The sequence below is a fragment of the Silene latifolia genome, chromosome 1 (assembly GCF_048544455.1).
Source record: "Silene latifolia isolate original U9 population chromosome 1, ASM4854445v1, whole genome shotgun sequence".
NCBI lineage: Eukaryota > Viridiplantae > Streptophyta > Magnoliopsida > Caryophyllales > Caryophyllaceae > Silene > Silene latifolia.
The window spans coordinates 157,840,708-157,912,796 of NC_133526.1; the positions used below are offsets into that span (position 1 = coordinate 157,840,708).

Sequence of the window (72,089 nt, forward strand, 5' to 3'; positions counted from 1 at the left end):
ACCCTCATCAACATGAATTCGGTGGATTAGACATTTATCACCCACTTCCCCTACGTAACAAGGTTTGTACCCCGGGGTAGCCGAGTGCACTCCCTCGCGAAATAGGTTTTCATGGTTTCTACTATTCGGTAAGGCTATGTCTCAATTAATTGTTTTAGCGAGAGGTCATGTCAATCTATTATCTATCACGTTTTAAGTGAACTAAAGCGGTGAACTACGATAATTTGAATTGACACTGTCGATAAACTCGATAAAATAAGGATGCATGTTTTAGTTATGGCGATTTAGCGATGCATGTGACATAAAATAAAATGCAAACATAAAGATAAATAAATCCTAGTATGGCCTTTCCTAAAATAGAAAAACTATTTAACTATTACATATTCGGAAACCAACTCCATTGGTCCCTTGAACTTCGGTTGTGGCACGCATCTCGAGGTAACACCGTCTTTATGTATCGCCATTCTTGAAGAAATCCATCTTTGGGAACTCCGGAATGAATAAAATTACATAACAAATTACATAATTTCCTATTATACATTTGTAACTAAAATAAAATAAATCTATTAAATTACAAAACGGTGATACGAGATCACAATAAAAATTACAACCGAATCGATATTCCCATACATTTCGGGAAATACCAATTAAAATCTAAGGCCATACTAAGTAAAATTACATAATTCAAAAATTACATAAATTAAAATTATGACAATCATAAAGAAAATGCAGCATTATAATATGTAAGAACATGCTCAATTTTATGCTAAATCGCCTTTAATTTGCCAATATCGTATATTACTCGGTTTTTACGGATTTGCGTGATTTCAACATTTTTATAATCACAAAAAATACATAAACTCATATTTATGCATAAGTTAATTACCCTAACCTCTTAGGACTCAAAACATAGTCTTCACTAATAATTTGACCATAATTAACCCATATTTTATAAAATTGTTCATAAATGGACTAAAAATTACAAAATAAGCTATTAAACTTCAAATAAATCACAAAATTTCAAATAAATTCAAAATTTGAAATTTAAACTCATGAACATTCTGGAAAAATTCCATGACACTCATAATGTTCAAAAACTTAGGTTAAAAATTTCGAAAATTTACCGGAAAAACAATGTTGCGGTTTATCGATTTTTAATAAAATAATCATAAAAACATGGAAAAATTATTTTCACTAACTTTTCAATTTTAGATCTGAAAAAGATAATAAAATGCAACATTAGACGTTTTTCCTAAGTCATAGATTATGTTTTATTAATTTTCACTAATAATGTCACTATTTATGCTATTTTTCTTCAAAAATTCATAAATCATGCAAAAAGACTTCTTTATAGCCAATTATTTTACACACATATTGTAAAATTTCATGTGACAACATATTAATTTTCTATGACCAGATTCGAAATTTAACTCATATTAACCTATTTTTCACTTAAATCCGAATTTAATAATGAGAAATTCATTTTTCGAGCATAACAAGTCCAAAAATTATGAAACTTTACAGGTTATCTCAAAATAATATATGTGACAACATATCCAAAAATCAATGAAAAATTCGAAGTATAGCTAATTTTAGACCAAAAATGACATTTTTACTCATAAAATCACATTTAAATGCCATTATTGTAAAATATGAACAATAAAAATCCGAAAAATTAACCAAAATATCCTAAAACATTTTAGGACCAGAAATATTAACATGCATGGATTGATTTCGTGATATCTCATAATAACACAAATTTTACAAGTTTTATTTGTTATTCTTATAACTCGGAAAAACTTTTAACCGATTTGCATGCAAACAACCGTGGCTCTTGATACCGATTGAAGGAAATGTAGATTCATATACATACTAACATACTCTTATATGTCAAAATTAATTTGTCATAAAATTAAATGTGGATTTTATGCATGCAAACAATAATAAAATAGAGGAGAAATCATGTCCTTACTTTGATAATTTCGGTTTAATGGGCACAAGAGAGATCACCTTTCTCTCTTGTTCTTGAGCTTTTCCTTATGGAAGAACAAAGATCCAAGTATAGGATCTCTCCCTAAGCTTTATACCCAAGGCTATCTCTTAATACAAATTAATATTATGAGTACTAGTATAATATTAATAAGGTAGAAAATTGAACCAAAATATTATTTAACACTTGAATATTTCGGTTTTTATGAGAGAAGGAGAGGAGGATTTTTCTTCTCACTAGAACTTATATTTTGGATGATGAGTTGAATGAATAATAATACACTACACTTAGTATATTATTAGGTAAAAATTATAGGAAAAACAATGATGGGTTTTTCTTCCCAAAACCGTGTAAGAGGAGAGGTTAAGGGGAGCCAATGCATGCCCACATTTGTCTTCACAAGGAGTAGTAGGGTTGCATGGCTACTAAAGCAAAACAATCATTATGTTTAGCTACTAATTAAACAATTAATTAGCTTAAAACTCCTCCAATTTTCGGCACTTTTAGTTAATATGGATTCCATATTAATTTTGTCAATTGTCAATATGTTACATGTCACATGTCACATAAACTTGTTATGTATTTTTATCATATTAAAAATCAACGTATTAATAAAAATACGTCACATACAAAAATCGACTTAGTAATTTCATAATTACTTGTGCCAAAAATTTTACCAATTATAAATTACAACCGATTGTATTTATAACAATTCATTCAAATTTAATTGTTACATTAAACAATTATTTCATCCGAGTAATGATACAATTCAATTACTCAGACCGTATCTTATTTAATCACATTTCAATATGATACGTAAATTTTACTTCCAAAATCGTCCGTCAATTTTCAAGTAATTTAATTAACTCGCAACATTATACGATTAATTAAATAATCAATTAAGAGTGTTGCCCTATAGGTATGACCTAGGGGTCAACGATCACCACCGCACACACACGACGGTAAATGTCAAACTCTAGTCGACCAATCATTACCGATATATGTTGACCAGTTGACAGTAACAAAATTACTTCCCAATTGTATTCTATATAATGAGATTTAAACATGTGATCATCATGATCAACAGTCGTGATCGCATTATTGTCGGAGGACACATATTCCAACACCCGTTTGGATATTTTTATAACAGGTTCAGGTTTTAAAATTTACAGGTTTTTACCCAAATGAACCTATTACAAACATATCCATGCAGTTTTTATCTAGAATTATGTGTTTACTTTTCCACAATAAATGAGGGTGTCACAGTTGGTATCAGAGCATATTTGCTCCCGACGCACGTTTGTGCACCCCAATATAAATAACTTGACCTTCAAATAATAAACTCGAGAGATGGGTAGGATGGGTAGACTAAGGATCTAAGTTTGTAGTCTCTTTGTGTATGCTTCGTGATAGGTTCTAACATGTTTGTTGAATGTCGATTAATGATTGTTGTACCCTTGGATCAATACCCGTAAACCTACTAACGTAAAGATCAAGATTTGGTGCCTATTGCCGAGGACTGAAGATTTGTTTGCCTTTGAAGAATGCTTCTACTTCCTCGAAGATGTTTCTCATTCTTTGTGTACCTTACCTTATTCTTTATCTCTTGGCGCTTATTCTTCTTCTAAACTCTCTCTTCTCTTTCCTTGAAAGTTACTCTTGTACCCTCCTAACTTGTCCGTTGTTCCATGCTTATCCTCCCTTAACGCCTTTTGATAGTACTTTTTCTTTTGAGAAATGTTGGCCTTGGTTGGAAAATTCGACTTTTAAGGAGATTGTTTGTGGTTGACCCATAACCCTGGTTTTGAGAGGTTGTGATGTTAGGAAGACTGAGGTAGGATGATGAGACACACTTGGTGATTCCTATACCTAGTTCCTTGATAAAGTGAGTATAATTGATTGGTGGATTCTGTGTGTTAAGAGTGAGTTGCCTATGTTACTAGAGTTATAGAACTTGGCTTTGTTGTTTATATTTGGGATTTGAAGACTTAGTAGGTTGAGCGTTGCTACCTTAGGAGTAATGTTTATGATTTGTGTTTGGAAAGTGATACCTTTAGGATGTTGATAACCATACATAGGTTGGTGTTACCTTTTGACGTTGTTGGATATGAGTGTAGCCTTGTTTGTAGTTTTGATCTTGTTTTGGGGAAGTCGTTGTGGATGTTTAATGATTGGGAATTGTTGAATCACAAGCGTAGTGAAGTACTTTGTTTCATGGAATAGCTTGGATGTAGAGTGACGTAAGTTATCTTGAGGAATCCATGGAGGTAATATGGTTGTGAGATTTGTTTTATTAGGAAGCTTTAGAAACCGTTTAAGATTGTTGTGTTATTTGAGGTTTGACTATCTGGCGTTTCCTTGTTGTCTAATTCTCCGACTCATGATCTTGAATTAGCCGCCATGGTACATGCCTTGAAGACGTGGAGGCATTACCTTATTGGAGTTCATTGTCACATTTATATCGATCATAAGAGCTTGAGGTGTATCTTTACCCAGAAAGAATTGAATATGAGGCAAAGAAGATGGCTAGAGTTGGTGAATGATTATGATGCCGAGTTGATTTATCATGAAGGGAAAGCAAATATGGTGGCCGATGCTTTGAGTAGGAAGACTAGTAACTCTTTTAGCACTATCCGTGTGTTACCTGATGAACTTACCGCGGAACTTCAGAAGTTAGGGATAAGCCTCGTTGGGAAGGGCTTTGACTATCTTAGTGCCTTGAGTGCAGAACCCGACTTTTACCATGAGATTCGTACTTGCCTACCTGAGGATGCTACTTTCAAGTCCATTCAAGCAAAAATCCAACTTGGGCAAGCTAAGGATTGTGTGGTGGATAGTGATGGATACCTTCGTTACCAAGGTAGGATGTATGTTCCGAGAGTAGCCGAGTTGAGGAAGAAGATCCTTGATGAAGCTCACCTTTCTCCTTACTCTATTCATCCTGGTGGTGACAAGATGTATAAAGACTTGAGATTACAGTTTTGGTGGCCTAGGATGAAGATTGATGTCCTAGAGTATGTTAGCAAGTGTCTTACCTGTCAGAAAGTGAAGATTGAGCATCAGAAACCCGGGGGTTTGCTACAACCTTTGCATGTTCCCCTTTGGAAATGGGAATCCATCTCTATGGACTTTGTGATGGCTTTACCTAAGACTGCTAGAGGAAAAGATGCGGTTTGGGTGGTTGTAGATCGATTGACCAAATGTGCTAGGTTTATACCTATCAAGGAGACGTGGAGATTAGATGTCCTAGCTGAGGCCTATGTGAGGGAGATAGTACGCTACCATGGAGTTCCTAAGGATATAGTTTCAGATCGTGACCCTAGATTCTGTTCCCGTTTACGACTGCTGCAAGAAGCCATGGGTAGTAAGCTGCGATGAGTACCGCTTTTCATGCCGCTACGAGATGGGCGGATCGAGAGGACTATCCAGACTTTAGAGGACCTCCTCCGTGCTTGTGCTTTAGACTTCCACACTTCTTGGGAGAAGTGCTTACCTCTTGTTGAATTCTCCTACAACAAAAGCTATCATACTTCTATCAAGATGTCACCTTATGAAGCTTTGTATGGTAGGAAGTACCGTAGGCCGGTCTGTTGGGATCAAGTCCAAGATGCTCATGTGTTGGGATCCGATTTGGTGACTGAGACCATCAATCAGGTTCAGATCATTCGAGAGCGTATGAAAACCGCTCAAGACCGACAGAAATCTTATGCCGATGTCCGTCGTCGACCACTTGCCTTTGAGGTTGATGATCGAGTATTCCTTAAGGTGTCACCTATGAAAGGGGTGAAACGGTTTGGCGTGAAAGGAAAGCTGAGTCCCAAATACATTGGACCTTTCCGTGTGCTTGAGAAGATTGGTCCCGTTGCTTACTGTTTAGAGTTGCCCCCGAATTTGAGCAAGGTTCATGATGTCTTCCATGTATCTCAGTTGAGGAAGTACATTAGTGATCCGAGCCATGTTATTCAAGAAGAAATCCCAGATTTGGAACCTAACTTGGCTTTGGAAGAAAGGCCGGTCTGAATCCTCGAAAGGGCAAACAAGCAACTTAGAAACAAAGTTGTGCCTCTAGTTCGTATCCTTTGGCGTTGTGGAAATGTCGAAGAAGAAACTTGGGAGCCTGAATCTTCTATGTTAGCTAAATATCCCGAACTTTTCTCGTGATGTGATTCTCTTTCCTTTTTCTAATTCTTGTGAGTTTTAGCTATCCTTTCGAGTGTTCCTCTCCTTCTCTTAAATACTCTCCGCGTTATTAGTCCTTGCCTAGTTGTTTAAAAGTCGTAGTTAGAGTTTGGTCATAGCTAGTGGAGTTATTATCCTTATTATAGAGTTTCGGACTAAAGACCTTTGGAAATGTTTTAATGTTTTCCACTGGTTTTAACGTCAATGAGTGGTAAAGCTCGTTATTGGAGACGTCCGATAATTGGTTTTCTCATTTGTTGGTGTAAAAAATATATATTTTTATGTCTTTGATTTGGAATGTTGATGTTCTTGGACGGCCGACGAGGATATTCCGTTCCATTGAAAAGACACTTATATTTCATACGTTCATATTTTGAAGATTTTGTTTACTTGATTTTAAAGAGATAGGCCTACATATATACAATGTTCCTTCTTCTAAGTTTCGGGGACGAAACTTCTTAAAAGGAGGGATGATTGTAACACCCCGTAAATTTGAAGACCTTTATTATATTTTAAGAGTAATATTTTAATCTATTTTAATTTAATATTAATTTATTTGAAATAAAATTTATTTGATAAAATATAACCTTATTTTATTTTGAAGAAATGTAATCATTTTTGATAGTTTAGAAATGTTTAAAAGTGATTTAAACTATATTTAAACCTTTTCCTTTGATAAAATAGATTTCGGATAAAAGTCGTAAAATTGGGATTTTTCCATTTCTTACGGTCGTTGGGTAAACGAGTTTGGATATTGGGCATATGAGTACTTAATATTTTAGTAAAATCGTGTTTAAGAACTTTAATTTTCTCGGAAATCGCGTTCGACGAATATTTCTAATTTCCGTCGAAACGAACCAAAACGTAAACAAATGACCCATCTTCCCATGCCTTTTGGCTGGCCACCTACCCTCCATTTGTCCCCTCTTCCAATTTTCATTTCCTCCATAACTCAATCTATCTCCTCCTTCTCTCAAACACCAAAAACCCACTAAAAATCCTCCTTACAATCCCTAAATCCACCATAAATCCTTCATTTCTCCACCAAATCTCATAAAAATTATATATCTGGAATCCTCTCTTCAATCCTCATCTGCTAGTAACTTTTATTTTCATTCCCCCCAATTTTTGTTTAAGACACTTTTTTTAGGGTTTCGAATTTAAGCTTAATAATTGTGTTTTTGTTGTTCTTATAGGTGAAGAATTTGAAGATGAGTTAGGTGACTCATATGTTGTTGAAGATGAAGAGTAATTTTGGGTTTTAGAAGCTTTCTCAAGTTATTACTTGTCTCTTTGCTAGCTTAAGGTAACTATTCCGAGTTACTCGACAAATTAATGTCACATTAGTAGTTGTATTTGTTGTTTGTTGTTGTTTGTTGTCGTTTGTTGTTATTTGAGACGATCTTGTTGATAAATGAATGAATGGAGTAAGATGAGTATGCTTATGTTTAATTTATGTTACCCATTTGTATATTATTGTTTGGAACAAATTTGGATGAGGAATTATGTGTTGTGACAAGTCCGTGTTTTGGCTGGAACGCGTCAGTACCGGACCGAGACGGTTTCCAATGTTTCCAAAAATATGACAGATTGAACGTCATCGAAAAATTAGGTGGTTTAGCCACTTGAATCACTCAATTCGGAGTCCGTATGAGTAAATGGCGTCGTTTTATCGATTAAAATTTATAGAAAAGTTTACCCTTGTGTGAGACGGTTATTTATGCTGTTTTATTATGCGAGAATTTTTTGGAATTATTTATTTTGTAAGTTGGAATGTTTTCTTTATGTTGATAGTGTTCACATGATAGAAATTGGAAATAGCATGAGAATGATATTGTGATGAATTTTGTGATTTGGGCCAAAGTAGGCCAAGACTCTGAGCTGGGCCAGTTTGACCGAATGAGTTTGGTCAAACTAGGTTTAAACCGGTCAGCCTCGATTTGACCAATGACCCGTCGCGGGACTAGGGTCGAGGGCTTGTCTTTGAGGTGAGATTGGTTGTTATTGGATGTTTTAGGTTGATGCCTTGATATTTGTGATTATCATTTCACATGTTGGTTGTTGGATGCTTTGGATGCCTTATGCTTGAGTCTTGTTGCCTCTCTGCCATTTTAGCTTGTTCTCATGGATTATGGTACTGTTGGTTAGCTGGAATTTGGATTATTATTGATATTGGAGATATTGTTGGATTGTCAGCTGAATATGCTCTTGCGTAGTCTTTCATATGCTAGAGTGTGTATGATCATTTGTGTGTCTGCAAGTTTGGACTCTTTGCCCCTCTTATGGTTAATTGGGTGTCCTACTTGTCTTGTGTGGAGTGGGCTAAAGTATTCAAGCTGGGACTAGGTCCTAGGTGAGTATTTCGGCCTTCGTCATAGATAGGCCCTTATAGTCTTTGACGAGTATATGTTCACCGCTTAATAGCCTTTATGTCTTAGCTTGGTGGGCTTATATCCAAGTTAGGGCATGACCTCTTGACGTACTCTTAGAAGTATGTGGTCAGCTTAAGTACTAGCCAACCCTTTGGTGGACTCCTTAGGGGTACTCATGTGTGTGATCATGGGTCTTGGATGCGGTATTTTCCGCATGTCGCTAGGTTTGCGCAGGTTTAGGACTAGGGTGTTTACCTTACCTCGTGGTATAGACTCGAGTTACAGAGTGACTATTGACTGTCCTAAGAACTTATGCATGTCTCTAGATATATTGTCCTTTCTTGTTTGATGATTTTATGAATCATAGAAGGTGAGATGCACGCCGGCTATGGTTGATAGAGTTTGGATTCCTGGATGTTATGTGATTCACATGATAGTGTAGTATGAGTCGGTCTAGTATTCACATGCTAGGACTATGTGTTGTTATATTGTTGTTCACATGATAAGCACGATTGTCTAGCATCTATATGCTAAGGCTATGTGTTATTCATATTCATATTCTTATGTTTACATGTTATATTAATTATGACATTTCGTGGCTGGGAGAACTCGGAGTTACTCCCCACTGACTGTGGCTTTCGTATTTGTATAAAATGCGATTGACAGGTAGGTGATGCATATATGGGGTACATGGACGAGCTAGCGAGCAAAGTAACCTTGGGACCTAGATTGGCTTTATCTTATTGTGACCCTTAAACACTTTTTATGACATGTACTTTTGAGGGACATATGTCTCCCTTTTTCATATTTGGGTTGTATCACTTTGTTTCGCGACTTTAGCGATGTTTTATTTATGAGATTTATTTTAGACCTTGCATGTTTGACACCTTCCCGTTTGGATATTTTTATAACAGGTTCAGGTTTTAAAATTTACAGGTTTTTGCCCAAATGAACCTATTACAAACATATCCATGCAGTTTTTATCTAGAATTATGTGTTTACTTTTCCGCAATAAATGAGGGTGTCACAGAAGAGGAGTGATTAATTGTTGTTAAAAGGAAGTTTTGATTTGATTTTGTTGAATGTGGTTGAGGAAATCTTGTTTTGGTGATGGAGAGGATGAGGGTTTTGAGTTTTGGGGTTTATGGGTAGTGTTTTGAATGAAGAAATAAAGAAATGAATGTGGGAGGGGGTTTATAAAAGACCCGAAAAATTTTGAATTGCAAGGGGAAGACGGGCGTCTTTCCGTCGGGACGCTCGGATTCTGTCTGTTTTGGTCTCAGGAATCTCGCCTAAAGACGGGCGTCTTTCAGCAAAGACGCTCTGATTTATCAACTGCGGGACGAACGACTTTCTCTGAAGACGGGCGGATTTCTTTCCAGTGAATTTTCTTGTTTTTCTCAGCCAAAAAGACGGGCGTCTTTCCTTTCAGGATGGGCGTCTTTCTGAAGACGGGCGGTTTCTCTTTCAGGACGCTCGGATTTATCAACAGTCCCAAAATTTCAAATTCTCAGCTCAGAAGGACGGGCGGATTTTGACCAAGACGCCCGGGTTGCCTGAAGACGGGCGGATTCCCACGAAGACGCTCGGATTCTGCCCCTTTTACCCGGATTCAGTTCCATTCGTGTACTTGCATATCTCGTGTCATTTTTTCATTCTTCAAAATCTCGTGTTCTTCATTGTGGGGGCACTACTAAGGCATGAATAGCCTAGGCAATTGCTATCCCTACACTAAGCTAAAGCACTACACATCAATTGAAATCATTAGTCCCTCCCTCACTTCTCTAAAAAATGATAATTATCTTGATCAAAGTATAAAAATCCAAAAATGACAAAAAATGCAATGTAAGAATTAAAATGTGAGTTAGGGAGTTAGAAATATTTACAAATGGTGGTTCAGGGAGGACTCCAACAAACTCTCATCCTTAGTGAGATGTCATGGGGGCATGTCCAAGGTGTTGTTGATGTTGCTCAACACCTTGAAGAAGTAATCAAAAGCTTGTTCATTATCATGATAAAGATCTTCAATAGATCTTTGCCCTTGTTGTCGGTCTTGATCGATAGCATTACCAATGTAGGGATTGAAAATCCCTTCAAACTCATCGTCCCAAAGACCACAAACTTCATCTACTTGATCACTAAAGATCTCTCGAGTTGATAGAGACAACTATCCCACTTTCTTGTCTTGGCCAATGAAGCCATCATTTTCATTGCTTGACTTAGGTGAGCTTTTCAAGCTCTCTTTGTTACAATTCACTTGCTCTTTGAATGGAGCATCTTTAATTTTATTCTTCCATTGGAGTTCCGACTTCTTCTTATCATCCTTCCGGCTATAATGATCAACCATAAAACATGGTTCATGCAAATGGGGAGCTCTCATGGTCTTGTCAAGATTGAAAGTTATGCTCTCATCTCCCACTTCTAGAGTAAGCTCTCCATGCTTTACATCAATCACCGCACCCGCGGTCTGTAAGAAAGGTCTTCCTAGAATGATTGGAATGTTGGAGTCTTCTTCCATGTCAACAATGACAAAGTCCACCGGGATGAAAAATTTCCCAACTCTTAAGGGAACATCTTCCCATATCCCTAATGGTGTCTTCGTCGATCTATCGGCCATTTGGAGTGTGATATTGGTGCATTTAAGCTCTCCCATCCCCAACCTTTTACTCACCGAGTACGGCATAACACTCACACTAGCCCCTAGATCACATAAGGTTTTGTTGATCGTGGTGTCGCCAATGGTACACGGTATTGAGAAGCTTCTCGGATCTTTGAGTTTTGGAGGTGAACTTCCTTGAAGTATTGCACTACTCACCTTAGTGAAGGCGATAGTCTCAAGTTTCCGGATTGACTTCTTCTTTGTGAGGATGTCTTTCATGTATTTCGCATAGGCCGGCACGTGATTGATTAATTCCGTGAAAGGAATTGAGACTTCCAAATTCTTCACAATTTCCATAAATTTTCCAAGTTGGTCATCAAATTTGGGCTTGGCTTGACGACTTGGAAAAAGAAGTCTAATCACAATGGGCTCCTTCTCCTTGACCTTGTCTTCATTTTTCTTTGAAATTTCTTCTTTTGATGGTTCCCCATCCTTAGAGTTTTGCACAATTTCTTCTTTATCACTAGCTTCCACAACTTCATCCTCAACTTGATTCTTCGGTGCTTCATACCTTGTACCACTTCTCAAGTGAATGGCACTAACCGTTTCATGTCTTGGGGGATTACTTTGAGGTGGTAATTGCCCCTTTTGTCTTTGTGAGCTTGAAGATGCTAGTTGAGTCAATTGGGTTTCCAACATTTTGGTGTGAGCTAGGATGTTGTTGATGGTGATTTCCTTTGCTTGACTATCTTTTTGCATTTGAGTGAAAAACTCTTGTTGATTCTTTTGCATTTGGAGGACCGCTTTTTGAACATCAAAACCTTGGTCATTTTGTTGATTGTATGGAGTTTGATTTTGGTAACCTTGGTTTTGGTTGTAAAAGGGTCTTTGATTTTGGTTTCTCATGGGAGGTGGGGTGTATGTTGGTTGAGGATTTTGAACATTTTGGCTTTTGTATGAGAGATTTGGATGGAATTTGGTGTTTTCATTGTAATAGTTGGAATAAGGGGTACCACTCTTGTATGCTTGGAAAGCATTCACTTGTTCATTTGTTCCCCTACATTCACTTTGGTCATGTCCCAAAGTTCCACAATTCTCACATATCCCACTTGGGATTGATGAAGATGTCGTCATGGCATTAACATGATGCTTTGGTGATTTTGAGGCTTCTTCAAGTCTAGCCATAGCTTTTTCAAACTTCAAATTGATGGTATCAATGTGAGCACTAAGTTGAGCACCCAATTGAGTAATGGAGTCCACTTAATGCTTTCCTCCTCTAGTAGCCTTGCGAGGTCTACTATATTGTGAGTTATGGACCGCCATTTCCTCAATTTAGTTCCAAGTTTGATTGTCATCAACTTCGGTGAACATTCCATTTGATCCCATGTTGAGAATGTTCCTTGAATCTTCATATAGACCGTTCCAAAATTGTTGTACCAAGAACCACTCGCTAAGTCCATGGTGAGGACATGAGCGACAAATTCCTTTGAATCGCTCCCAAGCTTCATACAAAGATTCTTCATCCCTTTGCTTAAAGCCCGTAATTTGAGCTCTTAGCATGTTAGTCTTTTCCGGTAGATAGAACTTTTTGTAGAAAGCTAGAGCCAACTTCTTCCAAGAATCAATTCCGAGAGTAGCCTTATCAAGGCCTTTCAACCATTGTTTTGCGGTGCCAATGAGAGAAAAAGGAAATAAGACCCATCGAATTTGGTCTTGAGTTACACCGGTTTGAGAAATCGCATCACAATAGTCACAAAAGGTCTCCATATGAGAGTGAGGGTCTTCACTAGGCATCCCACAAAATTGGCTTCTTTCGACTAATTGGATAAATGCGGATTTGGCAATAAAATTTCCGGTTAGATGTTGTGGTGTGGGAGTACCATTGGGTAGGTTCTCCTCGGTGGGTACAGAATGTGATGAAAACTTAGGCATTGTGGGTTGATTTTGTGTTAGATTTTGTGTTGGGTTCTCCTCACCTTCTCTTGCAAAAAGGTTGATGAACTCAATAGTATTTGGTTGAATATCTACAACCTCACCAATACCTCTCAAAGTTCTCCTAGCAAGTCTTCTATTGGTTGTCAAAGTTCTTTCAATTTCGGGATCAAAGGGTAACAAGTCACCTTGTGACCTTCTAGACATGCAAAATATCAAAAAACTCGAAAATAATTAGAACAAACCTTGAGGAGTTTTACTTCCCCAAGGCAAAGAAAGACACAACTAATAATAATATAAGAACATCTAAATCAAGTTAACACCGTCCCCGGCAACGGCGCCATTTTTTGGTCGTGTTAGTTTTTAACTAAATCTTTCGGTTACTTGTCGTTAGGAGCACCTAGACCAAAACACAATTTATAACTTCACAAACAACTCTACAATTAGTAAAGAGGCAAGTAAAGGTCGGATCCCAAGGGACGGGAATTGAGATGAGATTTCTATTGCAACTAGTGGTGTCTTAGGGGTGTCACAATTGGAGTTTGATGTAGAAGGTCACTAAACTAAATAGCAATGAAAGTAAATAAGCAAGATGAATTAAAAGGGATGTAAACAATTAATAAAAGGCACTAGGGTGTCATGGGGTCATAGGGGATTCATGGGAATTGATCATACAAACATGTTCTCAAGTTATAAGCAAGCCATTATTGTTGTGATGGATTGAGTTGGTTTATATCTTACAATCCTAGGAAAGTTTGGGTCCCGGAGCCGAATCGATTAGATTGTACAACACCTACAAGTCGACTTAATATTCCCTACTCAACAACATGCATGGTCTAATGAGACTCGAGTTGGTTTATATCTTACAAGTCTCATTGAAAAGATAGGTGATGGGTAAAAAATGCAAGAATGCATAGGCTCACATTTCATCAAACATAACATGTGCATGAGTTGAGATCATAACAAGCAAGCAAATAAACCATGAAAGCATATTAATTTAAGCATGAATCATTCCCCATGTTGGTTTCCCCTAATTACCCATTAACCCTAGCTAAGGAAACTACTCACTCATTATCATGTTGAACATGCTAGCAAGGTTGTCAATCATACCAACAAAGTGAAACATGATGAATAAATGAAAGTAATTAACAATAATTAAAAAGGGATTAAGAGAATTATACCTACTAATGATTCCAATAATAAAGCAAAGAATAAAAGAAGTACTTGATGCTTGATTGAGAGGTTGTCAATCTCCCAATAATAATCCAAATTATCTTCAATTACCCAAAATAAAGGATGAACAAGAGAGAAATTAAGGAAATAAAACTTGTATTAAAACTTGATTAATTGTTGATTACAAGATTAAAGAGAGATTTGATTGATATTAACTACACTAAAGATTGCTAAGAAGAACATGCTCTTCTAATTAGACTAATGGGGTATTTATAGTGGGGATTAGGTGGATGAATTAGGGTTAACTAAGGGCTTAAATGACGATTAAGTCCCTACTTAAGGAAACGCCGGTCTCTAGAAAAAGATGTGCATCTTTCTTGAAGCTTGAAGAAGACGAAATTAGTCTGCCTTGGAATCCGGGCGTCTTTAGCACGGGACGGGCGGATTTGGTGGTTTCTGCCCGGGCGTCTTGGGGTGAAGACGGGCGTCTTCTGGAGCTGCTGCTCAGGCGTCTTGGTGTGAAGACTCACGGATTTTGGTGGTGGAGACGGGCGTCTTCTGGGGAAGACGCACGGATTGCTGGACAGTCTCGTTTCTTCTTCTTTTCTTCCTTTTTCTTCATAAAATCCTTGGGTATTTCCTCGGGGATGCAAGGATTTTTTTCTCATCATTGCCCATCTACTATAGTATGTACAAAGGCCTTCTGATCTTGTCTCTCCTTGATGCTTGGTCATTGAATTCAATCAATTTAGTCTCGTTTTGCCATGAAAATTCAAGGTTTGCACTCCTTTCCAACCAAGGGATTAAAACCTCAAAGAATATGCAAAACAAAGAACTAAAGACAATAAATGACCCAAATATGCACTAAAAAGCTTGGGAACAAGGCTAATTCGGGGACTAAATGTGCTCTAATTATGGTCACATCAGGTAGTAAAAGCCTGCTCTAATGCCTCCTCAAGCGAGCGAGAAGGGTCAATAGCAGTATCCACATCCATGGGAGCTCTCCCTAACGTAGAAGCCTCATCACCTGCAAAATTAAAGTGAATTTAGGCCGCGTCAAGTGACGACAAGCCTTAATTAGGGGATTTTCGATTTTTCGGAGCTCCGAAATCGCTCTTTTCTCGCCATCTTTGGCAATTTTCCCATAAACCCGTCCGCTCATGTGGTAATTTGGGTCAAGTTAAGCCTAAGTTGAAGCCTAGTCATGGGTTCGAGTAAGAATTTCGGCAGCATTTCGTTATAACGGCGATTATGCCCTAGAAAGTGTCCTGAAAAAGCCGTCACACATCAAAATTCCGAGATGATAGGAAGTTTACCCATCATACAAGGGTTCCAAATATCAAGTTTCATCACAAATGGGTAATCCTAAGGCTATTTTCGAAGCGATTTACGGTTTAGCTGTGAGACCGTCTCAATTTCACTCAAATGCTCAAAACTCAACGAAAATTCGAAACAAATACATGGTTACGATCCTTATACTACCTGTAACACCCCGGCCTAAACCGGGTCGGGAGCGGTTACTTATGATAGCTCACCAGGCTGTGTACATGGCCCACAGATCAACACGGGTCCTTTACAGCGCATTTTGTCCTCACTCATGCGCATCCCGGAAACCTTCCCAGGAGGTCACCCATCCTAAGACTACTCCCAGTCAAGCACGCTTAACTTTGGAGTTCTTTCGCATGGATGACCATAAAAGAAAGTGCACTTTGTTGATATGAGTAGTACTTCCAATCCCTTTAAGCACTAGTCATTTAAGCCTATCACTGGACCTCTTCAATTACCGTGGGGTGTTACAGTCACCCCCACTTGAAGAACGCAACGTCCTCGTTGCGCCTGGGAGCATAACCGCTAAACCAGAATCCTCCCCCGCTAGGTGTGTGATCACAATGGAGCGTATAACCACTGCCTCCAGAAGCGTATAACAACTGCCTCCGATCACCACACGGTCGCAGGGTTGCTCTGATACCACTTGTAACACCCCGGCCCAAACCGGGTCGGGAGCGGTTACTTATGATAGCTCACCAGGCTGTGTACATGGCCCACATATCAACACGGGTCCTTTACAGCGCATTTTGTCCTCACTCATGCGCATCCCGGAAACCTTCCCAGGAGGTCACCCATCCTAAGACTACTCCCAGTCAAGCACGCTTAACTTTGGAGTTCTTTCGCATGGATGACCATAAAAGAAAGTGCACTTTGTTGATATGAGTAGTACTTCCAATCCCTTTAAGCACTAGTCATTTAAGCCTATCACTGGACCTCTTCAATTACCGTGGGGTGTTACACTACCAATTAGCCATTTACAAGGTCAATTTTGCAAGGCAAAATCATTTGGGGAAAAGCCCCAAATTTTCGACATAATTAGGGTTGAAAACCCTGATTTTGTCGGTCCAATTTGATCAATTATAGAAGATTAATGCACAAATAATACACATACCTCGATTAGCCATGGCAAATGCAAGTTTTTGATCAAATTTTGACGAAAAATGGTTGAAATTTGAGAGAGAAATTACAGAATTTGTGTTTCGAAATAATGAAATAAACCCCTGTTTCATCGAGTTTTTACTCAGGAATGCCACGTTCAGGAAAAGACGCAGCAGGTGCTGCGCCTCTTCCAAGGGACGCAGCTCTTGCTGCGCCTCTTCCTCAATTTCCCTCCATATGAATTTTCGAATATTCGTTATGAGTTCGTTATTTTATGGGCCCATCTTTGGTGCGCCTCTTCCTCGATGTCATATCGCATATTTGGTCCGTTTGACATTTATTCTTCGCCCGGACCCGTATTCCCAAGCCAACATCAAACTGTCGCCATATTTTTTACCAAGACCTAGCTTGTCATAACGAGCGGTTCTTCTTTGACAAGTGTTTCGACACGCCTTTATTATGTTCCCCCAGCGAGAGTACACGGATAAACATTCCCTCTCGAGACATGGAGATCAGTTCCCGATTATGTTCCCCCAGCGAGAGTACACGGATAGACATTCCCTCTCGAGACATGGAGATCAGTTCCCGATTATGTTCCCCCAACAAGAGTTCACGGACAGGAAATCGTCCCTCTCGAGACATGGAGATCAACATCGACCCCAAGCTCTTCCGAAGTTTGTTTGAAGACGACCCAAGTGGATTTCTCCCAGCAGTTCCAGACTATGTCCTGCTGCCTTCTCCCAATATCGCGTTTTGTTTCCCCTGGTGTTTCAAGGAATTTCAGGTATGATCTCATCTTATGGCTGGCGAGCCTCCTTACGTAGTCTAATGGACTTTAAACGACCCTCCCCGATAGTCGACAGACTCTAAAATGTTCCCAACGACAGGTCCTTGGCTCAGACCCCTTGAGCCGCCTCGCGTCGCCATAGTCGTCAGGTTGTAATCTTCGATTGACCTGATGGCTATACTTTGACTTTCGCCTTGTCCAAGCCTCAGTCAAAGTGGAGGCTCTGTAGATACCCCATTTCTGCATCTCCCGCAAACCACCCGGTGATGATTGGGCCGCATGTTTGGTATGCGGAATGATTTGTGACAGTTCGTAAGTTTATCGTCAAGTGATCGCTCAAACACTTGTGTCTACCTCTTAATTGTCATCTACGTGCCGATACGGTCGTTTTGGCATTAATTAGAGTACATTTGGAGTCCGGGTCAAAAAAACCGTCTTCATTTCTAAAATCGAGTCAGAATGTTCTGGAATGTTCCGGATATTTCTATTCCATATTTTCCAATCTATTGATATTTGGTAAAATATCTCCCATACTATTCCCACAAAATATTAAGGAAACGAGATTAATCCGCTATTCCATAATAGAAACGCGGAAATCTTTCTTCCGCAGGAGGAAACCACTGAGGAAAAGACGCAACAGGTGCTGCGCCTCTTCCAAGAGACGCAGTGCTTGCTGCGCCTCTTCCTCAGTCCTTTTCTGCGTATTTTTTCGTATCTTTTCGAGATTCACTTCCAAAGCTTTTCTGAAAACCCTACTTCCGTCGTGTGATTAATATAAATAGAGACCTTCGGTCTCACATATTTCTCACGCGAGTGTCCGACCTTCTCTTCTCCCTTTGCATTCTAGACCACGTTCTTACTTTTTGGCGTCTACGTGCTTCAACTTTCAACCACGTAAGCTCGGATCTTTATGAGTACCAGCCTCGTTTTGCATGACCGACCAATTTGACCAACTCCACATCAATCAACATTAATCAATCTTGTTCGTTTTTCTCCTATAGGGCACTTTCGTCGTACATTCGAGTCGAGCATCACTAAACGTTAACTTAGTTCATCTCGTTTCGTCAAACATGTAAGTCTGAGGGTCTAAATCCTTCTTTTGTTATTGTACTTTATTTTTTTTGTAATCATTATTGTAAGATTTATGTCGAAAGTATTCTTAAAACCGATTTGTAAAACTTTGTTTAAAAACCTTTTTACGGATTATCAGAAGACAACCGTTGAGAAAGGACGCAGCAACTGCTGCGCCTCTTCGAAGGGATGCAGTACCTGCTGCGCCTCTTCGTGAGGTTGCCGCAGTTCCTGCTTCCTTTCTTCTTCCTTCGTCTTTTGATAATTCTATTGTTTTGTTTCGGTTTCAATTGTTCATTGTTTCATTAACATAACAATTTAAGCATGATAATTTTAACATGTAATTCATTAATTCTTCATAATTAATTCATCTTTTAAATCCCGACTTAAATCCCTTATAATACATATTTGCGGGTTTTCGTCATTAAGTCAATTCGGGTTTTAGAGATTCGATTTACCCATATTGAATCTCTGGAATTCGTCATTGGTATATTTTCATCTGTTTGATACCGTCACCATCCTTAATTCATCATTAATAACCTATTTAGCCTAATTAATTTGATTAGTTTGTTAATTGGTAAATAATTTTATTAATCTTGTAAATAATTCGTTCTAATCAGTTTCATTCATGCTTTTATCGTTTTTATGACCCCATTCACATGTAAATAATATGTTAATCACTTTCATCCGAGTCAATTATCCATTAATTAAGCATTAAATTCACCAATTAACGTTAACGAGTTGCGGTTCCGGCTTCACAGCCAGAACTCAACCCAGGAACAGACGCAGCGACTGTTGCGCCTCTTCCAAGGGACGCAGCTTTGCTGCGCCTGTTCCCGGTTGATTTCTGTCTCTGAATTCCCGTTTCTGCTTTGACCTAGTTTATTAATTACGTGTTTAATTAACTATTAATCGTATTATCACCTAATATTTGTTCGTTTATTTATTTATTCTTTCTTTTCTAAAACCATCCGTTTTAAATGTATTTTCGACATAAATCAATAAATCCAATGTAATTATTGTATTTTCCTTTATTGTATTTTTTATTGTATTTCTTTTATTGTATTGCTTGTATGCTCTCATATGCAATTAACCTAAATTTCTACCTCGACATTAATTGTATGTTAAATTACGTGTTAACCGACTTAGTTAATTCTCACATGCTAGGATTAATTTATTGGATGTTGCATTGCATGCACATAATCGTCAATATATCGAGTATAGACAATTTCCCTAATCATTAGTAGAGGTCACTATCGAGGCGGGCGGGATTAGGTGTTCGATCAAAAGAGCTTCCTAATACGTACCCTCACCCCTTACTCCAGATCTCTGTGAACATCCGTGTTCATTGGCATCCACGAGAGTCATTCTAGACATAGAATGCTAAGGGTGACGAGTGCTTAGTGTTCATGTCATTACTTTGTGTCTTGACATGACACGAGGTATTCGAACGGTTTCCAATTTTCCACAATAAATTGGTGGCGACTCCACAAATGCAAACAAACCAAGAGTGAAAAGCTTGCTTCGCTTTTCGCCTCCGTGGGCCCGCATCCACACCAACGCGCCACCATATGCAACCTAAACAGCCTGCTATACATCAACCATGCTTACCCACAAATTATCTTCCCCACCATCGCTCCTCCGAGTACTCTGCCCTCAAATCCGTTGATCTTAATTAACAAGTGAAGGTTGGTGTGTGGTAGTACAAAAGTGATGGGATCTGGTGATGGTGAGCGGGCTAGTATGCTTCGATGGTGGGGCGTTAAAGTGGTGCGGTTTGAGGTGGAGTGCAGTGCGGTTGTGGGGTGAGGTTGAGAGGGTGGTTCTTGGTGTTTAGTCATGGATGATGATGAGGCTGTCGTAACCTATCAAAAATAAACCAACTGGTCTCTAACTAATATAGCTAGGGAAGTCGGGATCGTATCCACAGGGAGGCTATTTGCAAATCTAAACGTCAATTCAGGTCTGTCTGAGTCACCAAATTGGGGGGTTTTGAATTGGATTCTAAACTAAAGTAATAAAATAAAAGGATTGGAAAGAGATATCTAATTGAGAAAAGTATAAAGGAAAGGCGCTAGGACATCGGTTCACCATAGATTATTACGGGTCAAAGATAGGGTCAAAGGTCAGTCTCAATACCGGTCTATAGGGCAGTGAAAAGGTCCTCTCGGTCCGGTATTCGCCCTAGAATGCTTCTTGAGGGCTCTCGCAACTTACTAGGGCACTCTAAAGTGTGTGACAGGTCTAACCCTTTCCAGGCTTTCGATCTTAAGTCGGGGTTTACCAATTTAATTAATCAATTACGTCGACTTAACCAATTAATCACAATTAAATGTCACAATTAACAACATAGACCAATTATATCGACTATCTAATTATCTAATTAATACCGTCTCAATCCATGGCTCCCCTAAATCCTAGCAAAAAGGGATTTAGCTACTCATAATGAAATTTGCAATAATAATTGAATAAAACGATAAAGGGAAAGAATTCATAATGAAATTAATTGAGAAATAATATAATATAAATTAAAACTAATAATAATAGCAAGAGAAATAGATGAGATTAACAAGGAAGAGCAAAAGGGAAAAGAGGAATTAAAATTACCAATATGAATCCGAGTATAAGCAATGGAGAAAAAGGGAAAATAATTCTAGATCTAAAAGTTTACAGAGGAAAAGTGTCGTAATCCCAGTGTCTGCTTGCATAAAGTAAAGTGTAAAAGCGTAACCTAATTAAAAGATTACAAGAGCTTTTATACTAGGTCCAAATAAAAGAAATAAACCGAGCAAAAACATGTTGTCCGTCTAATTCATCGATCGACCTAGGTGTAGTGTCGATCGACTGCCTGTATAGATGTCTATCGACAGAGCAGAGATGTCTATCGACAGAGCAGAGATGTATATCGACAGAGCTTAAAGTTCTCCAAAAAACGATCTCCTGTGTCGATTGAGCATGTCACTACTACAAATACAGGCAGCCACAACGGCCCTTGAACAACGCTTATTCACGAAAATCATCAAAACACGTTGTAGAATTGATTCCGCGAATTTTACCAAACTTAATTACAACGGTTCTGTGTTGTTAACCGTTGTTATTGGTTTTAACAACGGGTCATACTTAAACAACCGTTGTTAATGAAAAAACTAATAACAACGGTTAAATTTTAACCGTTGTTAATGATTTGGCGCCAAATTAGTGAAAAGTAATCACAACGGTTATATTAGAACCCGTTTTTAATACTTTTTAACAACGGTTGTAGACTCAATAACCGTTGTTATTAATATTATGAAAATCTTAAGAACAACATATTGCTTTATTCTGCTATACGCTACAAAATACAAACACAAGCTAATACTGCTACTATATCATCCTCCATTCCTCCCTGATCGCCTCTCTGTCTTCATCTCCGTCACTGTTGTCACGTCTTCTCTCCCTCATCGTGTTTATCAATCAGGTATATATATGTTTCTTAGCAACGCTTATAGATATAGGATTTTTTGGGTTATTATCTAATTTGTTGATAATTTAGCTTAATTGCTTTCCTGAATTTCGTTTATTTGTTTGCCTATTATTGTATTTTCTGAATTAGTTGCCTATTATTACGAATATAGAATAATGACTCGAACTTGGATGATTGATGCAAATATGAGTGACCGCACCTACTAGGATGGTTTAGCTGAATTTTATGAATTCGTTTCGAACAATTTGAAAGGTTCTTCTAGTATTGCATGTCCTTGTGAAAGATGTGGTAATATTAGCTATATGGCTTTTCCGGACGTTAGAATACACCTAGAAAAGTGGAGATTTAGTCGATCCTATACACTTTGGATTTTTCATGGGGAATCATTAGAGGAAGAGAATAACTCTGAAGAAGATGATGTTGAGGTACACGAAAGGCTAACTGATGATCCTGAGTTTGCCGAGTTTTTTGAGTTGGAAGAGTTGGAAGTAGAGAAGTTGAATGTTGGGTCTATAGATAATGAAGAGAATGATGATGAGTCCATTGCTTTTGAAGATGTAGGTGATGACACTAGTAATTGGGATGACCTTAACAACAAGTATGAGAAGTTGTGTGAGTCTGAAGCACCTTTGTATCCTGGTTGTAAGTTCAAAAAAATGTCGGTTGTGGTGAAGTTGTATAATATCAAGGGGGCAAATGGGGTGAGTGACACGTGTTTCACTAGTTTTTTAGCCTTGATTAAGAAGTTGCTTCCTGATGGTAATGTTCTACCTGTTAAGACATATGAGGCGAAAAAACTAATAAGAGGAGTGGGTATGAAATATGAGAAAATACATGCATGTCCAAATGATTGCATATTGTATCGGAAATTATATCAAAACTTAACCAATTGCCCTAAATGTTTGGAGTGGCGTTATAAGGATAAGGAAGGGATCCCGGCTAAGGTGTTGTGGTATTTTCCATTGATACCAAGAGTCATAAGGATTTATGCGAATCCCGATGATGCAAAAATGTTAACTTGGCATGAAACAGGAAGAATAAATGATGGAAAGCTAAGACACCCGGCAGATGGTAAGCAATGGAAATCGTTCGACGCTAAGTATCCCGAGTTCGGCAATGAACCTAGAAACTTATGTCTAGCGCTGTCCACTGATGGAATGAACTCACACGGAAACATGAGTAGCCAACATAGTACTTGGCCAGTAGTGTTGGCTATTTATAACTTACCTCCATATGTGTGCATGAAAAGAAAGTATTTGATGTTGTCGTTGTTAATTTCCGGCCCTAAACAACCTGGAAATGATATAGATGTATATTTGGAACCTCTTCTAGATGATTTGCGATTGTTGTGGGATAGTGGGATAGAAGTATTTGATACATATAAGAACGAAACTTTCAATTTGAGAGCGATGTTATTGTGTACAATAACTTACTATCCGGCTTATGGCGACCTTTCTGGGCACACAGTTCAGGGGAAAGAGGCTTGTCCATTGTGTGGGGAGGATATTGAGTCTGAATACTTGAAGTCTTCTCGTAAGTATGTGTATATGGGAAATAGGATGTTCTTGTATCATGACCATTGTTATCGCAAGATGCAGAAAGCATTCAATGGAAGACAAGAACTTCGTCAACCTCCTAGAATTTTGAGTGGGCATGAAGTTTATCAGAAAGTAAAGCATATTGAGATAGATTATGGGAAGAAAAGCGGCTCTAAATTGTCTACTCGTGGGTATAAGAAAAGATCCATATTTTTTGATAAACTTCCATATTGGCACGACTGGAGGTCGAGCATTGCCTCGATTTCATGCACATTGAGAAAAATGTCTGTGATAATATTATCAATACCCTTCTGAATGTTCCTGGTAAAACAAAGGATAACGCCGCAGCTAGGGAAGATATGAAAATGATGGGTATTAGGCTAGAGTTGGCACCACAGAAGAGAGGTAATCGTACATTTTTACCGCCGGCAGCTTATACCCTTTCACGAAATGAGAAAAAAGAGTTATGTGCATGCTTGAATGGAATTAAAGTGCCACATGGTTATTCGTCGAACATCAAAAGCCTAGTGTCGATGCAAGACCTAAAACTCACCGGGTTAAAGTCACATGATTGTCACACTTTGATGCAACAATTACTACCTGTGGCTATTCGTTCCATTTTACCTGAAAAGGTAAGATATGCTATAACTAGATTCTGTCTCTTCTTCCAGTCCATATGCGAGAAAGTCATCGATCCCGATGACGCGGATTCATTGCAAGACCTCGTTGTAACCTCTCTTTGTCAGTTGGAAATGTATTTTCCACCCTCTTTCTTCACTATCATGATTCATCTGACCATTCACTTGGTTAGGGAGATTTTGTACCTTGGGCCCGTGTACTTGAGATACCAGTATCCTTTCGAAAGATTGATGAAAGTCTACAAGGACTATACATCTAATCGGTATAGTCCGGAAGGTTGTATTGCTGAACGCGCTATTTTAGACGAAGCGCTTTCGTATTGTTACGCTCATCTCTCCCCTGAGGAGTTGATTGGCGTTCCTAAGAATCGTCATAGTGACTGAATGACCGGAAAAGGTATTAGGGGCCGGGTTGAAAAAATTGTGACACGTGAAATGTTGCATTTAGCACACATGTATGTGCTAAACAACGAAGATGAGGTGCAACCTTATATTCAACAACACAAAGATGAGCTCAAATACGATCACCAAAACAAGACCGAGAAGTGGATTACGAACGAGCATACAAAAACGTTTGCAGAGTGGTTTAGGAATATTGTCTTAGAGTGTACTGATCAAACTGATGATGACATCTCTCCTAGGTTACTACGTCTTGGTTTAGGTCCAAATGCCAGGGTCACCTTTTACAACAGTTTTGCCATTAATGGATATACTTTTTACACCCGCGAGCAAGATTAGTTGATCACAATGCAAAATAGTGGTGTGAGTTCTGAGTTTGAGGCAATGCACTTTGCTACTTCAAAAGATAAAAAGCCTATTTGGGGAAAATGCCTTTATTATGGTGTTATTCAAGAAATATTGGTACTAGATTACATTGATTTCACAATGCCTTTGTTTCGATGTAATCAAGGGTTGATAACAACATCCATTGTGTCCGAAAGGATAAGATGGGATTTACGTTGGTCAATCTGGGTAAGGTTGGCAATAATAAGGATGATCCTTTCATAATGGCATCCCAAGCTAAACAAGTATTCTATGTCACCGATCCTATGGATAAGAAGTGGTCTTTGTCTTGTCTATAAGGAGTAGAAGGAGTAGTCCATCCGATAATGGTGATGATGATCGGGATGTCGTTTTTGAGGGAATGGATCAGTCTACCACCGTATCTTATTTCGACGATGTTGACACTGATCATGAGGACACCGAAAGCATCTATATGCGTGATGACCATGGTGAAGGTATTTGGGTTAACGAAGAAACTATGACATCCAAGAAACGTCCCGATCTTGAGATAGTTCATCGAGACACGATGATATGGACGACCAACATTTTGAGTCATTTTCGGACCAATAATTTGATGGTTTAATTTATTGGTAAATCAATAATGGTCATTATATTGTTAAATAAAAATTCCCAAATTTGCATGGCATGGTAAATCCTGTAGCTTAGATATGCGGTATGCATGCATCTTTGTGTTGTCTTATTTTCTTGATCTTATTATTAGATGTGGATCTTGGTGTTGAAATTGTTGAATAATGTTGCAAGATATGGTGCTTCATTGTATTACAGTATGTATTATTCAGAGTTTGGACCGTAATGGAATTACATAATTTTAAAAAAAAAAAGGTTCAACAATAACAACGGTTATATTTAAATTACTCGTTGTTAATACTTTCAACAACGGGTGTAGTACCTCTACCCGTTGTCAATGATTTTTTTGACATATTTCATTTGGCGCAAATTTGGTGAAAATATATTACAACGGGTATATTTTAACCGTTGTAATAAACTTTTGACAACGGTTGACTTTTATTGACCCGTTGTTATTAACATATAACAACGGTTCTTCTTTGAGCACCTGTTGTCAATAGTTTGTCTTAATAAAAAACTAATTTAGAAACCCATACAGCATGCCATACACAAACAAACACAACATTATTAGTTCAACCGTTGGTATCCTGAGTTAATTCTTCTCTCTTCCTCGCTTTCTACATTCTCGTTGCCACGCCGCCCAATTTCCGACGCCCAGATTCCGTTGCCTTCCCTTATCATCCTGCTCGTTCTCTTTATCATCATCATCATCAGGTATGTTCACTTTAATTTTGTGTTTCGTCATTAGGGTTTTAAGACGATCAACTTGTTTCTTTTTCATGCATCTATTTGTTTTTCGTCTTCTTTGTTATCTTTATCATCCAGCATCATCTACTTCACTCCTCTTATTAGGGTTTAGAATTTTAGAAGCTCAATCTGTTGTTTTAAATTTTCATTCCTATTAGGGTTTAGGGTTTTAGATAATACTCTGCATGTACGTTGTTAAGTTGTTCATTTCCTATATCATTCATATTTGGGTTTTAGGATTATCCTGGGTGAAAAACGTAAAAGAAATCAAAAGAATAATAAGCCTAGTGATAATAAGCCTGGTGAGAGGGGTGCTACGAAGTGCCAGAAAGTCCTTGCAGCTATAACCGCTAAACAGCCGTTCGAAATAACATGGAGTGAGATGGGTTTCCCTATTGGTCCAAATGCGGGTCTTTTCTCCAGTTGGATTGGTACTTGCACAAGACAGTTTGTGCCTATCCATTTAGATGATTTTAGAAATTTGAATCCAAAATTGGCGGAGTTATACTTGGCTCGTGTAAAGGAAGGCTTTATTATACCCGATGAAAGCCATGATCCGTATTTAATGCATAAGGCGGCGGATGTCCACAGCAAGGAGGTGTGACGTTGCTAGGGATTGGTTGTATGTGGACAAGGCAACGGGGGAGATGCGTAAGAGCCCACCGGAAAACAAGTGTCCCACCATCAAGCAGGAACAATGGGATCTTTTCAAAAAGATGAGAACTACTGAGAAGTTTCAGGTTAAATATCCTCGCCTTTTAACGATTTACCTATCATTTTTTTAATTAATGAGTCCTTTATATAATCTTTTTATTATCTCATCTACTTGTGCTTTTATATAATTATTTGAAGGCCGTTAGCAGAAGAAATCGTGCTAACATTTCATGCAAGAAGGGGAAATGGTATGGTTCTCGAGGCGGTTACAGAAAGATAGAAGAGAACCTCGTAAGTAGCATGCATTATTCCCCTGTGAGACTTTATTTTTTTAATCATACTTGGACTTGCATTGATACACATTTACGTGTAAATGTTACCATGTTAATGTGTAGGTGGCAAAGGGAGTGAAAGAACTGGATCGGCATGTAACTTATAAAGAAGGGCACACGCCTAAAGGATCCCGGTCGCGTGACAAATATGATGAGGAAGTGTTGGCCAACATAGTAAGCATTATTTTATTAAGACGAGTTCATTACTAACTTTATTATTTTAGTCACAAATATAATTTGAAGTTTATTTAATATATTATAGGACAACGTATTGAAAGAGGTAGAAGAAGGGAAATTCACTCCCAGTGGTCGTAATGACGTTCTTGCTAGAGCGATCGGCCGACCCGAACATCCAGGTCGTTTGAGGGGCGTCCCGTTACAGGTTGGAGTAACGAAATATTATGGGAAAACTGCCCCGATAAAGAAGAAAAGGAAGACTAAGTCTGAGAAGGCTGACATGGTAACATTTATTCTATTATTTTCATTTAAGTTCAATTCACATGTTATTGTTGGGATAAAAATTGTGACACATTACATTCTTGGCAAGCACCTTGATTAATGGCATTCGTACTACTAAAGCCGAATCTTTGGAGGTAAGCTTTCCGAAGAAGAAGTGAAGATGATGGAGGATGTCATTTCTAAAGGGGGTAATAATAAGGTACAACAGATTGGTCAAGAGGCCGCTACTACCTTGGCAATACATGAGAAGGAAGTATCGGTCAACGAGATTCGAAAGATCGGTACCTAATAATGCTTCTGAAGTTGTAACAACTAAAGCCGATCAGGTACCTAATACTTCCTTATTTTTCTTTTCTTTTTTTTTTGGGTAAGATCAGGGGGTGTGTTCCCTGCCAGCTCTAATGCTATAACTTCTGACATGGTGCCATTGGTTAATTTTATTAGGCAAATAATGGGTCTGAAAAGGAGATGCAACTTGAGAAGACGGTTGATGGAAAACAGCATACATCCCCTTCAAGTCAGTTCCCTGTTTTCAGTAAGGTATGCATGAAGTGTTTAATTAGTTAAATTTATATGAATGCTGAAATTTGTGCAAAAATCGGCCTGAGACAGAAAGCGTTTTTGCAAAATCTTTGAATCTTTGAGCGTTTTTGCAAAGATATAATAATGTATGTGTATATTCTTCAGGCCGTAAACAAGAGGCCAATTATTCTTGCTGACCCTAAAACCGAAAAGCCACATGTGCGTGTTGGCCGGGGTCTCGTAGAAATGCACACCAAATCTGCAGCAGCGGAACTGTAGTTCATAGCGAAAAACTTTTGCCGAATCATACCAAAGTAGAGATAACTACAGTCTTACCAGCCATGAAAACTTGCAACTGCATGTCCCAGTTCGTGACGACATTACCATTCTGGGAGATGCGCTTGGAAGTTTCATCCAATGGCCTGAAACTCACATCTACTTGGCTCGGACGTCTCCGCCTCAGAAGCGGAAAGCAGTTGGGGTTAGAAGAAATACCTTTATATATATGTTAAATTTTTAATTGTTGAATGTTTTTATATGTTAAATTTATATGTTATTTTTTTTTTTTGTAGGGAACAAAAAAGCCGGCTTTGGCAGATAAGCCTAAGTCCACAGACATGCCAACGACCTCGTCGAGACAACAACTTGATGAGGTATTTAATTAACTTCTCCATTTTTTTAAAAACCTCGCTCCCTTTATTTATATTTTGTCTGCATTTATAAAAAGCATGGTAATTTTGTGTAGGGGACAAAAAAGACTGATAAGCCTAAGTCCCCAGTCTTACCTGCTACTACTACCTCATCATTGAAAGTTAGGAGTTTAAACGACACACAATATAAAGGGAAGGATTACATGGGATATGTAAGAACGGTGACGATGAGGAAAGCGCATGAGGAGGTCGGCCATCGCATAGCCACCGAGCAATTGATAGTTATTCCGCTCGAGGAGGATATTCTAGGGGTTGAGCGCCAAGCACATCTATCATGGGATATGCTAGCCGTATGGGCTGGCCTAGACCAGATTGATATCCAACACGTATTTGTTTGGATGAAGTGAGTTTCTTAATAAATAATTTCATATTCTAATATTCTGACTACTAGATAGTGTTTTAAATACCGGAATTAATACCGTAATAATGTAGGATATTGAAATTGAGAGTGATCCCCGAGAAGAATATTCCATCCGATCAATACGGATTCTGTGCCCCTATATTTTATCTTTATTTATTATGGGATTTCTCGTTCCAAGAACGGGTAGATTATATTGCTCAACAATTGGCGACAACCAAGAAGTTGATTTTTGGCGCTTATAATGAAAAAGGGTAATAAACAAATTAATATTACGTTTCCCCCTACAATTGCATTTTCATAACTAATATATGTACTTGTTAATAATGATGATGTCTCTTGATGTAGGACTCATTGGGTGCTAGCGACCATCATGCCGACAAGGAATAAAGTTTTACTGTTGGACTCTTTACATCATCAACCAAGCGAGACTTTTAAGCGCTTGATTAATATGTAAGTCTATAATACTAATTTATTTATAATAACATTAAGTTTCAATTTTTATTTATAGAAAAAAGCTCATTTTTGCCCCTAAAAAAATGAGTTTATGCCTCCTTTTTATTTTTAAAAAAAAGGGCATTTGAGAAGAGAAGAGCAAACGAGCAGGATCAACCCAGGAAAGATTCTGATGTTGGCCCCGATTTTATTACGATAACAGGGGTACGTGCTCAAATACAATAACATTAAGTGCAAAATCTGTATTTAATACTAATACAATACCTAAAGTTCAAGATTCTGATGTGAGCCTTCTCTCGTCTGTTTGTTTTTATGTAATAATAGGCCCCTCGCCAAACCGAAAGCATACAATGTGGATACTACGCTTGTCGGTTCATGTTGGAGATTATTAGGCGAAGATATATCATTATTCCAGAAAAGGTTAGTAATTTAATAATGTGTTTATTACTTTTTTAAATTAGAGCTAATGTTGTCTTGCTTGTTGCTATATATACCATGATGTTGCTAATGTTGTCTTGCTTGCTGCTATATATATCATAATGTCTTCTCTTTGTTTTTTCCGCAGATGATGCAATCAACCCGTCACAACAGATTTGAGCGGTACTCAAGTATAGATATAGACGAGCTAAGAGACATGTGGGGCAACTACGTCTTAGAATATAGAAATGCATGATACTCCGAGTTTAGATCAACTTATTAGTAAATTTTTTGTTGAAGTTAGGGAATGATTAGTTCATGTAAATTCAACTCCTTGTAAGTATATATATATATATATATATATATATATATATATATATATATATATATATATATATATATATATATATATATATATATATATATATATATATATATATGATCTTTGCGATTGTGGTTGAATTGAATCTATTGAGTTACGATGAACCCAAATTTGTGATTTATGTTGGTCTTTGGTATATGGTGTCATTGATATATGCGGGTTTTGAATGGCATGAAACAAATTTAATTTTTCAAAACATTAGGAGTTCGTAATAAAAACGGTTACTAAAAAAAACCGTTGTGAAGACCTTTCACAACGGTTAATAAAAAAAAACACCGTTGTGAATGACTTTCACAAATACCCGCGCATAATATTCAACAACAGGTTTTAAACGAAGAACCGTTGTTAAAAGTCTTCACATTTTGAAGGTAAAGTTACAACAACTGTTTGCTTCAACTAAGAACCGTTGTTACTAACAATTTCAACAACGGGTATGTAGCATAAACCCGTTGTCAAAAGACTTCACAATTTTGGAGGGAAAAGTACAACAACGGTTATACATACGACAACCGTTGTTATATTATTCCCTCCAAATTTTTGAAACACTTTCCACAACGGAGAACACCCAACAACAACGGCTTTTAACCGTGGTGAATACTTTAGACAACGGTTTCATTAAATAACCAAACCGTTGTAAATACCTTCTACAACGGCCGCTTTAACAACGTCCGCTTTTTGTTTTTACAACGGTTTTTACCCGTTGTTATAGCCTGTATCTGTAGTAGTGTGTTTATCGACATATTGCACCCTGTCTATCGACAGAGGGGGGTAAGTATATAGACATCATGTATAAAACTCCATTTCTTGCTCTCCTAAGCTCGTCTAAACTCTTCCAAGCTTCTATCTTGTTCCTTTACCGAACGGATTTGGCTTCTAAATGCACAAACGAGTCTCAAACCTACAAGAGACATGAAATACGCCCAAAGTAGCAAATACGGGAGGAAATAGAATGAAATAATCATATAAGTAAATAGAAATGTGTGCCAAACATGTGAATAAACGCATATAAAAGGCACTCATCAAACCTCCCCAAACCAAACCCTTGCTTGTCCCCAAGCAAGCAATAAACAAGATAGAAAACGGGACTAATGGAGCGGCATACAACTCAGAGCTAGCTATACAAAAGACTCGATAAATCAATTTAATGCAAATGTGACACCCTTGCTAAGAAAAAGAAATTCCAAAGCGATTAAGCACATAAATTTCAAGTGCAAACGAGTTGAACTAATGACCGAAAACTACCAAACCGTCGACCTTGCAAGACCATTTATGTCGGACTCTCACGAGTCGCTCATCTTTCATTAAAGCACAAGGTGAGTATACATTTTGTATGAGGGAAAGGAAAATAGTCACTCACCTAACTACGACCTACAAAAGCATGCATGCAATGTAACATGATAGATATCTCTAGTAACCGTACACATACACTCCAACCAAACGAGGTCCAAAACACATGCCGAGGACTTATATATGAATGTGAGGTGACGTAAGTGGGTAAGAAGGGGCAAAATGATTTGGATATGTGGAGGTAAAAGCCAAGCTAGCACCGAACACAACCAAAAGTAAGGATATTCCACTTCAAATCCAACATCAAAAATTAAGCATAATGCCAAGTGTGGCATAAACTCACTCACAATCTCAACATTACTCCTCAAATAATGAATATAATCAACATAGGAGTAAAAAGAATGTCACTTTTTTTTTTTTCTTTTTCAACTCCTTTTCTTTTCTTTCTTTTTTTTTCTTTTTTTCTTTCTTTGTCATATTTTTTTTTTCACAACTTTTTTTTCTCTCTTTCTTCACCTTCCTTCCAACACAAAAGCATTCTTCATAAAATGACCACAACAAGGCTTCCAAAACTTACCAACAAGACTAGCTTGACAAGGGTAGGCCATATAGGAATGTAGTTGAATAAGTTGGTCAAAACAAGGCAAAATTGGCTAATGTGAGGCTAATAGGGGTAAAGCATAAAGGAAGGGTCGCCTCTCCACATGTGTCACCGCCACAAACCCGAGTGTATGTACGCAAAAAGAGACAAATTTCATGCTTATGCAAATTGATGTTACATGCCATGTAAGGAGTACTACTCACATCCTAAATAAAACTGGTCATGAATGTCACCGATTTATTAAGCTCTAAACCTTAGAATTTGTAAGTAGTTTGCCAACATATAAGTCAAGTCTATTCGTTTGGTAGAAATTATCAATAACTCGTAGATTATGCAAATGAATTTCTCAAAATAGGGTGTCAAAAATGCAAGGCTTAAACGAGTTAGCAAGAGTATAAAAGCAATGTCATCATTGTTATATAGCCACTCCGACTCAACCTAAGACTTTACCTAAATGCAAACATATTTTTGTATTTTTCTGAAATTTTTCGATTTTTTTGGTTTTTTTTTTTTTTAAATAAATGCATGCAGAAATGCAAGAAATATGCATATGGATGCGACACAGACATATGTATACCCTCTCCAAACCAAATCACACAATGCCCTCATTGTGTTCAACAAACAACAATAGCATCAACATATAGGGGAAAGGGATATAAGAACAAGATGAATGAAAATGAAATAAAGCAGGTGAAAGCAAACTTACAGATTTATACAATACGGACCTCCCCAAACCAGCCAACAACAAGGGGAGGTCGTACAACCCGGGTTGCCTCCCGGTCAGCGCTGGTTTCAGATAGGTCCCGCACGAGCTTACTTAGCTTACCAAATAATTCCCAGCAAATGTGCATAATCAAAACAACTCAGAGCTCTCAAAAGTCGGTCGAAAATATGCGCATGTGCTACACAAAAGCATAAGTAGCACCAACATATAATAGGAGCATATAAAAACAAAGCTAAAAACTGTCTCAACTTGTTGACCTTTCTTTGACAACTCTAGTAATAATCCACCAAATTATTCCACCCATTAGCTAAGGGTGGAACATCAAAGCTCAAATCATAGGTCACAAAAGACAAACAATCAACTCCCACATCGACAACCGACATATTAGTATTTTTCATCACTAATTCATATGGGTCGGGAGGTCTACCTCTACTACTGTCAAAGGAAGGTGGAGAATTAGGGAGCACAGAAGCATATAAAATTGAAGACACACGAGTAGAAATAACCTGCTTAGACGGGTATTCTATATGAAATGGAGGAGTCAAGTGCAAAGTAGGAGAAGCTGGGTAGTCATCCTAAATGCAAAGGGAGATAAAGTCAATTGTGTCAACGGGGTCTCCCATGATAAGCTCATCTATTATATCGTCATATGTATCCCATTTGACCTCAAGACCATCCAATCACACATCCTCACTCTCCTCAATGCAGGACTCATCACAAAAGGGGTTCTTTAGGGAGTCCGTCAAGTCTTCCTCATGTGGCTCACTTTCTGTAAAATTATCATAGAGGGGTTCTAGATTACCCCCAAAGAAGGGGTTATCAATTGAGCATATGGTTTCCTTCTCAATGTTCCCGTCAATATCTTTTTCATTCTTTAAAACGGTTTCTATGGTCTCTCCAACGCCCTCATCCATGTCTGACTGAAGTGAGAAAGGGGGTTTAATGCTCTTAGTGGCAAACCAGTCAAAGAATTCCAAAACCTCGTTGACAGGTTTCCCACGGAAGTCTCCCCTGCCTATTGAGTTGAGGTATGCTCGTGTAGGGCCATTTATACCCTGGATAATAGACAAACAAATCTGGAGAGCAGACAAATTTCCACGATTGATTGTACTCAGCCATTCCTCGAACCTGTCTATATATGCACCAAAAGACTCATTCTCATCCTGCGGGAACCTGATAGTAACATAAGAACGGTCTCAAGGTACTAAAGTTCCCTGAGACAAAAGACAAACTAAAATTAAACAAATAGAAATACGCCGCCTCCCCGGCAACGACGCCAAAATTTGATGAGGCTGTCGCAACCTATCAAAAATAAACCAACTGGTCTCTAACTAATATAGCTAGGGAAGTCGGATCGTATCCACATGGAGGCTATTTGCAAATCTAAACGTCAATTCAGGTCTGTCTGAGTCACCAAATTGGGGGGTTTTGAATTGGGTTATAAACTAAAGCAATAAAATAAAAGGATTGGAAAGAGATATCTAATTGAGAAAAGTATAAAGGAAAGGCGCTAGGACATCGGTTCACCATGGATTATTACGGGTCAAAGATAGGGTCAAAGGTCAGTCTCAATACCGGTCTATAGGGCAGTGAAAAGGTCCTCTCGGTCCGCTATTCGCCCTAGAATGCTTCTAGCGGGCTCTCGCAACTTACTAGGGCACTCTAAAGTGTGTGACAGATCTAACCCTTTCCAGGCTTTCGATCTTAGGTCGGGGTTTACCAATTTAATTAATCAATTACGACGACTTAACCAATTAATCACAATTAAATGTCACAATTAACAACATAGACCAATTATATCGACTATCTAATTACCTAATTAATATCGTCTCAATCCATGGCTCCCCTAAATCCTAGCAAAAAGGGATTTAGCTACTCATAATGAAATTTGCAATAATAATTGAATAAAACGATAAAGGGAAAGAATTCATAATGAAATTAATTGAGAAATAATATAACATAAATTAAAACTAATAATAATAGCAAGAGAAATAGATGAGATTAACAAGGAAGAACAAAAGGGAAAAGAGGAATTAAAATTACCAATATGAATCCGAGTATAAGCAATGGAGAAAAAGGGAAAATAATTCTAGATCTAAAAGTTTACAGAGGAAAAGTGTCGTAATCCCAGTGTCTGCTTGCATAAAGTAAAGTGTAACCTAATTAAAAGATTACAAGAGCTTTTATACTAGGTCCAAATAAAAGAAATAAACCGAGCAAAAACATGTTGTCCGTCTAATTCGTCGACCGACCTAGGTGTAGTGTCGATCGACTGCCTGTATGGATGTCTATCGACAGAGCAGAGATGTCTATCGACAGAGCAGAGATGTCTATTGACAGAGCTTAAAGTTCTCCAAAAAACGATCTCCTGTGTCGATTGAGCATGTCTATCGACATATTGCACCCTGTCTATCGACAGAGGGGGGGGGGGGGGTAAGTCTATAGACATCATGTATAAAACTCCATTTCTTGTTCTCCTAAGCTCGTCTAAACTCTTCCAAGCTTCTATCTTGTTCCTTTACCGAACAGATTTGGCTTCTAAATGCACAAACGAGTCTCAAACCCGCAAGAGACATGAAATACGCCCAAAGTAGCAAATACGGGAGGAAATAAAATGAAATAATCATATAAGTAAATAGAAATGTGTGCCAAACATGTGAATAAACGCATATAAAAAGCACACATCAGATGAGGAGGAGTGGTACTGGTAAAAGAAAGTGATGACGTTTTTGTTAATTATTTTTTTTTCTTTTAGAATTTAATAATGTTTTATTAGTTTAGAATTTTTTTTTAAATCTGACCTTATGAGTAGGTAGCCGGTTACCTTAGACTATTATGGGAAGGTAGGTTGCATAGGATGGATTTAATTGGAATAATTGAAAGGATTGAGTGTTATTTGCAGGGCACCCATAGGATGGATTATTCCTATGAAATAACCCAATTAAATACATGTATAAATAAATCTAATTTCTAAAATTTTGAAACTAGCCGTGAATTTGCACGGTGTTAGATTAATACTCTCTTTATCCCAATTATTTGTTATCCTTTCTATTTTAATAATGAACTAGTTTTGAACCCGTGAAATTCACGGGTTGCTTAAAGTTATGTTCTTTACTTTTTACTTGAGTTAAATTTTACTCTTATTTTGCACAATTTTTTTTTGATCTTTCATTAAAATTTAGCAAAGAATAAAAAAGATAAATAATTGATTGAGACAGATAATAAGATATGTACTATTGTGAAAGCATAATTTACAAAATAAAATAATATACTTAAGTTTAAATTATTTTCCTGAAATACTCCATACATTTCTTGAAGCAAGAAACTAAACCATCGCAGAGTCGTTGCTTGGCGGGGAAGTTCCGTCTAAGATGAAAATTACTTAAAAGAGCATTATTCTAATATACTCTTCAAAGTTTCAGTTAGATTAGATAAAATGAGTTTTGTAGTTCTAGCCTTTTAGGCCCTTGGCTTGTAGTGGATATAAATGGTTTGCAATCTCATCCCCCTTTGCTAATTCAATTACGCCATTGTTATGCAATTACTTGTGTCGTTCACTTTGTATGATAAATGACTCATAAGTCATACCCTAATTCAATCTAGTCCAAACTTAGAAAATTTTAAAAGATGAGACAAATATATATATTTAAATTTGTTAGAAGAAGTCTTTCTTAGAATCATATCTTTCGCCAAAAAAAAAAACCATGTTATGTTATTATACGTAAACATACACTCAACAAAAAAAGTAGTTTAGGAAGATAAACAGAACAAATATAAGTGTTTTCTGAGACTCTTCGTCATGCGTATAAACAAAAGAAATGCGATAAATTATATACTCCGTAATTCCGTATAGTTATTCCCTACCTCTGTCTTGTCTTGTGCTCATTAATATTTGAATAATCCAGTCACTTGTCTCAAAATTGGGATATACATTCAACGAAAGTCTGAATGTAGTTCAATCTGTAAGTTGAGGTCTCTGCATCTCTTTCCCTGAAAGACCTCAATCACATATAATACCCTTACAATAATCAAATAGCAAGCTCAATTTATTTACATACTTAACTATTTAATTGTCTGCCTACTCTGAAATCAAAATCTTGACCTACAAATACAACACAAGCGAGCTTTATTATTTTATTACAAACTCCATCACTATAACAAACCAAAACACTTTTAGATCAGGGCTTTAAGATTCAAATTGCACAAAACAAAAATGTAACTAACCAGTCAAGCAAACATTCGGTAAGTCGACCACACCATGAGTCATGGTGTCTTGCATATTTTCGAGTTTCATCATGACCAGAATTCAAAAGACTCCAGTACGGTAGCTTTGATGTTTCGAATGGCATTGGGAGTTTATATACCGCCTACAACTGTAAATGCTAATAAACACCACTTTAGTAAATTTGACAGATAGGAATGAGAAAAATTTAACAAAAATATTACACCGTACAATATAAACTGAAAAAGAGCAGAGATCATACCTTCACTACTTTACCAACCTCATTTTTATCATTGAGTGTAATGTAGCTTTTATATTAGGTCAATTTACAATGGCAATCTCTTGGTTTTAATCATGCATTGACTCAAAAGAAGCTCAATGGTTGGAGAAACGGAAGGTATCAATAAATTTGCAGCGTCCCTTTATTAGATGGAATAGAAGAGTAATTAGATGAGTGCAAGAAAGATGGAAAGACAATCTAACGCATGACCTTTTATTCTCTTAGTTAATTAAAGTGGCAACATCAATAAATTACACGTTCTCAATTCTCAATCAAGCTGAATCACGTAGGATTAGGGTTGCCTAGATGATGTGTGAAACATTACATAGCAACGTGGCAGTAAAACATGTGTGCAAAACTGATGTCAACATTAACATAATGTGACATGGCATTAAATTGTTGTTTTAACTACCGTTTTAAATAGATTTTATAGATAGATAAATTAGACATTTAATTTGAAATATTTTTTCTTTTTACATTTTACTGTGGTAGTTTATTGATGCGGTCGTGTCATTCCATAGTCAAACGTGGTATTTCGTTAATTAAAGGTGGCATTTCAGGATCATACGTGGCTTTGTCTACGTGAACTTTATGAGTCATTTTAGTCTAAGCTTTTAATAGTATTTTATAGACTTGATGAATAATTTGATTTGCACGTATCCCACTTGTCATTTTTTTTTGGTCTAAACCATCCGGTAATTCGAACCACATTGGGCCGACTAATCCGGATTTCGGGGCGTGTCCAAGGATTACGGTATTTAAACCCCTCCCAATCGCAGTTGTAGGGGATCGATCCGCAGACCTCCGTACCAAGCGCAGCCCCATGCTACGACTGCGCCAACCAACGATTGGTACTTGTCATTTAATAATGTGTTTATATTTGTGCCAAACAATTGTCCGACACCGCGGTGGGAGTATTTTTTGGGTCGTACTTTTTCACATACGGATTTTACTCTTTCACATACGTCTTTTACAATTATACCCTTGTCATTTTTACTCTTTACCCAATTAATTTTTGCAACTCCTTTATGTTCACCTTTTCACTTCACCTCCCTCCGTCCAACCGTACTCCGATGAACCGTGTTCTGGCCGACCTGGGCGCCTCCTTTAACTGACTATTCTTGTTCGATCTCCCTGTGCACTACCTGTCCGGACCACTTCATTCCCTATGACGTCAACGTCAACCCCATTCTCGTCCTTCTCCAACAACACCTCTCGTAAGTCGTAACACAGAATTGTTAGTATTAGTAAGAGCAGCAACAAATCTTATGACAGTGCTTGATTTTTTGAATTCAGCGTATCCGATGTTCGATCATTCTTATCAAGTTGGATGAATCCAATGACTTACAGTAGAAGGTGTTAAACAATTCATAAACAAAAAATCGCCAGTCATGATATCTTCAAGTCACCCGTCTTATCAATTGATAATTATAAACCCTAATAATTTTAACAAAGCAAATTAATAATTACTATACAATAAAATTATTCACCAATTGAAGGATTATAATCCATTAGCCAAGCTTCTGAAACAATTAGATTCGATTTTAGGGAAAAAAATACATAAGAGTTAATTTGTTTAGGTTTAAGTAAAAGAGTATGATACGGAAAGTTAATGAAAAAGTGTGTGTAAAAGAGTAAAATTCGTATGTGAAAAAGTAATTCCGTATTTTTTAGTTAATTTACAAGTCCTTCCATTTTGGTGAGGAACCTTAACTTCTCCCTAAAACTCCATTGTTAAACAACAAAACAGCACTCAAAAATGGCGGTAAGTTTTCTTAAACTCAGATCTATCCCCAATTTCAACCCTAACCTATCTTCTACTAACAATTTCGCCTTTTCAATTTATTCCAGGATTCCTCCGGCAAGACGCTCATGGATCTCATCACGGCGGATCCCACGGCGGCACCACCGCCGTCTAAGTCGTCGTCGACATCAACTCCACCGCCGGCGACGCCTAATTATACGGTCGCATCGCCGTCGGCGGCGCTCGGAAAACCGATTGTCGATCGGAAATCGAAGAAGACTTCTCTTTTACAGATTCAGAGTGATACTATTTCTGCTGCTAAAGCTGTTCGTGCTAATATTATGCCTCAAAAGAACAAGAAACGAGTATGATCTTCGGATTTCGTTGTTCCATTTTTGTTTCAATGTTGATGTGTATTTGTTAGTGGTTTTAAAGTTTGTTATGTGGTTGCATTTGGGTGATCGACGATGTTTAGGTTGAAATGTCGAATACAATGTCGTATAGTTGCGTTTGGTGAAAAGCAAATTTAGGTGGTGGTGTGAGATTATGGTGTTCAATTGCAGTGGATCGTGAGTGGTATTTTGGTATGTAGTAGACATTGCTCAAGTAGAACTAAAACTTGTCAAATTTCGCACCATCTTTAGTCTTTGCTGTAATGAGGTTGGTTGAGGTGGAATTATACTGGCTGCGCTTTTTCTAGTGGTGATTAGCAATCAAGCTGTAATTTTTGATGTATACATTCAAGTCCCCCTAGCTCTCTATTTGGGGGTAGCCATCGTGGTACTGGCGGTAATGTTGTTGAAGTTGGTTGATGGATATGTAATTAATCCTGAATGCTACTCGAATACCTGATAGAATAGAAGTAGGACATTTCCATGTTTGTGATACATCTATGATTTTTTCTATGTGATTTATTGATGACTGGTATGAAATCGTGGGTAAGATAATAGGCGGAATCATTGAATGACATCTCAATTTATCATGTGAGGTGGACACACTGGATTTTTGGCCCCTAAATGCGTCTGTATTTGTATTCTTATCCGCCTGATGAAGTTGTCTACTAATGTGGTTCGTTGATGAAGTTGCCGAAGATTATCCGTGACTTTTTTTTGCATCTTGTGTTTCGCAGCCAGTGTCATATGCTCAACTCGCAAGAAGTATACACGAACTTGCAGCTACCTCGGACCAGGTATGACCGGAGTACACTCTCCCTCCTTATATCTGATAATTATGCTTGTTTTCTTTAGCTTATTTGCTGATTGTTATATTTCTGCATTTTGCCGTATTCTTGTAGAAAACTTCACAAAGGCAATTAGTGAATAATGTGTTCCCTAAGCTTGCTGTATACAACTCAGTTGATCCATCTTTGGCTCCTTCTCTTCTTATGGTAAGTTCTTCTTTGTGAGAGAACATTGTTCATAAGGAGGTTAGTAAGTTATTTAGTCAGTTGTAAGATAATTTTTCTTATACATTTGCTAATAAGTGGGAAAAATATGAAAGTATAAATCCGATCAATGAGCTGAAGATGTTTGTAAATCAATTAAATTTAGCATTGGAGAGAAATACAGAAGTTCAAATCCAAAAAGGATTTAGGGCCAGCTTACGCGAACCATCAAATGTAACCGTCATTGTGATGTGGTGAAACAAAGAAAAATTTAGGAAATTAAAGGCAAGGGAGTAGAAATTTAAATGCCATAACAACAACATTACCTAGTGTCTAAGGATTTCCACAAATGGTGGTAAGGAGGGTTAGATGTATGTAGCGTCAACCTTGTGCTAAAAAAAGAAAGAGTTTAATTCCCGATGAACCATGATGAAAATTGCATAAAATGACTCCAATTTCACAAAATAAAGAAGCGTAAGACATTTTGCTTTATTACATCTTAGTCCAAAACGAAAAGTTAGCGAGTCTTTGTTTCCATTGGAAATGCCACAACTTGAAAATATAAATATGGGATTTTCTCACTTTACCCCTCAACTCTGCCATTTCCTCACGTGTACTCCTTTTTTTTTTTTTTTTTTTTTTTTTTTTTTTTTTTTCTTTTTCTTTTGAAAAAACACCGACTAGCGATAATTCTTGGCTACTACTACAAAAATTGGTAATTTTGTTTTCATATTAAACGTCTTTATGAGATCTTCGTTTTGAAAACAATATATTGTTTTTGAGGTCTAGTCGGAAATTATAGCCACTCAAAGTTTTTTGACGAAATAAACTTTGACTGAGTAGAACTCGCGAGGTACAAGTTCCAAAAGGGATGATTTTTTTTTTTTTTAAATATTAACTGTCTATACTAGGGGGTCGTTTGGTTACCCACTAAATTACACAGGAACTTTAATTCATGTGAATTGCAAAATGGGTAGGTTGTTTGGTTACTCCAATTCACATGAATTGGAACTTTCCATGAATTCCAATTCCTTCATAAAGACCATAATGGAGGAAGTTGCTTACCTAGATCCCCCTAGGTAAGTGGAAATGCCTACATGTAACCAAACAACATTTTCTAATTCACATCAATTCTAAAATCATGTGATATGACACTTCCTAGGCATTGTAAGTTCCCGTATGTAACCAAACGACTCCTAGATCTTTGATTTGGAAAAAAAATATAGCGTTTTCTAAACTCGTAGCCAAGAGTTAAGGCTATAGTCTAAGTTTTTTGTTTTTTTTACCCAAAAAGGAGGGGTAAAAGTGAGTAAATGAAATAGCCGAGGGGTACAATCGAGAAAATCCAAATAATTATTCTCTCTATTTCTCATTATTTACTAATACAGAAAGTTCATATACAAAAAATTTTATTTATCGTAATGCAATAAAGTTCGACACCTTTCTCGATGCTGTCTTCTAAAATCCTAGAAAAGAAAGAAAATAAGAAGAGTAATATAACTTTGTTGAAATACATTTTGTAACAAGTTTTATGTGGAAAGCCAGTTGACATCTTTTTTTCATTTTGATTTGTGCAGCTTGATCAGCAGTGTGAAGACAGAAGTGTTCTACGTTACGTTTATTATTACTTGGCAAGGATTTTGTCAGATACTGGTTCACAAGGTCTAAGTACAGGTGGTGGAATACCAACCCCAAATTGGGATGCGTTAGCAGACATTGATGCTGGTGGTGGGGTTACTCGAGCTGATGTGGTTCCTAGAATAATCCACCAACTGAGTACCGAGTCTCTAAATGAGGATGTCGAATGTGAGTTATGCCTGTAAACTTGTTGTCATCAAATTGAATGTCTCATGTGGAAAATGGTCTTGACTAATTACCACGATTAGCAATTTAGCATCTCAGTACCAAAGATTTTTATTCCGTTTGGGCCCCTTTGCTGTGTTGCTAAAAGTTCCTCAATTTGGATGTGATTCGAGTTAAGTCTTAACTACTTTGAAGGATTAGTTTTGCGATCTCGTAGCACAAGAATCGATATTTTGCCCTGTTTGCTTGGTAGAATGTCATCAACGAAAAGCTCGGTGTAGAAGCTTGTGTATTTGTGCTTTCAGTAATCTTAGTGGTGAAGCCTTTTGGGCTTTCATTGAAAAAGAGACATGTGGCAAAAACATTCGTCAATAAGTTCTGATCCAACTTGTGAGTAAAGAATAACTCCTGCCTTTCTTCAGGGCTCATCAATACTGCCAGCTATCTTTAGGGTCCGTTAGTGTATCTAGCTTCATCAATGAGCTAAGGACAACTTAAACTTAACATAGAAGGAATTCATTAGTATGATATCAAATAAAGCTAGTGGCGTCTTTGTTATATAAGATACAACATCAACCAGGAGGTACTGTGCTAGCAGCTTGCTATAGTGACCCCCCCCCCCAAACGCATGTTTTGGCGTCTGACTTCATGTTTTTGTTTCTTGAAGTTCATGCGCGGAGAATACAAGCACTGAAGGCTCTTACTTATTCTCCTTCAAGCAACTCTGAAATTCTACTGAAAGTTTATGAAATTGTCTTTGGAATTCTTGACAAGGTTTGTTTTCTGGGAACTTCTGTTCTAGATTGGTCTTCAGAATGATTATCACTCTTTTCCTGTATGTAAGAAGCTAAGAATGAGCGTTCTACTTGTTGATTTATACCAGTTTAAGGGGCTGATAAGCTATGCCTGATTTTTTGTCTTGTTCGTGCTCCTTGTTTGTGGAACCTTTATTTTCAAGCGAATTATGAAAACTTCAGTAATCAGAAATTTCACCCACAATCAGAAAGGGCTCCAGAAGGCCCGAGCTTCTCACTCATTTCACGAAAAGTTTTGTGTGCCTCCTGTGGAGTACTTTCGTCTGGGTGATACTGATATGTGGTTAATGGCATGTTTCATTTTTTCTGACATTGTTGGACGAATATAAACAGTCATTTTGCATTACCATAAATTATATTTGAAATACTCTCATTAATATAGTGCGTGTTTATGGTGTCTAGTGTTGAGGCTGTGTATGATCACAGTCCATTAATAATTTAAAATGCATAATATCCTATTGGGTTTTTCAAACGATGCTTCAAGGCTGATGTCGAGTATTTGAACGCCTTTTATGCTCGTAGTCTTAGTTTAGCTGAGGGGTTTATATCCCTTTTGCCCCCCCCCTTCCGTCTTTTCTGGTTTGGTTCGTTAGTATTTGGGGACAATGGTATTACTTTTTATGTTTTTAATTTTACAGGTTGGTGATGGACCTAATAAACCCAAGAAAGGGATCTTTGGGACAAAAGGGGGTGATAAAGAGGTAATTCTGATCAATTTAGATAACTGCTGAGTTTAAACGGGCTCCTTCTTAAAACAGTTATGAAACTTGTGTTTTACTGTTTTGTTCTCAGTTAGGTTGAACAATCAATGACCTTGTCTAGTGTGTATTAGCATGGTGTGCTAGTGAGAGTTTCACCATTTACAGTTAATGTTTCTTTATTAGCTAGTGACGATTGTCCTGGGACTGGTACATGACATAATTGAATCAGGAGAAGCACTGTGGGTTGGAGGACCAAACTTGCATGCACATTTGTCAATCCTGAAGTTTTCTTTTTTATTAAATTGCAGTTCATCATCCGGAGTAATTTACAATATGCAGCGCTAAGTGCTTTAAGGAGACTACCTCTTGACCCTGGAAATCCTTCGTTCCTTCACCGTGCTGCACAGGGGTAAACTATGGTTCATAATTTCTTTTTTCTCATTACCGAATTTTATATTACTCAAAGTTCCACACAGTTAAGAAATTAAGAGGATGAAGATTGACCCCTTTTTCTTTTCCTAAAATCAAGTGTGATGAGGATGAAGTATTTAATATTAGGATGCTAATGTAATGCGTAATGTATACTAAGGTACTTCTTGCAATAAGCACATGCTTATCGTCTTTAAGTTATTTTTAGCTGCCATGATGCACGAGTGGGATATATCCGTTTAATGCAAAAAAGTGAATCATTTTTAGGATTTCATTTGCTGATCCTGTCGCCGTGAGGCACTCATTGGAGATACTCTCTGAGTTAGCTGCTAAAGACCCTTATCCTGTTGCAATGACGCTAGGTAAGAACATTATTTATAGTAACTCATTGGCAAAATGGTAGGAGTGGATGTGCATTATACTGGTACTTTTCCCTGTTACGTGGTTTTGATGATCAGCCATGCTGGTCATGTTGGATTCTCAATAGTATGCAATGTGTTTGATTTGATTAGACCAATATCTACTTTATGGTACAAATATCTGTCACACAAAATCTGTGGCTGCCTGGTTTCCCGAGCATTGTGCAGTTTTTATTTTTGATTCCAGGGAAACTTTTTAAGAATGGTTTGTCTGTGATTGACTGGAATCATCTGTTGCTTTTTATGTATCAAGCAAGTCTTTTGATCTTCTGTTTGTAAGCTGCCTAATCATTTAACTTTTATGATGCAGGAACGCAAATTTCCCCTGGAGGTATGTAATCTTAAATCGTTTTCTTTTTCCCCATCATTTGCCATCTATTTCTTGTGAGTAATGTAGGTTTTGCCTTTTTTGGCTTTCATGCCCTTTTGTGGGATGCAGAAGGTGAGCAACGTGAGAAATTGTCATGTTGTGCTCTCTATGCTGGTATGATATTTTGATAGTTGAGGGGAAATGTAACCATCCAGTATATAACAAAGAAAATGGTCTATGAAAACTTTGACATGGTAGATGAATGTGCTCCTGACCTGTTAATGGAGCTTCTGAAAAGATGGGTTTGTTAAAACAAAAATTTATGTGTGGTTTCAAGGTTTTTTGTTGACGAAGTGGGAATGGGGCTGAGGGTCGCTGGAGCTGGAGCTGGAGCTGATGTTTTTTTTTTAGAAAGAAGTCAAGATGTGTAATTTACATATAATGTCCGGACAGTTATTGTTGAATAAAAAAGGTTTTTTTTTGTTAACCAGGTGCACTGCATGATGTTCTTCATTTGCATGATGTCTTTGCTAGAGTTGCACTTGCAAAATTATGTCATACAATATCAAGAGCTCGAGCACTAGATGGTAAGTTTCTTAAACATCATATTATAAAACTCTCTTTGAGTTGGTGTGATCAATGATATTATTGTGAATATACGCAGAAAGGCCTGATATCAAAACACAGTTTAACTCTCTACTGTATCAACTCCTCTTGGATCCAAGTGAAAGAGTTTGTTTCGAGGCAATCTTATGCGTGTTAGGAAAATTTGACAACTCAGAGAGGTATATTTACATTGACATTCTCAAATCGTTTCTCAGTTTTCTTGTATGCTTCACATTGATATTGCTCTCCGAAAATCCTGTGTAACAAAGAGTTTTCCTGTCTTGTAATCTTGAACGAGTTGTATATTCTGCAGATCAGAAGAAAGAGCTGCTGGTTGGTATCGTCTGACTAGGGAGATTTTGAAACTCCCAGATGCTCCTTCTGTCTCATCAAAAGATGCTAAGAAAGATTCTAAGAAAGATGCCAACGATGAAGGCAAAGACGTGGCCCCTCCAAAGCCCACAAAAGACAAATCCAAAAAGATGAGGCGACCTCAGCCCCTTATTAAACTAGTGATGAGAAGGTCTGGGTTTATAATAATAATTTTCTCATTCCTTGCTTCTCTAATCTTTTGGTCTAATTATAAACCCCCTTTTTAGAGGACTTCCTTTTTGGATTCAAATAATTTTTTTTTTTTTTTTTTTTTTTTTTTTTTTTTTTTTTTTTTTTTTCATATAGCCTCAATATATGCATTTCTTTTCTGCGAGAGGCCTTCTGAATATGCTTTTGACCATGCTCAGCATCTTTGCTTCAGATTGGAGAGCGCATTTCGTAGTTTCTCAAGGCCCGTACTACATGCAGCTGCAAGGGTTGTGCAGGAGATGGGTAAAAGTCGAGCAGCAGCCTTTTTTCTGGGCTTACAGGATATTGATGAAGGAGAATATGTTAATACATTTTCAAATACAATGGATTATGAAGCAGATAGTACTGAAAACTCGCATCCTGAAGGTAAAGCTGCATAAAATTGATTGTAGTTTTTATACAATATTCTTCTATTACTATTCATGAAAGGGGCTTTCTTATTTTGAAAGACCAGTTTTACTTCTGTTACTTGTTTTGTAAAAACATCAAGCTCTCTGTCTTAGCCTTCCTGCTATTTAAGAATCAGGATGTTAGGATTGATCTACTTATGAGACCATCATATCCCAAGTAGTTGTGTTTTAGCTACTTGGAGTACCTTGTCTTCTGGCAACTTTTGAATATTCTTCTTATGGATAAAGTACTGACAAATCAGTATACCCTCGTATAACTTGGCTGTCAAATGTATTAACTATTAAGTTTAAACTCTTGTTACATATGCGGGATGATTGGGTCCATCACTCCATCCATCCTGCTTGCATACTTGCCATCAATTTCTATTTCGTTGCAATCAATTTGTACTTGGCTTACATTATGGGGTAAACTAATCTGGCTTTTCGTTACCCTTAGGTATCAGAACAAGCTCCGTGTCGAATGGAACTGCCCCGAGGGACACTATTGCAAGCTTACTAGCTTCTCTAATGGAAATTGTGCGGACAACAGTTGCTTGTGAATGTGTGTATGTTCGTGCTATGGTAGTGAAGGCATTGATCTGGATGCAAAGTCCCCATGAAACATTTGATGAACTGAAATCCATTATTGCATCAGAGCTATCAGATCCTGCATGGCCAGCGGCATTGTTGAATGATGTTCTTCTCACTCTACATGCTCGATTTAAGGTTACATATCTTACACTGCTAACTTGGTTAGATATGAGTATCCTCTGTATGGTTTGTATCCTTATGGTCAATCTACTATTGGTAGATCAAAGTATGTCGGGTGGTAACCCCCATCTGGTTACCGGTGTTTTTATATTAATTGCAGTGGCCTGATTCAGCCTACTGATTGCCACTCAGGTGGGATTTTACTATCAAGTTTCAACACCTTAAGGGAAGAAACACTATTTCTTGTTTGTGAGATAAGTGTAGCAGTAGGTGTGTAACAACAAAACTCACAGAGTGGTCCTAAGACCTTGATGCAACTTATTTAGAAATCTCACAAGCAAGTGCTAGGATGTAGGCTGGGGACACTTTGCTCCTTTTGGCAATTTTTTATCTTTTTTATTTGTTGCTTAGGGAATGTCAGGGGCCTTTGAGTGTGGAGAGGGTAAGGAATCTTGACCCCCATACCTTAAGGAAACCCCTCCCTGAGGCACTCTGATCCTAGGTTAGCAACAGTGTTATGATACATTGATACCGTCAACATGAGATTGAAAGATGAAAATGAAACGCCCAACCTCTTGGCTCATTGGCTGGGAGGTAAGAGCCCATATCAGTTAAGCGCCGATAAGCACATCTATGGCTATTTCTTGTTATATTATGTGGACTATCACTGTCTACAAGGCTCTTAGTCCCATAATCAGTTGACGTATTAGAGAACTGGGTGTCAGAAGTGAGTGGAAGCTTAGACCAACTTGTTGAAATTAGGCATGCCATTAGGTGAACTCATGAGACCCCTATAAACCAAATATCTCTTGCTTAATGACTGTCAGCAGGAAAGATGCATATCCTCAGTGAAAGCGTGAGGTTAAGGCGTTAAGCAATGACTTATTTACTTCTTTCATGCAGTAAGAATTGTCATTTGGGATAAGAGTTATTGTTGGCATTTGTATTAGGCCATATACTGGCAGAGCAAAGCAGTTCTTAAAATTTATCCCATGCCCAGCTCTCCCCCTTTACAAAACATGCATATTTTCTATTTATTTTCTTTGGAGTTGTTGTCGACTTTTCCATATTTCCAATGGAGCCAAAGACTCATTACTCTTTGGTTATGGATTATAATGGAATAAATCAAAATGGCACACTAAAGTGGCTGCTCTTCTTTCTTTTGTGAAGTAGCGGTCCTTCGATGCAGTTCTCGACGCAATTTCCATCTTGGGTCATTCGGAAACAGCCTCTTTGTGTTGCTAACACAAGGGTAAGGCTGCGTACATCCGACCCCCCTTACCCGGCAATTTGCGGGAGCCATTGAGGCACTGGGGTAATGTTGTTGTTGTTGTTATCGACTTGTCATCTTATTTACCACAAGCTCTTGTATGTGAAGCTCGTACAATAAATTTTTTGCAAGACCACTTTACTTAGAGATCAGTGACTCCTTATATATTTTTAGTAACCCTTTTAAACGGAGAACTAGTTTTTGGAGCCCGTGAAAATCACGGGATCATTAATAATTTATTGTTTTAATCAGCTTAAAGATTATGGACTATGAATGTTTATCTTCCAACAAATATTTAGGCGTTATTTTAAATTCTCTTTATTGATTGAATGAATTAGAGTGTTTAGACCGACAAAATAAAATCTCAAGGTGTTTAAGTAGACAAGTAGAGATATTGTGATAACACAAGAGTTGATAATCGTAGATAAAAATATGGCAATATATATATGTAGTATAAATGAGGAGGGAAGCCAAAAATTCATCATTTAAGAAAAAAGTGATATGCTAAATTAGTAGAATGTATTAATTATTAATAGGTATAAAGATGAGAGGAAATTAAAAAGTTTATTACATTTACATTCTTTTGCCACATTAAAATTTGTCATTTTAGGTACCATTTAATTAAATTGTATAGATTTATTTATAGATGAGTGAATGAAATCAATGCCATGTAACTATAAATTGATAATCCACGTCACATTAAAATTTCCATGTTACATTTAATTAAATTTGTCATTTTAAGTACCTTTTTTTTTAGATTGTATAGATTATAGATGGGGTTTTAGGGTCGCCGCATGAAACTTCATAGTGAAAAGAGTTGCATATTCAACTAATAAAAAGTTGCTTAAGGTAATATTTTTAAATTATGTGAGTATGTATCATCCTCCTGCAATTTGAAAACACATAATAAGAAAAAGATTCTAATTAATTCAATATACAATAAATAAAAAAAGTAAAAAAAATATTCTAGTTATCTATGTAAACTTTACATACCAATTTTTGGAATAAAATGAAAATTTTGATTGTTATATAATGGTGAGGGGAAAGCAAAAAGTTCATCATTAAATAAAAGTAATAAAGTTAAATAAATAGGTAAATTGATGACTAAAGTTATGAGAGGGAGATAAAAAGTTTGAATCAATTTTTTTTAATTTATTTTGTATGTTTGAGTATTTGAGACTTTATATTTTTTAAATTTTTTTACTAATAAGCATGTGACACATGATAATAAAAAATGAATTTTTTTCATGACACATGACTTAGTGAGATGACTTAGTGAAATATTTAGTCTTGCCTTTTTATAATATTGTACTTTACATACCAATTTTTTGAATAACATGAAAATTATGATTATTGTTATATAATGGTGAGGGGAAAGCAAAAAGATCATCATTAAAAATATAATAAAGTTAAATAAATAGGGTAAATTGGTAACCAAAGTTATGTGAGGGAGATAAAAGGTTTGCATCATTTTTTTTTTTTTTTTTAAAATATCAATGAGGTGAAATATAAGGTTTTGTTTGTCATGTTGAACTCAAAGCTGGTAAAAATAGAAACTATACATATATGAAAATTAAAGGGTTAAACAAATAAAAAAAATGGAAAAATAAAACAATAGGCGAAAGTAGTAACTTACAACATAACAATAAAGCGTTCACATGAAGAAGATCATGACATTGAATCATATAAAACACAACAAAATAAAGAGGTTAGACTTAATTTACTAATAGAAATGTTAAAAAACACCATAAAAAAAAATCAATACCAAGATATACACAAAAGATATGTAATTTCACTTAAAGAGATGAAGTATATATATATTAAAAAAATGCTATAACATTCATTAAAATTAAGAATTCAAGAGTAAGATGAAAAGTTGAAATTAGGTTACGAACTTACAATGAATGGGAGAAGAGGAAAAACAAAAGTGGAGTAAATGCATAATAAAACATCTTGAATGTATTATTATTATTATTAGAACTTAATTAGACATGAAATATTATAGCAAATTAGGAGGTTTTTGAGAGTTGTCACATGGCAATTAAATACTACTCAAGTTAGTCTTTTAATGGTATTTTTTTTTAAAGAAGGAAAAAAGAGTGGAGTGGATTAAAAAATAATTTATTGCTAGGTGGCTTTTAGTCGATGTCGACGTGACATTTATAATCCTAGGTGGCTTTTAGTCGATGTCTACGTGACATTTAATACGTGTTTCAAGTAGCCTTTTAATAAGATTTTATAGATAGATTAGAGTAACACGCGGATTAAGATGTGGCATTGCAAATGCATACGTGACTTTTCCTTATCCTACGTGGCATTGTCTGCGTGACCTTTTGAAGCTAGCCTTTTAATAAGATTTTATAGATTACCCTTGTAGCTAGTAATCATTTTCATAGTGTTAGTGACCATTTTGTCATTGGCAGATATATTTTTGTATCTAGTGAACCATTCTATATCATTAGTAACCATTTTACGACATTAATGACTATTTAATATTCAATTGTGAAATGGTCTCACAATAACGTGTCTATAAGACTTGCAAGAGACAAAGGCTTAATTTAATGTGCTGTACTTTTTTCATTATCTATTGGGATAAGAGTATGGATTACTTCCTAAGGTGGCCGTATTTCATGATTTTCATCTGACTGCAGGCAACCCCTGATATGGCCGTGACTCTACTTGAAATTGCTCGTATATTTGCCACTAAAGTTCCTGGAAAGATAGATGCCGATGTACTGCAACTGCTGTGGAAAGTAAGTGTGAAATTTATCTGAATTTCCCACTTCTTTCAATTCTTATGTAATGAAACTCTGTACAGTGTACCTTTTTCTGTTTCATGTAAGTTTGCATTTGGTTTACCTTTTCTAATGGTGATGTAAGAATTAAGATGATGAAATTGCACCAACCCTGACAAATTGCATGGATTTGTCGTGAAGGGATGGATGCAGGAGGAGTTAGAAAATGAATTGGCATGTGTGCCCCTCTTTGACACAACTTAAAGGCTGCTATACCCTTCAGAAGACTTTATATTATCAATATGCAACATAGTGCAATTGTTTATGGCAGATCACGTTGTTGATCCCCTTTTTCAGGACGAAACACTAGCAACAGATAAATCTTGTGCTTAGTTTACACCTGACCAAAGTGTTCCAAAGTTATTTGAGTTTGGTCAACTCGATTTTGGCTTGAGCAAGACTTGAAAAATAAAGTTTGAAAAACATGTTACTTGGTGAGGCTCCCGTGTGAACCATTCGTTATGGGCAGATATCTCTTTTGTTTTCTGTTGTGAATAACTTGTGATGGTTTCACACTGATTGTGTGATTCTCTGTTGCACGATGAGTTTGTTACTTGCTGATTGCTAGAAAGGGCATACTAATCTGTGGTTTTGACACAGATTACTATATCCAGTCTACTTTACCTTGTTCTGATTCTTCATTGATGTTCAACGTATTTAGAAAAATTATTATTGCATTGTCAGTTGTTTGTTTTGATGTGTGTTTGTGGGTTTAGCACATCTCTCCTCGCCACAATTGATTAGATGACATTTTGTTTGGACATTTCTTGTGTCATTCTTAAAATATTGAGTTGTTTCTCACTGGTGTGGACCCCCCCTCTCTTTTTTGTGTCCTTGTGTGTCCATATTATGTGTAGAGTAGTTATTGTGAATTTTGTAATAATTTAGCTCATAACCTCCCGGAATAATTTTCCTGTCATTGTTGCAGACATGCCTTGTTGGGGCAGGTCCTGATGGCAAACATACTGCTTTGGAAGCAGTGACTATAGTTCTTGATCTACCGCCTCCACAACCAGGATCAATGGCGGGAATTACTTCTGTGGATAGAGTTTCAGCTTCTGATCCAAAGTCGGCCTTGGCATTACAAAGACTAGTTCAAGCAGCGGTAAATATATATATTCTTTCCATCCCGTTTGTATTGTCCCCATTTGAGTTTTGGTGGTCGATAAAGGTCGACTTTGGCCTATATTTTCTCATAATATGCAATAAATATTGCCCCCTATAAAAGGTGATAATATGAAAATTGGTTTTTGAAATATCAAAAGTGACAAATTTTACATTGTAATGATTGTTGTATCTTAACATGTATTTTGAGAAGTTAATGGAAAATTGACATTGGTTGACCATACGGAAAAAGTGGGATGAAGCCTGAAGGGAGTATCTAGTATCAAGTGTCTTGTTTTTTTTCTTTTCCTTTTAAGTATCATGTTGGATTTTATTCTGTTATTATGTCTCTCTGTAGGTGTGGTTTCTTGGGGAAAACGCAAACTATGCTGCATCTGAATATGCGTGGGAATCTGCTACTCCACCAGGCACTGCATTGATGATGTTAGATGCTGATAAGATGGTTGCTGCGGCCAGTTCTCGCAATCCTACTTTAGCTACTGCATTGACTCGACTTCAGAGGTGTGCCTTTAATGGCAGTTGGGAGGTATGTTCCACCTAAATATTTCAAATAGTCAGTTCGTTCGAGTTATGTTCAGATACTTTTTATATATTTTCAATTCTGTGATTTGAAGGAACCCAGCATTCATGTTCATTTATTCTTGAATTTTTTTTTTTTTTTTAATTTAAATTTTTTAATTTTTTTAATGAAAAAGCATAGAAAATGGTTTTCCTTCCCGGGAGAAGGTAGATGTTGTGCTTCGATTATACTATTATTTCTTAAATAAATCTCTATTTTGAGGTTTTCATTTATTTTACAAGACTAGAAGGTACTTCAAAATTTATAATGTTCTCACTTTTCTCCTTCCCTCTATAGGTACGTATAATTGCCGCACAGGCTTTGACAACATTGGCGATCAGATCTGGCGAGCCTTACAGGCTCCAGATCTATGAGTTCTTAAACGCTTTAGCACAGGGAGGAGTGCAGGCTAAGTTTTCTGATTTGCATGTTAGCAATGGTGAAGATCAAGGTGCAAGTGGTACTGGACTCGGATCCTTATTAAGTCCGATGATTCAGGTACTAGATGAAATGTATAGAGCGCAAGATGAACTGATCAGGTGAGAATCAGAGTGGCATTCTATTAAAATGTAAAAGTAAAATGAATTCAGTATTTGTTTGAAGAAACTATCAATTAGTGGCTGTGTTTTTTCTCACCCCTTTTCCCTTTATGTTTTCTGTTCAGAATATATAGTTTATCAAGTAGCTATCTGTCTTTACAGGGACATAAGGACCCATGACAATGCAAACAAGGAATGGACTGATGATGAACTCAAGAAACTGTACGAGACTCATGAGAGACTGGTCGATCTTGTCTCACTGTTTTGTTATGTTCCTAGAGCAAAGTATCTTCCTCTGGGACCAACAAGGTATGATATTATGGATTAATCAGTCTTCCTCTGGGACTAGTCTTGTATAGCTGCTTAGAGGTTACCCTCTATTATCCAGGTCTTTTCATTTGTTGTTCTTGTTCAAACTCTGTGACAGTGCAAAACTTATTGAAATCTATCGCAACCGGCATAATATAAGTGCATCACTTGGTTTGAGCGATCCAGCTGTAGCAACTGGGATTTCAGACCTTATTTATGAGTCAAAAGAGACACCTACTGAAACTGATGGGCTTGATGATGACCTTGTCAATGCGTGGGCAACTAACCTTGGCGATGATGGCTTGCTGGGGAAAGATGCACCTGCAATGAATAGGGTATGTGCTTTCATTTGTTTTAATTCCTTTAATTATGATAAAAAGATTCAAGTGTTGGAAACATTTAGAAGGATAACACTAAAAAAGGGTTTATATCTATTTGTCATTTGTTACTCTGTCCATATCCTTTCGCTCTGCATTTTTAAACTTTGTCCCGTGCTTTCATGTTGATCCTTGTAAGGTAGCACGGTGTGGATTGTGGACATTAAGGAAGAAGGGTTGGGTTGTTGATTTGGTCTAGATGGTCACTTTAACGTATAGTGGTTCACTTGGAAAAGTAAATCTTCAGAGTTATTTTTTGTCATTGCTTGCGTTCATTCAGTTTTTATTTCTTTTGTTCTTGGAAAAATATATAGCATTTTGATTCGTTTGCATTGTAAGTTTTGCAAAATTATCGTTATACTTGTATTGATACCTAGTAGGTATTTTCTGCGGTTCTTTCTTCACTTTGTCAGCTTCAATGTTATCCAAAGGAAAGGTTTCTTAAGCTTCCTAATCCCCAGATGTTAGTAGGAACCTCTTTAGAGGCACTGGGATGATGGTATAGGTAATGATAATGAAGAAACATTATATAGCTGGTACAACCATACAAATGCTTTGCTCTTAGACTAACCACTTTTCATGCCTTCATTTTGTAGGTAAATTATAGTTAAAAAAAGTGTCCACGGTTTTGGCCTTGTTCAAATATGATTTTTTAGATAAAATAATAAAAAAATCATATAGCTGGTTCAAAGGATGATTCATGTCAGCCGACCCCAAATCATTTTGGGATTAAGGCTCTGATGTTGTTGTATAGCTGGTTCAAGCTCAGTTTTTGTTTGCTACTGTGTCGATTCTTCGTTGCATATTTGATTTTCTTGTGGTAAAACATAGTCGTAAACTTTTAATGCTTCCTGAACTGTTCTTTTTTTACTTTCTTTTTCTCTCTCTCTCTTTTTTTTTTTTTTTGGTTTCTATTTATTGGCATTATCAAGTGGCTGTTCCATACTCGATTCACTTTGATGATCATACCTTCTTTTAAAAAATGCACACTGTTTATGCTAGGTTAATGAATTTCTGGCTGGCATGGGAACTGATGCTCCTGATGTCGACGAGGAGAATATATTTGCTAGACCTTCAGTGGGTTATGATGATAATATATGGGCAAATAAACTTTTGGAGCCCACAGAACTGGAGGTAGTATCTGAACATTTTTTTGAGTCCGCATAATCTCTTTCTAGTATTTTCAGAGGTTGTAAATACAACTTTATTTGTTCGACAATTTTATTTTCCAGGAAGACGATGTGAGATCATCTGGATCTTCTTCCCCAGATTCTGTTGGAACCTCCATATCGTCACATTTCGGAGGAATGAACTATCCATCATTATTCAGTTCAAAACCATCATACGGGGCTTCACAATCATCGGTATGGTAACTGCCGCTTAAATTTGCTGCCCTTTAAAACGTGAAACTTTTTTTCATTTTTATTCCACTATTTGGAAGCTATTTATTTTGGAAATATGTCAGACAGATACATACCTTTGTTATTACTCGTATTATATATAGGAAGACAAGTTTAATAGAGTTGGGTTGGGTCTTTTTGGAAAGAAAAAAAATTAGGGAAAAGAACCTAGCAAATACCCAAATACCTAATTTGGGCTAATTACCCAAATATTGCCTCAATTTGTGAAAATCAAACAGTGCTTCTGAAGAAAAATTTAACTTCAAATACGAGGGTCGGATGTATGCAACCTTATCGCTTACTGATTGCGAAGGTTATTTCTGATAAACTCTTGGGCGAAAATGTGATGATGCTACTTCATTAAAAAAGAAGCGCACCTGGTTTTGAAAGCCATTCCAAAAATGAAGGAATTTAGAATAGTGAATTTTTGGCTCCATGAAAATTTGATTTTGATGAGAATCTTCGAGATGTACTTAGCTAGTTAGCTTTGACCCAAAAAAAATATTACAAATGACTTCTTTCATTTTGTTGTGTCAATCTATGCTCTTGTGCTATATGGAGTGGCAGTAGTAATAGCAACAATTATTTGCTGCAGGAGAAAGCTTCTAGCAAAACTTCCATGGGCGGTAGCTCATCCTTCTATGAGGGTTATGCCTCTCCGGTCAGTCATTCTTGCTGATTCTCCTTCATGATTTTTTCACTTTTTTAAATCTTCTGATTCTTTTAGCATTTTCAGATTAGAGAAGAACCCCCGCCATACGAATCACATGCTTTTGAAGGAGATGACTCATTCGTGAATCCGCTTGCTGGCCCTGGTTCACGTAGTTTTGGATCCCAGGAGGATGACCGAGTTTCTTCTGGTAATCCTCGACCTGGAACGGCATTGTACGATTTCACAGCTGGTGGGGATGATGAGGTAAATTTAGTGATGTAACCCTTTCGTACTTACTGCTGTGTCTAATGTTTAATATGGTGAAAGATATTTTCTTTTGCCTAGGTTAATTTACGTTTTTCAGTTTCACCTGTACACTGTCCAGACATGCCACTTCATTGGTTTGTCCTGTGTTTAATGTACTTGTCTGATTCTAGTCTCCTGTTCTTGCAGTTAAATTTGTCAGCTGGTGAGGATGTTCAGATAGAGTATGAAGTAGACGGGTGGTTCTATGTAAGTAATGTTGTAATAGTAATGCTTTTGTGTAGCCAAATTTTTTGGTTTACTAATTGTAGCCCTGTAGGAAGAATAGTGTGATGCATAGTGTAAATTCTTTTAATAGTGCACCTTTCTATCTCTTTCCTGCCTTTTCCCTACTTTACTTTCTTCGATATTGATTTGAATGGGTATTAGGGTGTGGTTTACATTGACTGGGTAGGGATTCCACGGTTCTGCTGTGTGAAATGGGATAACTACTACTTTCTCGTTAATGTCCGCATTGGATCAAGAAATGATTTCCCCTTATATTAAAATGTTTATCGCTCACTGTAACAAAGCTGTCACTCAGTTGATACAGTAACTACAGTGTATGATAAACATTTTTAATATCAATATCTGAGGTTATTCATTTTCATCTCGGTATTAATACCTACGTTGAGTTACTCCCTATTTTTTAATCTGGATTACGATAGGATAAAGCAAATTGACTTGCTAAACTGACGACAATTCTATTTTGAAGTAGCTGTTATTCATTTGATACGACACTTGATGCAATTTTTTGCTACAGGGCATTGCACATTGCTCTTTGTGCTTAGTCTGACTCTCTTTTTAAAACATGTAGGTTAAGAAAAAGCGTCCCGGTAGAGATGGAAAGATGGCTGGCCTAGTACCGGTGCTGTATGTCACTCAGTCTTGATCACTGTATTTTCCGGGTACATTCTATACACCTTCCTTGCAATTTCACACGACATCCGCGGAAAGCTGTTGCTGACATTATAGTTGATGAAGAAAAACAGCTCACGGAAGAAATGACGAGTTGTACTTACGCTATACGGAGATCCAATTCTTTTGACTGGTGAATCACGTTGATAGGAGTATACAGGTTTGATACTAGCCACCAACTTGTGCCTTTTATTTTAGCTTGTGATCTTGCGAATCTCCGGCTCACAATGGGACCTTGTAATCAAAAGCTAGTGTGACGGTCACGTATATACACATTGTAAACAAAGCAGAAGAGGTAATTCTAGTAGAGTTCAGTTGTAATATTTCCTATTACCTCAACGATAGTATTCATTGTTTGCCATGATGCAATTTGTATGCATCATATTTTTTTTTTTTTTTTTTTTTTAATTTTATAGATTCATAGTAGTAATTGGTTTGGCTGAGTTAAAAACGTGTTAGAAGAAGTCCGTGCGAGTCTTTGAACGACGTTTGACAACGATTTATCAATTCATGACCATTGTTTGATGTGTTACCTTGCTTCCCTCTTTTAAGTAAGTCAATTTTGTGCATGATAAAATAAAGAAAAATAGGTCACTAAATAATAATTTGTTCTTCCTACGGAGTATATTATTTATCAAGGGATGGTTTCCTGATTCATTTCTAGATTTATTTTTTATTATGTCGTTCAAAACTAATTGTTTTACAGAAATTTTCCATGTACCCCCGTGGTTTGTCACTTTGTCCATGGTATCTTTCTTTGTAAGAATGTGTCAATAGAACCCTTGAGTTTCTCTTTTTATGCTCGGCGGATGGCGTGTCCTTGTTGGATAATGGACGTTAAATTAGAGTACAAGAGCCTGATCAATGGATAACTAATTTTGGCCCGAAATTTTGATTCCGGAACAACGTTTTAAAGAAGTTAGAGATTGCATAAAATACCCCTGAGCTTCGTATTATTGCACCACATAATGTGCAATAAAATACGGAAGTATGTATTCATATTACTAATACATCTTTGTATGTCTCATATATAAATAACAATGTGGAAACTTTTCGAGATTCATAGTGTACAATTCCTTCGTGCATCATTTTTGCAGTGTAATATATATATATATATATATATATATATATATATATATATATATATATATATAGAGTCGGATCCTGAGTAACCCCTAAATATTTGAGGATTGAGTAACGGATACAATATCGCGCATTAAACTAAACAATATCACTTAAAAAAAAGGTAACAAAACAGACACGCACGCCTTTCGAAATTCATAACCGCAAGCAATGCATTTTTTCAACTTCTCACTTTCTCTCTCTAAAAACTCAAAAAACCACTAAAATTCCCGATTATTAACGCGAATCAACAACAATTTACGGGAAAATACTAATCATTGTTCAATTCAATTGCATTTTCACTGAAAATCAGGTACAATTTCTATCTTAATTCTCTCGAGGACTTCAATTTTAGTGAAATCATTGTTAAAATCGAGTATTTGTTAGTTTAAGTATCAAAATTATTGATAAACTTCGTTAATTTCCAATAATTTTCATATAATTGTACAACTTCGTAGTTGTTAATTGAATGTTTTTCTTCTGATTGAAATTGCATATTTTCCTCTTTAAATCTGCTAAATTAGCGTTGAATATTGTGCGATCACGTCAAATTAGGGTTCGACATTGTTCGAATCAAAATAAGTATTTCGTCTTCGTTTTTATCAATTAAGAATAGGTTTTAACATATTCAATGAAGAAATTTATGTTTAAACACTGTTCCATTGTTTATTTGTGATATTCAAAGTTCGACATTGTTTAATTGTGAAAAATTAGGGTTACAACGGGTTAACAAACTGTTTAACATAATAAACCGTTTAATTATTCGTTTGAACACTGTTCGATTGTGACATTGAAAGTTCAAAATTGTGAATTTGTCAAAAAAACGGTTGCAAATTGTTTGAATCGCGAAAATTAGGGTTAAACGTTTGGTTAAATGTGAACGAGTACAATTTCATAACACTGAATTGAATTTGTTTGACAATGAGGTCCATGAATTGACATTTACATTCATACAATGAATAACGTTGATATATGTGTTGGCAATGAGGAAGACAAACTTGTAATATCATTACTTGTATGGTCTCGATATTGAATCAATATTAGTGGTACTGAATCTTCATGAATTTTGTGTAGTTCTATTATTGATAGTGTTTACAAAAATACAAAACTGTATACTCCTTTTAAAATACTTATTACCAGTGACATACAATAGTGATGTTGTTTTGAATAAGGTGTGAAATTATGTCTAATGAAGTGTGATATTGATTCATTGAGAATGGACTTGATAGCTTCAAAACAACCTGAAAAAACATACACAAGAAAGAGGAGATCAAAAAATGATGAGGTTGAACAACCAAGCAAGAGGTCAAAAAATGGTAATGAAAATAAAAGTAAACCTGACGAAATGATGGTACAGGATGAAATTGAAGAGCATCCCGTCAACAAAAAAAAAAGGGCCAACCATCAAAAAAGAAATCAAAGACCGATAGAAACAAAGATGCCGAATTGGTGGTACAGGATGCGAGGTAGAGCGACTGAGATCGAAAAGAAGAAGGTGCAACCCTTTCAAACTAAATGTAGGCCACTCAAATTGGTTGAGTTGATTGCCAACTTAAATGAAGAACAAAGGAAGGTCATTTATGATGTTGGCTTTGGTGGATTGTTAGAGTTGAAACTAACAAAAATTCCACATGGAATTCTCAAAATGTTCTTTGAAGGCATTTGATCACACAAGCAACATGTTCAAAACAAAGAAATTTGATTTTCTGTTGACGAAAGACGATGTGCATGACATATTTCAACTTCCTCGACAAGGTCGGAAAGTGGACGTCGCTCACATGGGAAACACCACTTTCTTTGTGACAGACACAAAGCTGAAAAATGCATGGAGGGCAAAGTTTGGATTGGAGAGTACTTGACTCCAATTATGGTCAAAGATGTGCATGAAAGACTGATGGAATGTAATGATGCAGGGGATGAATTTAAAAGAATGTTTGTAATTTACAGCATGTCTATTTTCCTTGCACCGTCTTCAAATAAATCTCTGGATTTGAAACTGGTAAAGGCTGTTGAGCATGTGACAAGGATAAGCCAATTTGATTGGTGTGAATACGTATTTGAGGAAATGGTTAGAAGTGTTAGGGTGTTCAAAGAAGGGGGAAAGTCAACTGTCAGTGGATGCGTAATAGTTATTATGCTAGCATATATGCATAGGTTTGATTTCAAGGGTGATGTTTTGGAACACACTTTACCACTCATCCAACATTGGGACGATAAAAAATTGTCAAAGAGAGTGGATGATGAGAAAAAAACAGGATCTTTGGGGAATGCTCCAATATCAAAGATTCAAGACTACCCCATCCGTCGAAACAAGAAGTCCCTAAAAAACACCATATTCTTCAAAGCTCCAGAGATATTACCGACTCGGACGTCGATCATGAAGTCAAGTGGAAGCAAAAGAGGGGTATATGATGGTGAAGTTGCCTAGTGGTGTTGAAACTGATGAACAAATCAGAGCAAGGGCAATGGATGTAAGCACTAATGAAATAAATTCCTAACTGATAATTATTTTAGCTATGATATTAAAATATTATTGTGATATTGTTTTTGAACTAGTGTGATATTGTTTTGAGTCTCATTGTGATATTATTATGATATTGATATTGAATCAAAGCATTTACTCTGATAATTATTTTAGATATGATATTGTTTGATATATTGTATGATATTGTGATATTCTTAATTGATAATTGTGATATTGTTTAGAAAAGCAAATGATATTGAATAACAGATTGTTGTGATATTGATTTATAAATTGTTATGATATTGTTTTTGCACTAGTGTGATATTATTTGTAGTAGGCTGTGATATTGTTATGAAAGTTGATATTAAATAACCTTATTATTGTGTCATTTGTTCTTATTATCAAAGAGTCTATTTTAGTGTTTAATATATTTATTTTGTAATTTGGCAGCGTGCTCATGAAATTTATCTACGTATGAAGAGGGACAATGAATTGTTCATAGGTAGGTATGTACGTAACATGAGAAAACTGATCACTATGAAAGCAAAAAGTTCAATGGGTGAAGCAACTACATCTACACAAGCTGGTGCGAAGGTAAATGGTGCGGAAAATGTTGATCCTAAAGAACATGTCTTTAACTTGAAGAAGAGGTTGAGAATCCTGAAAAAGATCAACGGAGACTCAAACGCTGCCTTTCATGAAAGATGTTGGGTATCATAACTTGATGGACATGTTGATAGCGAGGTCATATGAAATGAAGAAAGCAAAAGAAGGGATGCCACATTTGATGTTTGGTGAAATGTTGAAAGTGCGGTACAAGGAATTGAACAAAAATACGGTGGATGTACGATAAAGATCTACGAATGCGATGATGATGACTTGGAATGTGATGACAAACAACAGGATGATGATATGAATGATGTTACTAACTTGGGCAGTGGTGATGATGAAGACGAAGATGATGGACTGGATAATGACATGAATTCAAAATTGAATGATGTTATATCCAAATTGGTGTAGGAGTACGAAGTCCCGTTGAAGAGTTGAATCGTGATACACTAAATGAAGAAGACGGTGAAAAACAGTGTGGAAAAATAAATGAGGAGACAGATGTGTTGACACAGCTTGATGAAGGTGTAATCAATGTTGGTTTAGCAGGGACCAAGACTGTTGAGAAGGTTCAGGAAATGAATGAGGAGGCCGTAAAAAAGGATGGTTTAGGAGGGACCAAGACTGTTGAGAAGGCAGCAAATGTTGAGGACGTAACAAATGTTAAGGAGGGAATTGGAGAAGATGTTGAGGACCTGAATAATAAGAACGTGGAGTCTGGAAAAGAGGCTGGGGAGAAAAATGATGATAAAAGTGTGGGGTCTCGAAGAAGGAGGTTATTCCAAATGTTCAGTTGGAAACAGAGAGAACATGGAGCATCAATGACTATTTGTTGCATGCAGACAGCATGAACAAAATACCTGAATCGGCAGATATGGTACCTCATAATTTGGGGTGTACTATGGACTGTGGTTTACCAGACAGGGGATCTTTGCACTTGTCTCGATTTCATGTTCGAGACAGGACCATTTATTTGAGACTGTCTTGAAGCGTCGGAAGGAAGTAATGGATTATTGCTTCCTTACAGATCATGCGATTAAGAAGACGTAAGTTTATTTTTTGAATCTAAGAAATTAATTAATCTACTGCATAAAAATAATTTAAAAACTAATATGCTAATTTTTTTGGAAAATGGTACAGGGAGATTGTCTGTGACTTTGGTATTTACCATAACATACCAAAGAGCGATATTGAGTCTTTGTTGCCTGACACTAAAATAGAAGCAGTGGTTATTGAGGCATGGGCAATATTGCTCAATCACTTGGAAATGGCGCCAAAAGACAGCAACAGACCGACAAGGATTTTCTATGGCCTTGCCCACTCGGTATGGGAAACATAAACCTCATGTGTTCCTTGTGTTTTAAAATTACGTGGAAAAATCACAACACGACTAATCAATTCTGTTATAAACAAACAGGGTGGTATGGAGAAAATCTTATTGGTAGATGAAGAAAATGTTGATGAACCGACAAGATCAAGGAAGAAGTATGGAGGACATGGGATACATGGTCAAATCAATATAAACCCACCGAATTTAAATTCGGATATGGTAAGAATTTAAAAGTACTTTTAGTTCGATCTTTGTTAAGTTAATTATCTAATACTTTGTTAAGTTAATTATCCGATATTGTCGAAGTAAGTATTGAAATTGTTTCTTAAATCGGTAGCTATTTTAGTTGTGATACTTTGTATTATATATTCTCGTGATATTGTTATTCAAGACTTGTGATATTGTATGATATGGTCTGTGAATGACAGTGTTATTTTCTATATAATATTTCTATAGGTGTTCATACCTTTGCTATATCAAGACCACTACATTTGCGTCTGTATTGACAAAGAAGAGGGAAAAATGTTCTACTTGGACAACCGAGATTATGAACATTTTGAGGACGAGGAGCATGTACACCTTGCTCATTTAACTGTAAGTACTATATTTAAAAATAAGAACTAAGGATATAATGCTTTTGTTAGCTAAAGAATGAAATTTGATAGGTATTTTTATAAACATAAACAGGAGTCTGTTTACGGGCACTACCTCAACAAGAAAGGGTTATGCAAGTGGGGCGAAAGTACAGGGACTATGTCTTTGACAAATGTCGCCTTTGATTGGCAAACAAAAGAGTTGAACCTGGATTGTGGATTATTCATGATGTTCCACATGATGTTTTTTGTGGGTGAAGATTTTAAATGTGAACTGAACGATGAAAAGAAGAGGCAGTTGTACAGGGGGGAGATTGCTGCCACGCTTGTGTTGAGCGATTTAAATAAATTTAGGAGTCAGTCCCGAGGAAGGTTACAAACCTTAATGCAATCAAAGGGACACTTTGTTGCCTAGATTAGTAGCAAAGAGGAAAGCAACAAGCAAAAGAAAGAGAGGGAAAGGTGGGAAAAAGAATGTTCAAACTCTGTACAAAAAAAAAAAGTTATCTTCTTCAACAATGACTTATTTTAATTATATATAAGCATTATATATTCAAATAACAAAAATAAATATTGTTGTAGGTGTGGTAGAAGATGGTTCTCGCCAAAGTGTGGTGGGAAGCGAGGGAGGGGGAAATCAGATGGCCTTGGTAGCACATACAACTGTGGTGTGGCAGATTCTAACGTGGAGGTCGTCTCAAGGTTTATGAAGGCTAACAAATCACTGTGTGCAAAGATGTTGACCATGAGGAAACAAGTGCTTGACTACTGCCTATTGGACGACCACAGTTTCCCATTAGAGTATGTTTCCGTGATACTGTTTCATGAAGAGTGTGATATTATTTTCAGAGTAGTGTGATATTGTTTGCACTATTTAAATTTGTTGGTACTTTTATTTTATCATAACTGCTATTTTTGTGATACTGTTTCTTAAGGGATGTGATATTGTTTTTAGAGAAGTGTGATATTGTGTGCACTATTTTAATTTGGTTTGTGTTAATGTTTGGAGCAAGTGAGGTGGTTGCCAAATTCGGTAATGATCAATGTCTTGTCGAAAATGATATATTATCGTTGCTTCCAAATGAGCATGTCATAGCAATGTGATTGAATGTTGGTCCCTCATTCGAACCATATTGAGCACACGAAAAAAATGTGAAACAAGTGTGATGTTTTTTGGGATTCGACACATGGTAAGCTGTCCATTTAGTTTGTTTAAATATAATCACTCTTTAAAACAAAAATAGGACTTGTAACATATATATTCAAAACAGGAAATTAAAACCGAAGGAGCTGGAGACAGGGAATTGATTAAAGAAAAGATGTTCAAGAATGGGACGAATTCATTAGAAGAAACACAGTTCCTCGTAACCCGCAAGCAGATCTGGTTTTTATTCCAATGGTATGGAAAGAGCATTATTTCGTGTTTGTATAAATTTCAAAACCGAGACAAAGGGAAGTCTTTGGACAACACAGAGTACCCCGAATGGGAGCAAACACAAATACACAAAGTTGCAGATTTGGTGGTATGATTAATTGATAGTTCTTTAAAGTATTGCTTGCTGTATAGTAACATTGAAATAATGGATTTTTTGTGTTTGTGAAGTTATTACTAATGGTGAACCGTAATATTGTAGGCGGAGCACATGAGTGACTACTTAGCAAAGAAGAAAGTGGAAAGAGCAGATGATATAATAACGTTTGATGTTGTCAACATCAACTTCCCTTGGCAAAAGACAGAGATGAACAATACTCGAGTCCGGGAACTTCTTAATGATGCACATGATTCGATATGAGGGTGTGATGTTTGAAGCCGACTGAACCAAAAAGTGTATAGGCGATACTATCGGCTAGAAATGGCAAAGAAAGATTGCTTTTAGCGACATAAATGAGAACAGAACACCTTTGATCGAAAAAGTAAAAGAATTTTCAGATGGGAAGGATGAAATATGGAAGACATTAAAGCAACAGAGGAAGAACAACGAAAAGGCGAAAGGGAAGCAAAGAAGAGGAAGTACCAATGGCAGAAGTTCAAACAAAAGAGAATGTTGATGTTGTTGTGGAGGAGACAAATAAAGAAGATGTTCCTAAACAACAAAAGGAGGATTGTACTAAGAAACCGATTATTAACACGAATTGCCAATTCTTCGGCAATCTCCTAGGAAAAGGTAAAAACAATTTACGATTGTATATACAAAAAGATAGATAGTAATTAGGACAAAGGTGTCCGAAATAATAAATGACTGTTGGTATGGATATGCTTTACGAGGAGCCGATTCGGAAAAGATGCTTGAAAATCGTAGGAACGAGCCCGCAGTAACATACAAACGTGGTAGGATTAAGACCGTTGCAAATCCGAAGAACCGCGGAGGAAGAGGAAGGAATTAGGACTACTATATTTGTTAGAACGAAGTTGTAATTAAACTAAAGGCTATGTAATGGTAGTACAAAACTGATGCTAATTAAACTAAAAACGAATTTAATGGTAACTTTTTATAATGGTAAAGTATTGATGCTTATTTTGGATGTCATCTAACTGATGCTAAAGTGTGATATTATTTCACGTTTGGTGTGATATTGTGTAATAGTTGTTGTGATATTGCTTCTCAATATCACACAGGGCTAAAACAATACCACACTGTTTACTTTTAAATATCACTATGGATATGGATTGTTAAATCTCACGTTGATATTGTTTTTAGAATGTTGTGATATTGTTGTGTACACAGGTTGATATTGCTTCTCGAAGATCGCACAAAGATGTTAAACAATATCACTTGAATGTATAAACAATATCACAATATGAATATGTTAGTTTAAGTCTTACGTTGATATTGTTTTCACTATGTTGTGATATTGTTGTGTACACAAGTTGATATTATGTTAGAAATCTGCCATATTATGAACTGCCATATTTTGACAACATACAAAACACAAGATGTGAAAATCTTAAAGCAAAAGGCATATATAGTACTACTGATGTAGTGATACTGTTTAGAGTAAGATGTGAAATATATAAATGTAAGGTGTGATATTGTTTCTCAGTTTCACAAAATACAAAAACAAGACAGCTGAGACAAATAAAATAATCAAATACTATCCGAGTACGAGTACTTTCTATAAAAAATAAAGTATAATCTATACTTTAATGAATGTTGTAGGCTATATTAATATACTAGTCATATAGAATGTCGTCTATTTTCTCACTATAATTAATGAGCGCCATCAACAAAAACTCCTTCGACCGATCAACCATCATCAGCATCATCATCCTCATCTGAACTACCCTGAAAACACAAAAAGGTGAAACAGTGATATTATTTTATATAAGGAGTGATATTATTTCAAATGAAGTGTGATATTGTTTCTATCTAAACAATTACAAACAATATCACATCTCTGTTACCCTCAAGCGGTGATACTGTACTACAAAAGTGTGATATTATTTCTAACAAGATGTGGTATTGTTTCTAAAATTACCAGGAAAATATAAAAGAAAGTTAAGACAGATGTGTTGACATATTCTGTTATCCTCAAATAATATCACATTCGTATCGTCAAATAGTGATCTTTTTTAGCATAAGATGTGATATTATTTTAAATAACATATGGTATTGTTTCGACTCGTGACCATACAAAGATAGATAAAAAGTTTCATACATAGACTGTTCATGGTGAACATACCTTATTGTCGGCATCGGTACAAAAGCATTAGGACGATTCGTTTATCATGGTGAGCCATTTGTTTGCAATTACGACAAAGCCTTTTAGGCTTCTCCGCTTTAGCTATGCATTGTTGCTTTTTGGAGATCATTCTCTTCCCGCTACCCTTGTTCTTTGCCCGACGAGGTGGTAAAATCCTCACCTCGCTTGAGGAACTGCACCCAAGAAGCATCTCCAACTCCTGCTCTTTGGTCATTGACTCTGATTGCGGATTGAGTTTCACCCTGAATTGTTTAAGGGTGTCAACAAGATCAGTGATCTCCTTCGTAGACACATTCTTGAGCACACTGATGGTTGCGTAGAACTCTGACCATAACTTGCACATTTCCATCTTTCGTAAATCAGTGGCATCAAAATCCTCGATTAACTCACCAAGTGGACCATAAAGAGGGATCTTATGTGCATTCTTGGTCCACCGCATAAGAATGTATTTATCGGGCAAAGTGTGAACTTGTTTTCCAGAGTAAACCCAGATAATGTGTCTACAAATAATACCCTTCCCGTTGAACAACTTGCAAGAACATTCAAATCATTCGTTAGAGAATTGTAGACGACTTGGTAGGTCTTCCGTGATCCGCATCAGCAATACCAATTAATTCTACACCATTTGCAGGTGGTGTGAAGCCACCAACACTAAGGGAGCAAATAGAAGCAGAAGCTTCAACTTGAAAATCTGAGAAAGCAGCATTTGTATAAACCTTGGAAGCATGAGCTTCCAACTTAAGAGAAGTCGCTAATTGTGGAAGAGTACAATCATCGTCTCTATCAAGTTGTTTTTGAGTATGGCGCTGTACATCAATGGCACTTTGAAACCGCATCAAGAATTCAACAAGTGTACCATGTGCATTTTCAAAACGCTTGAAAAAATTATTCTGACTCTCAGAACGTTGAGTTGTTCGTAATAGACAACCCATAGGAACATCACGAAAATAAGCTGGGATCCATTTCCTCCTTTTTCTAAACATGGTTGACAACCAGGAATTACCATCAAGATTATGCTCATTGACCAACTGACACCACTTTTCTTCAAATTCAAGAGGTTCTAACTCAGCATTCAAACGGCTGACAAAATCAGTCTCTCTCGAAATTGCAGGCCCAACCTTAATCAGTAACCTTTTGCATGATATGCCACATGCAATATCTGCGTTTAGCATGTTTGAAGACAACACGCAAACCCAGCTTTATTCCAAAGACACCGATCGGTTATTATACAGTGTGGCTCTCGCTGTCCCATAGCATCAAGGAACTTTTGAAAGACCCATGTGAAAGAATCTTCATCCTCATGAAATAGCAACGCAGAAGCAAAAGTAACTGACCTTTTGTGGTGGTCTACGCCAGTAAAAGGAGTGAAAAGCATACAATACTTATTCGTACTGTAAGTTGGATCGTAAGTAATGTAATCACCAAACAAAGCGTAGTTTCTACGAGACTCTGCATCACACCAAAATGCACGAACCAAGCATTTACCAAAATCCACCTCATAAGCAAAGTAAAAACCTTCACTGGTATCACGTTTATCCTCAAAATAGTTAACAAACAGTTGAGCATCCCGGTCTCCTATGAAACATTTGATATCCCTTCCAAAATTCTTAAAATCAACCAGTTGAGCTCCAACATTCTCATAGCCATCTACATATTCCTTGACATTTCTAAATGCCCTTGTTGGCCCTTGATTAACCCTTGAATGATCAATAATTGTCTTTTTATGGTAAAGATGGAGGTGCCTGTGTTTTTTTTGAAACTGTTGATTTCTAAGTGAACAAAGACGGTGATTATGCCACTCACGAAATTGAAAAACAACATAACCATCCCCATTATAGCGAAACTCAATCATAGCAAAGACAACCAATCCTAGTTAATTTAGTGTTCCTGATATCAAAAGGCTTGGGAGTTGCCTGCTCCTTTCCACTATCTAAAACAATAGCCTTCCTCTTACGATCTCTAAAACCTTCACGGTTGCAAACAACATATTTATACTTCACATCACCAGATCTGACCCTTTTTTGAGAAGATTTCCTAGGTTCAAAACCACATGCTTCTGCATACACATCATAAAAACTAATAGCTTCTGCCAACGTCCCAAACAACTGGCCAATATAAGGTTTAAACTCAGGTGCAACATTCCTTGTCCACAATTCACTACCACCAGGTGTGGAGTCCAAAAGTAGTTGATGCACACGAGAAGGAACAGAATGTTGTTCAACATGTGGAGTAGAACTAGATGCATCGGTGGTTCAACAAAGAGAAGTAAGTGAAGAATCAACAATAGCAAGATACTATCTTCGACGTAATGGCGAGACATGAAGATCATTACAGGAAGAAGAAGTTACATTACTTGTAGGATCTCGCAAGAAAAGTAAAATGTAAAATAACAAGAAAAAGTCTTAAAGATATGAAGGAAATCAAAATCACACAAGTGGCTGAACAATATCACATATCCAGGGAAACAATATCACGTTGTTTGGGATAAATATCACACATGAAGATGGAAAACGATATCACTAGGAATGTTGCAGGAACAATATCACACACGTGCCTGTACAATATCACATATCCAGGAAAACAATATCACGTACTCTGGAACAAATATCACACATGAAGTTGAAAAACAATATCACAAACGTGAATAGACAATGGTACAGATCAACAAAACAATATCACCAGTTGTAGAAGACAATATCACATATTGAGCAAAATAAGAACGTCAATGAACATAAAATATTTACCAAAAGTATAACGAACATGTGATTGAAAGCTGAAAGCACAAAATAAAGAGAGAATACACAGAGATTTCAGAATACGCTGAAAGTACAAAATTAAGAAGAATAACATACCAGACATCGCAATGAGGATTGAATACGCAGAGATTTGAGCAGAAAATCTGAAATCAAACAAAAACGTCAATTTTAAGGAAGCACAAAAGTAAACTGAAAATAACAAATAAATCAAGATGAAATTCAAAGAATATAAACGAAAAGAAGAACAAACAGAGTAAGATAAGAACGAAGGCGAAACATAAGGACGAAAAACAGCAATTACGTACCTGAACAAAGGAAATAATTGGAATAATATGATAATTGTGAAGAATGAGCAGCAAAACCTGGAAATACAACAAAAACGTACCGAAGTTTGAGGAAACACAAAATTAAATTGAAAATAACAAACAAAAGGAAGATGAAATTCAAATTATAGAAACGAAACAAGAACAAACAGAGTAATGTTACAACGAATTAGAAATTTAGGGACGAAAAACGCCAATTACGTACCTGAGCAAACGAACTAGTTGGAATGATATGATAATTGTGAAGAATGACGACGAAAAACGGAGATGACGCCTAAATTCTAGGGTTTTCCACTCAACAATGGAGGAAGAAGCTACGAGAGAGAGAAAGTTGAAGGGAGAAGAAGAAAAAAGAGGAAATAACGGTATTTGTTCTAAAACGTGGTTTATATAGGGGAGTGTTAAATTACAGATTTGCCCTTCCTTGTTTCTACCCTAAATACCTATCATAGTATTAATCCTCAATCCTCAAATATATAACTAATACTCACATGATCTCATTCCTATATATATATATATATATATATATATATATATATATATATATATATATATATATATATATATACATATACATATACATATACATATATATTGAAGAGTTTATGGATTCAAGTACCTAAGAGGGGAGGGGGTGAATTAGGTACTATTTTAAAATTTTAACTTAAACTTTATTGGATTAAAGTAAGTTGTTTGATAATGTGGAGAATTTGTGAATACATCGATTAATATTGACGAATTAAACGAGTATAGAAAAGTAACTACTTGCCGAACTGTGAGGGTAACAATGGTTCTGACTGTTGCTATTCGTCTCTTAGCATATGAAGTACAAGCTATAGAACGAATGTGACAGTATGTTGAACTGTTACCTCAAAGTAAAGCAAACAAAGAAGCTTGAAATGGATAAATGCAGCGGAATAAAAGTAAACAAAGATAGAACACAGGATTTTTGAATTGTTTCGGCGAATACTCAAAAGCGTACGTCCAATCTACTTTTCATTGAATATTTTAGTGATCTACTCCGACTACTAAAAACCCGTACAATAAAAAGACCATCAACCTACTCCGGTTGCAACACCAACAACCTACTCCGGTTGCCACACAAGTTCAAGGACTACTCCGTCCTAGAACTATACACTCTTACTTAGAACGTTTTACAAGGATCAAGTTTCCACGGACTGATTCTTAACAAGAATTGATATGGACAACTTACAAGATCAAATGGTTCATAAGTGAAAGAGTTCAATACTTAAAGTAACAGTTGTTGTGACTGTAACACTTGAAGACTTTGAAAGCTTTTGCAAAATGTTAAAACGATTTTAAACTTGAAACCAATTTTGCAAACTTAAGAAAATTCTC

The 72,089-nt window shown here is 36.7% G+C and overlaps 1 protein-coding gene and 1 non-coding gene across 4 annotated transcripts; both read left to right on the forward strand.

Annotated features, from left to right (window-relative positions):
• The first annotated feature begins 12,593 nt into the window (after positions 1-12,593).
• On the forward strand, positions 12,594-12,700 carry LOC141618549 (small nucleolar RNA R71). Its single transcript, XR_012531427.1, has one exon. It is a non-coding gene; the product is annotated as a small nucleolar RNA R71 (small nucleolar RNA).
• A 26,646-nt stretch (positions 12,701-39,346) lies between these two features.
• On the forward strand, positions 39,347-58,363 carry LOC141610898 (uncharacterized). 3 transcript variants are annotated; one of them, XM_074429211.1, is made up of 28 exons: positions 39,347-39,456; positions 39,543-39,800; positions 40,565-40,624; positions 40,730-40,822; positions 42,397-42,625; positions 43,290-43,396; positions 44,076-44,138; positions 44,447-44,547; positions 44,835-44,929; positions 45,297-45,317; positions 45,788-45,883; positions 45,961-46,081; positions 46,216-46,425; positions 46,657-46,850; positions 47,331-47,599; positions 51,506-51,607; positions 52,578-52,754; positions 53,112-53,300; positions 53,631-53,872; positions 54,035-54,181; positions 54,300-54,516; positions 55,561-55,692; positions 55,791-55,922; positions 56,554-56,619; positions 56,695-56,874; positions 57,064-57,123; positions 57,731-57,821; positions 57,898-58,363. In XM_074429211.1, the coding sequence occupies exons 1-27, from the start codon at positions 39,451-39,453 to the stop codon at positions 57,803-57,805; spliced, it is 3,642 nt and encodes a 1,213-aa protein (XP_074285312.1). In that variant the 5' UTR covers positions 39,347-39,450; the 3' UTR covers positions 57,806-57,821; positions 57,898-58,363. The 3 variants fall into 3 exon arrangements, with proteins under 3 accessions (XP_074285312.1, XP_074285320.1, XP_074285302.1); XM_074429219.1 differs by having other exon boundaries at positions 57,906-58,363; XM_074429201.1 differs by having other exon boundaries at positions 57,731-58,363.
• Positions 58,364-72,089: the final 13,726 nt, after the last annotated feature.

What these genes read in the sequence shown, in the direction of transcription:
- LOC141610898 (XM_074429201.1), top strand. An exon ending in TGGCTCCTTCTCTTCTTATG is followed by an intron (nt 40,823 to 42,396) that starts GTAAGTTCTTCT and finishes TGATTTGTGCAG; the next exon opens with CTTGATCAGCAGTGTGAAGA. An exon ending in AACGCAAATTTCCCCTGGAG is followed by an intron (nt 45,318 to 45,787) that starts GTATGTAATCTT and finishes TTTGTTAACCAG; the next exon opens with GTGCACTGCATGATGTTCTT.